Here is a 72,089-nt window from a genome sequence, read left to right as displayed (position 1 = left end):
CTTCAGTAATCGTACCTTAAGATAAGCCATCTGTTAATGAAAAAGTAATCATACTCTATTAAGTCTATTGTAATAAATATTTCGACCTTTAAATGCATGGTTTAAAGTAGAGTCTTTGTTTATCTTAGACCTTTGGTTTAATTTGGAAAAGTGGAAATATGCCCTTAAGTAAAACAAACTAATTTGACAATAAATTATGAACTGGAAGGCGTTAATTAAATAGTATTAACGAGATTACTTTTTTACCACAGATGAAAATCAGTCTTGAAATTACTTTCCCACTTTTACCATCATAACAAGCAGTGATTGCATAGGTGCAACAAATGTCACCAGTACAAAAAATACAATTATTTAAATTGTCTTAGTTATTTTATTCATTAAAGATGAAGGACTAGAGAATCTATATCGTGAATCTATTAAGGGTAAGGATTGTTTAAGACTGTTCCCAATATACAAAAACTCCTCCAGACAAAACACTGCGATTGAACACAATGTTAGTTCTGCATTTTATCGACTGATCTCTATAGCTTCTGATCTCTGCGATCTTTATAAAATATTTGTGAAAGGCAAAGGTATTCAGTTGAGGATGCAGTTTTAAAAGTTAGAATAAATTGTACGTATACAATACAATTAAACATTTCAATAACTAAGCCATAAGAATAGTCCACATTGGACTTAAAACATAATATAAGCATTAAATAGATATTTATTTACTAGATAAAAATTTAAATTATAATCGGTTTATGCTATATTCCATTCTAGAGACAGGTTTAGAGGTTAAGTAAGTAGTAGAGTTTCAACCTTTTGTAGCAAATGAAAATTTTACCAGTAACTATCTCATACATATTACATATTATAATTTACACTAAAACTTATCTTCCAGGCTAGATATACACGCTTAAGAAACCCGAAACAGGACTAAACTTAATATTACACAGCACAGATTGGCAAAATTTGTCACACCACACAAGGAAAATTGTACCGTATACAATTTTTTAAGGAGCTACATGAATTGGTAAAGGCCATCACTCTCAACATCTTTAAAAAAAAGGTAACCGCTTAATTTAATTTAATTCAATGACAATGCCTATCTCATATCAATTAATTGTCAATGGCAAATTTACCATTTCATTTTATTTTAGAAATAACTTGCAAGTCCTAACTTCATCTCTCACTCAAAAACATTATTTTAAATGAAATTTAATTTTAGTCGAGTCTACATGACAAAATAAAATCAATGCTTTACAATTTTATTAACAATGAAACCTGATAAAGCTGGCTACATTAGCAGTTGAAATTGATCATGTTCTATCATTCCAAGTTTGAAACACTAATTAATTATTGTTTACTGTCCCATCATGGCAGGATTTGTTCCCTGAGAAATATCAGTTATTGGTGTGTATAATAAATTATGTATAGTAATAATCCTGAGTTAATAAATTCACAAGGATTCAGCACGTTTTGATCCGTAGGAGTTTACGAGATAGCATTGCTGGTTTTAGTGAGAAATAAACATAAACAAGCAGAAACATTTACAGACCATTACACTAATGCTCACTATTAGGATTCCAGTTGTCATTACAACCTTCATTACTATCAAGCAACATTTAAAATCAAAACTTGCATTGATTTACTACGCTTTCTTTAAACTATTTAAAAATAAAATCATGATTTAATCAACTTACGCAAATGAGAAATCTAATCTCAATATGTACCATCAAAAACATTATATCCAACTAATTAAAATCGATTATTATTTCCCAAATGGCTGGTTATGGTAAAACATAATTCTTAAATTTATAAAAGTGAAATCGTATAAAAAAATCATGTTTGAAGTACAAAATACACTAAGCCCCATGGTCTCGTATGATTAAAAAAAATCCCAAAAAGATTATATCTTTGGATTCAGATTTAAGACATTCACAGTTTAATTAAAAAGAATTGTGGTTAAAAAGACGTTTCTTGAAAGTTTTTTTTTTTTTTTTTATTTTATAGAATTTCCTGGATTCTCATCAGAAAAACAAGCATTTTCAAATGCATTGTGTTATTTAGGACTTTATCTATTAGTTTTATATAAATATATGTAAAAGTATAAGTAGGCCAGACAGTTTTTTGGGGAGGGATTTAAGATATTGTATTCAAAGGCACCATTTCTTTCAGAAGAATTAAGTATTTACAATATAAATACGAATTTCATAACTACTTTAAGTATCAAGGTTCAATATTATACGACTACTTTTTATTAAAGTTTTTATTTTTTATTTTTGTTTACACATTATGACGAATCATAGTCAGTATAAAAATGGCATGATACTGAAACGAATACCAGCCAGCTTCGCGTTAATAATGTCCTCCATTACTAAAGTAGGTAATGTGTCAAATCTATGGGCTGTAAGGTATTGTATGTTTCATGACTTTATAAATTATATCTAAATTGTATGTAAACTAAACTCAATTCAAAAAGGTTATGAATAAGATTATAAATATATGTGTGTTAGCACTATTCTTAAGAACAAAACACGATCAAATATTTTAAAATTACATACTAAATAAAAAATATAAAAATGTGTACACACAACTGAAACCCTGTATTCATTTCCTTTCACGTTTCTCTTCCTGTAACCATATTTTTGTATTCCCATTGAACAGGGAACAGATTCAAAACCTGAGAGTTTTTTTTTCACTTGTATAAGGAAATATCCAGCAAAGACAACAATTCTGCAGACAGAGGTGGTCAGGGCGCTGCTGTAAGTGTTATTGTTATTGCGGCAATCCTGCTGCATTGCTACATTTATGTGTTTCAGCTGGTCTCACTATTGCTGCTGATATATCACGCAAGATGAAGGAGATACTAGAAAGGAAGATAAAGCAATAAATGCCAATAATAATAATGCAATAAATGTATTAATAAATGCCAATGTCTCATAACAGTTATTTATGTGTCACTTATTGTTAAATCGATTTCGACTCAGAATAAATGAATTAATTATAGTTCAAATGGTTAACCTTGTATAAGGTGTATTAACTATTAATCTGAATTATACACATTTCAAACAAATGACTGACATAAAATTAAAACTGTAAGACATTGATCACGATTTGTTTAGTAGCGTACTGTAACAAAATCGTTCCACGGAATTTAAAATAATGTTTACAAATTCTGCAATGGATTCCATGTAGGTTTTATAATTCCTAGACGATAGTTATAGATGATGTTAAATCATATAACTATTTCAGTTTTGTATTGCATTAAACACACTTCAAAATAACAAGAACGAGTGTACACAAATTTAATATAGTATCATTTTAATTTATTGATTGTTTTGGTTAAGTTAATGAAGGTTTTAGTTTTCAAACTCTAAATACTGTAACACCAACGGAACTTGTGGGTTGATGTTAAATCCATTTAGTGTTAGTAGAAGTCAGAATCATATTTTGTGCACTTAAGTCATTATATAGGAGACTTAGCTTTGCACTCATGTGATTATTGAAATCGAATCTTTTAAAATGCATATTCTATCAGCTATCAAGGTGTATTAAAAACTGAAATAGTAAAAGGAAATTGTTTATCACGTTTCTTTTGTTCCTGTTTGTAAAATTACTTTTAAAATAAAAGCTTTTAAGCCTTATAATGAAAACACCCCCTATAAAAAAGTAATTTCTGGCCATATATGGCCATATCAAAATTCCATATATGTTTTTATAAAGCCATATATGGTTTTTTATGGCCATATATGGAAGCAGATATGGCCAGATGTGGTTGTATCCATATATGGTGGTGTCCATATATGGTCATATATGTAGTCTATATATGGAATTATTGGCCATATATGGCCATACATGTTTTCTATATATGAAATGATTGTCCATATATGGCCATACATGTTTTCTATATATGAAATTATTGCCCATATATGGCCATAAATATCCTCCATATATGGAATCATGGTCTATATATGGCCATATATGACTCCCAGGTATGGAATTAAATTACTCATATACGGAATAATAATTTTCCATTTATGCTCATGTATAAATGAGTTTTTGGCAATAACTGGAATTATTATAAGGAATTGTTGCCACATCTGGATTTTGTAACTGGACTCCCAAACACTTCTTATAATATATATATAATATTAGAGATCTTAAAGTTTGTGAGTTTGTGTATTTTCTTGTTGCTCTCGCAAGCAAAAACTACTGATTTGATTGAGTTGAAATGTGGTACAGTAGGGGGGCAGATAATATAGGCATTTCTCATTTAAAGTAATTAGTAGTAAAGCTATTGCTTTACTACTTTATTAAGTACTTCATTAAGTATCCAGATTTGAACCCAGATGACAAAATCCTGTACATACATCTATTGTACAATTTTATTACAACACAACAAAATCTTAAAACTGACGTATAATTTAAAAATGTAAGTGTAGTAGGCCTAAATAAAGATAATATTATATTAACAATTAATTAATTGTACCTTTGCTATCAAACAGCCGCAAATATCTATGTCACGTAGTTAGGCTATATTAATAATAACATTCTTCAAATGACATAAAATGTCTAAGAAAATCTAGTTTTACGAGACCAAATACAGCTTCTCTTATTCATAATGGGTTTTGTTAAGTTATCTGATATGAAGCGGTAGTGGTGTAGGGGTTAAAGGGGCGAACTCCCACGCTGGAGTTCCGGGTTCGAATCCCAGCCGGGTAATTGAAAATTTTGTTTTGAAATTTTCGAATTAAAATTTTTATTATGGTTTTAATGCATAGTTTATACCATTTAATGTGAAAATATGTTTAATTGTATTTTTTTTATTTGTATTTATATATTTTATATTTTTTATATATTTTTTATTTAAACATTTCCATATATGGGGGATTCCATATATGATCATATCTGGTTATATTTGGTCCAAAACCAAATATAAACAGATAAAAAAAAATTATATGGCCATATATAAACTTTTTCATAAGGGACTTGCTAAGCTAACACACTAGTTTAAGTTAGGACGATTAAATATTTTATATTTCTTTAGAAGAAAGTCATTTCTAACTATAAAACAATCTTCCATCTGGTTTTATTGCATTAAATTTTTACAGCAAGACTCAATTAATTCCAAAACAAACGGTGTGTTGTGTTGCAAATAATATAGTAAAAGAATATTGTTGTTTGGCCCTACAATGTAATGTGTATTGTAACACTAACCTTTTATTCAGCCAAAGTTTAATTTAATCTAAAACAACCCAATCTGTGAATCTTTTTACTGCATCGTCCACATAAAAACCTGACAACGATAAAAAGGACATTTGGGTGGAGACCAAACAAAGTTGGTTTTTACCCAACGGAACTTTCCAGAGTAGGAAGATCTTTAACTATTCTCTGTTGTGGAAATATTTTTACGTATAAATTTTTGCTATGAAATTATATGATTCGCTACACACTTTAATTTAAGAACCTACTTTATACACTTTATGTATCAACCAACAAATCTAAAAACTAGCTAAATAGTTAACAACTTAAAAAACATAGTTAATACTTTTCAATGAAATGGTGACCATACAAAGTAGGTATTTTAAGCCAAGTATGAATGGAGATGAGGGTAGGTAGTTAAAATGCTGTGTCATATTTCAGTTTGTTAAAGTTCCATGGTAACCCTCAAAAGTGAACTTTTTTTACTGTACTCCTAGTAAAGTAAATACTTAAGTATGGTTGTATATTTGTATGATGATATGATTCAAAATGTAACACTTTATAATGAAAAATACTTAACGAGTAGCAAATATATTGTAGTTGTTAGCTAATACAACCTTTATCGTATTGACTTCATTGCAGGATAGTAACGGTAAAGAAATGCTGCAGCCAAATCCCAAACCACTCAAGCTTTTAAGTTGTAGTTAAACTATTCCTTTTTACATGCCCCAAAATTAAATAAATCCAATTGTGTTTGTATCGTCGACTAAAAAAAATATTTGTCATCAATCTATGTTTTATAAACCAATTGTTTATTGCAATTATCATATGTTCTGTTTTACTGTTCATATGTATGATATGATGTGATGGTATAATATGATCATATGATGTGATGATATTGTAAAACCATTGAAGCCAAGGTAAAACGTGGACAGCCGTTAAAAGACCAGTAATCGGTTGGGAAGCCTCATTTTATCACAGTCTGAGCTAGGCTTCCATTAACACTACAAACCTTTTAACCCAAATCCACACATAAAACCCGCTAGTGTTACGGTATTGACAGTTTCTTTGACAATGTCGCCGTGATATTGCGACAAAATACTACGGGTAATATAAATATAATAAATGTATCTTTTACAAAACATCTTCTTAAAAAAATTATTAAGAAGAAAACAAATTAACAAATATGTCAAGCAAAAACGACTAAACTATTTTCGAATTTTGATTATAGTGGTTAATTGGAGCAGTGCCATACTAATCAGCTAAACGAATCAAGTTTTTATTGTTATTCAACACGAAAACACGTAAAATTATTATTTTCCCCCATAAAAAAATACAAATGAAAAATTTGCTTTAGTAAATGTATTTTAAGGGGTAATTTTTTATGAACTCAGTACTATATAAAAAAAATTGCTTTGTGGTTAGGTCAGTGTCCTTATGGTCGGACAGTATTGCTGGACTTTAGCAAGCCCTATGCTGTAAACTTACACCTTACAAACCTGTATTACCTCTGCATTGTATTAACCTGCAATAATCTGTTTTACCCTATAATAACACTTTTTAACCTTCAGGTTGTATTGTAATGTAAAGTGTAAGCCTATACGGTCAGTAGGTTATATAGTGTAGGATCGTCATTACCACATGATTGCATAGTGATATGCTGCAATATGCAATCTGTTCACTGGAATTGCCTACGAGACCTAATAACACTGCATATGTGGGGTATATATTTCATACATGTATCTGTTAGTACAATAAATTAAGAAAAAACCATCCGATAAAAAAAAATACGAACTAGTAATAAAAACAGTTTCTAAATAATGGGTTTCATCATGTATGTCCCTAAAAAAATAAATTTTCCAAATGTTTTTCTAAACCATTTAGGAGAGCTCAAAAAATAATAATTTAACTTATATTATTATATTAGTGCTTTTCTAAAACCTTAAAATTATTTCAGACTGTTATGCAATGGAAACGAGCGTTAACATTTAAATAGCTAAACGTAATGTTAGCAGTTTACAGTAACTTTGTATTTTGGACAAGAGGCACCAAACTATTTATGATACAATTTAATTAGAGAAGAGATTCAGTGAAGTTAATAATGGTCAATCAGTACTTGGATGATATCGTTGTGTTTTGTCAAGTGAGGTGACGTCACAGCAGTTACGCTGCGTCAAACACAAGTACATTAATATTTATCATGTCACACAACCATGCATCAATGTAACGCTTGTGGCCGAGCTCTGTAAATCACACAGCCTAACTGGATTGTGACCTCCTGGCTGGTTAGAATTTAATATACTTTATGATTAATAAAACCAAAACTTTCCAGGATATCCCTCTCTTAGCATTTGACGTAACCAAATTGTAAGTAAATATGGTTTTTACCACACTATGATGTTTTTAGCTGTTTTATTGGCTGTTTTTATTGGTGGCTGAAAGTTACGTTGTGCTGTCATCGTCATTTGGGGTCCGAGCAGGTTTTAACATCCCTAGGGCCGCAAAATCAGCTGCCCGCTTACTTTCTTAAAACGTGAATGCATATTAAATACACAATCAGTATCCATAGCATTGCAATTGAATTGTTTATTGCCACCGCTGCCTGGCAACTATTTATTATTATTTTTGCTGATTCCTCAAATCATTTCTTCACATAACCTTAAAGTAGTTGTGTTGACTATCAGTGTACATTATTATTGTGTTGAATAGTGGTAATAGGGTATAGTGTGGTAAAAAATAGCGTTCGTACCACGGACTGTAATGGTTTTCAGCTCTCGATCGTTTGAAGTTCTCGACTTCGTCTCGAACTTCAGAACTATCTCGAGCCGGAAAAACCTCGGCCTCAGGTACGAAATATATTATTTCGTGTCATTAGTCGTTGGGAAAATCCTATTAAGATTACAATGACTGTTTTAACATGTGTTTATGGCATTAGTAAAATTGTTTTAGACAAACAGAAATATTTTCAATCAAACTTCTTTGTCTGATTTTACATATACCGCATGTCAAATAATAATAATGCAAAAAAATAATAAACATATCAGTTAATTCAATTTTAACCCAAAAGGTTTTTCTTTTCATTTAAAGACATTGATAAAAATTTCAAAATATACAGATTTACATAAATATTGATTATCTTAAGAAAAAGCCTTTTACAAAATAATTACTTTTGTATAAAGCATTTAAACGACTAAATATTCGGATATATGCTTGATAATTACTGAAAAATGTTTTAATTATTGTTTTAATATGAACCTCTGGACGGTATGAGAACAAACTTAAGTGCTTTAGTAATAAACGAATTTAAAATTCTATTATTATAATACTGCCTTAGTTTGTGGCGTCATTCCTTCATCTTACGTGATATACTGAGAAAAACTTATGTTGTTTTAAAAGAATTTCGTACTAAGCTTTAAATTAGTCGTTGGGCTCCATTGGTACAGTCTTTTTCAATCTTGATTTTATATATATAAAAAAAAATGAAAACATGGAACTTTAAACGGTGACGTTCTAGAACAATTCGTGCAAGCAAGCAATGGTATTTAAAAGATGCGAAACAGTCTCAGTCTCATAGAATTACATTTAACAAGCGTTGTAAATGTAATTCTAACAGTGAACATTAGTGTAATGGGCTGTAAATGTTCCTGCTTTGTTTATGTTTATTTCTCACTAAAACCAGCAATGCTATCTCGTAACCTTCTACAGATTAAAACGTGTTAAAGCTTGTGAACTTGGATTAAAGACTTTAAGATATATTATACATACAGCAAATATCAATATTTGGATTGATACGTTTGGTTGAAATGCATCAAAGAAAATATATTAAACGATAAATAAAAATGTTATCATAGAGGGGAAATAATGACGACAACCCAAATTTCACGTCCATAAACCTATATATAATTTTAAGTACATTGCTGGTAATAATAAGATGATATATCACTGTGTCTAAGGATAAATGTCGGCCTTAGACACTAACAAGACTACAAGATCACGCCACTCATCCTACACTCATCCTTCACTCATATTTGGGTTAAAATACGCACATAGTGGTGTCCCCATCTTAAATAATTTATATAAGGTATCAGTTCAAAATAACACCTTCAGAGATAAAAAATTACAATAAAACATTTTTTGAATTTTTTTTTATATCATGAATGCAGAAATATAGATTACTGTAATTAAGATAATATAGGGCAATGTTTTTCACTAAACTAAAAATATTAGTAGTTTTTAGCTTATTTAAATTTACGATATAAATTTATAATAACATACATCAATTAAAATCTTTACCAAGCCATGTATCGATCCCCAGGTAGGGCCTACTAAGGGAAATTAATAGTTGGATTAGGTGGTATAGTACATCTCTCCGTTGCCAAGCACGGGTACAGCACTAGTAATCTATAAGAATAATTACTCATAACAATGCTATAATGCAAACAATTATATTTGCTCAACATCGCTCCCTTATATCAGAGGTTATTAGACTTTTACTCCACAATATAACATCCAAATGGTTATTGCAAAGGGTACATTATTCACGTCATAACAGTTCAATTATGATTCTAAAAGCTGTAACCAATATAAACGTTAATGGTTTTAATTAGATATCAAGATCCAATCGAGATATTCGTGAGTAATTAGCGATATTTGCCTCTATTGCTGGTGATTTAAGTGTTAATGCAATAGTTTATCGCTCAAAGAATCATTACAATCATCTAAACGATTAGCTTTGAATCTTAAAATGTTATTTATATATTTGTATGCATAATATTTTCTAAACATAACTATTAATTCTGATTAAATAATTTTGTAATGATAGCTGAATAAACAAGATTCTTATGTGCAAGTCACAGAATTAATTAAAATGTATAAAACGAACAAAGATATTTCAAGTGATAAAAGGAATTATTTTTTTATTGATGTGAACTGTGATAGTCGTTAATTTATATTAGAAACATACATAAAATCCCAACTGTAGATGTAAATATTTTTTTGTTAATTCTATGAAAAATTAAGAGAAGAAAACATGTTTAAGTATCTAAGAAAGTTAATGACTTTCCCTCAAAGTTAACAGACTACTCAATGTAAAATCTGTAATGTTATTATCATTACAAAGTGAATCAATCATAAATAATTCTCAAAATCTTTAAATGGGTGCTTCTAGAGTCTCCAGGCAAAATTTTAAGAGATACGGAGAGTGGGAATATAACAGAATTTATTCTTATCTTATATTAACACAATTTTAGAAATTTGTTTGCGTGTGGTAGATTTAGGAAAACGTATAAGACACTATCAGAGAGACATCTAGTAAGTTTCCTAAAATATTGTGTCAATAGACCTGTATGCCTCTGTGCATTAAGATCTTTTGTTTCACCAATTGCACCTACTCAATATAAATGAGTCGATAACATAACTAGTCATTCCTAAAACATCCAAGAGATCTCCAGCACAAATTTGGTCAATCAATACTTGAACTGATACTCTGTTGGAGGAGTGCCAGATACAGACCTAACCTTGGAACACTTAGGAAGAAAACACCACAATCATTACAGATGCAATAATCATGGAAAACATAACAATATGTGTTCCATAAATTTATATGGTCATTATAACTTAACATAGAGTGTGTATTAGGTAGTTCCAAATCTACTCCATTATTCTTAAGAATACCCGATTTGCTAAGCAAATACACTTGTGATATTGCTTCTATTGATTCTGCATTTTCGTTTAATTTATAGTAGACTGTGTAATTTTGATTATTGTTGTTATTATTATATTTTATACTATAGTTTAAGTGAAACTAGTTTAATAGTTAAAAACTCAGTAGCATAGTGTTTTGGCATGGTAGATTAGAATACTACCCTCACAAAAAAAGATCCATACAAACATTTTAAGAATGTATACTCTCACATAATTAGCACTAATTACTCAGCAATTTAACGAGATGTTAACAAAAAAATACTTTCATCCCACAAAGAAACATATTTAGAAAACAGGGAAATGCTATTTCTATATGTTATACATTGTACTCATTGGGTGGTATTAAAATTACGTAATGTTTACTAAAGATTACTATAATATTTTTTCTAGGAGATAAAAATTTAACGAATGGCACGATAAATATATCGATTACTAAAAACTACTGTTACTACCTATTTGTTTATTTTTTTTTTGCAAATTACTTAGCATATATTTTTAGCACTTAAGAACCATCAGCCATGAATTGTAACATGGATTAGCTTGTTTTGACTAGCTAACTTAACCGAGCTACCCAGTTAACTTATATAAGATTAAATGACAATAAAAATACATTCAATACACTTTACTTAGTACTTGGCACAAACATACACCACTGTATGTTTTGAAATATTTATAAATAATGTACCAAAAACAAAAATGAACAAACAAACAATGGAAGCAACTGGAGCATGAATGTTTGCTGCTTATTTCCGTTGACACATCAGAAACTTTATTTTCTCTACACCCACACATTCAGTCGGTTACATTCCTTTTTAAACTTAAAAACCATAAAAATGTTTATTTTGCAATGTTACTTCATGCTTTAGTTATTAGCATTGTAAATTTACACAAATTCGGTCACTTCATTTATTAGATATATTCTTTACTCAAGAAAGGGCGTTGTTACTAAATGCGGGAATATTAGCTAAAACCTCTGATCTAAATGAAGGAAATGGGTCATTTTTCAAAGCCTTCAACGTACTTTTAAAGCCATTTCTACCTATTTCCTATCGAAACCAAAAAAATGATTTCTGTACACCTTTTCATGTAACGCGTTGTTTTGCTGCTGACATTTCAATAAAGATATCTATTTGTGTATTAAGAGCGCAAAGTACGTCATTGCGAAGTGTGGCCATACATATAGAGTGCGGCAATGACTGATTGTGCTCGTAATACACACACGATTTTTCCCAACACCGTAATTAACTTATCATGGCACAAAATTAACTTTTTAGTTGTAGCCTATATAAAATGTAATTTACGTTATATTTGCTTTTTTAAGTTATGCATTTGCGTTGTTAATGTACTTGATCCGTGGCTGTGATTTGTATAGAAGCAGTGAAATCAGCTGATTAGCGAGCGGGAATGATCCATTCCCGGTCTAGAGCGTAAATGAGCTATTTTGTGGGCTGTTTTCAGCTTTGGCAACGTGTTCATTTCCTTGCATCTTAGAAAAACATTTTGTTAAATCCACCGTTTACAGTAATACTCCGAGAAAGTTGATTATACGTAGTCAATAAACTATCAAGGACTAGAATAACAATATAATGACGTACACAGAGATAGGAGGGGGTTGATTATTGAAGCCACCTCATCAACCCTTCATACCGCAGAGGTGACGTCACGCCTGATATTGGGAAACTGTAGGTTTATTATGTTCTACAATCGCAGATATACACAACAACACCTACATCACAATATCTAACAATGTGTATTATTGTTAAAAATGTTTCAAACAATGTCAAAACTGAAGGGATTTTCTCTATGAGCAGATAAGACAGAAGTCCGGAAAAATTATTGATATAAAAATAACATGGGGTAACGACAAAACAAACTTTCTACCAAGATATTTTTTAAACTAAATTTCTTTTTTAAACCGTCCAAAGCACAGGTTTGTTCCAAACAGGTTTTTTGTTCATTCTGATAAACGTGTATTCAATCTTTTCACAAAGCTTGCCCACTTATTTAACGGGGTAACTAAGCGAACAAAAGATTTTCACAGTAAGATAAGTATTCTTGTATAATATATGATTAAAATGTTATTTTGGCGTAACAAACGTAAAATTTATTTAAAATCAAATCAAATCAAAATCTGTTTTATTTTAAAAATTGTTAAATTACGTATAAAATACTAAAAATATAGTTTCACATACTTCGTACAAGGCCTGTGCACGGGACGAGATCTATTACATATCTATCTATCTATATATTAATAGGCAAGCATGTTTCTTTAAAACCTTTTTTCTCAGCTCGTGTGTATCGTAGGGAAAATCTACGCATACCGTTAGAAAGCTATTTTCCTGTAGGTGTGCAGAATCCCTTTATAAATTAAAATAGGCTCAAAAATAAACACAAAAAATGAATTTGAAATTTTAAAAAATTAACATGGGTCTTATGGGTTGCTATGGTGATGACGAAATAACAACACAATATAAACAGAAAATCAAAGCAAATGGAAGACATTCCAATCACATGTTTTATTTACAGTGTGGGGTGAAAATAGAGAAGTTTGTACAAAACATACTTTTGGTCGATTTTTCGACCACGGGGCGAGCTCTCGTTGAAATTAATACAAAAATTAAAACTAAATTGATCAAAATATTATTTACAACTAAGCAATGAGACAGCTACAGAAACAGTTAAAGCTAAGTAACAAGTAGTCGAGTGAATGGAGTTGCAGTTACTGATGTCTGTACGCTAAATATTGTTTGGTGTACTTGTGTATCAATTATTGTTAGGTATTGTATACTGACCTGATGTGTGTCTCAGACTGATCGAGCCCAATCTCCGACAGCCAACTGCTTACCGCACGTTTGTGAACTGGGAGATACCTGTAGATCTCTAATCTCTGATGCTATATTCGTATACAAAATTCTCAATATAAAAAGAATTGGTAAGGTTTGCAGATTTGAAAACTCTGGTTACCTGCATACCTACATTTACTGCTCCTCTGGTGGGACATTTATGCGTGATTGGTGTCACTATCAAATCTTTATTGGAGTAGGTATATATATATAAGTAAATTGTTTATAAAAAGTTGACGCACCGAAAGTAATTGAGTGTTTTTGAATAATAAATTTGTAGACAAATGTCTGTTGAATTGAAAAGCTATTTTAATAATACGTTTTTTTACTATTTTTCTTGTAAGGTAAATATTGTTTGTTGCTATCAATGAATATTGGAGATGTCAAGTCACTGAATCAACAACTTCCAATTACTGTAGCCTTTGAGTAGCAATTGTTAAGGATGCTATAGTTTTTTTTCTCCAAATTGTGCGTAACCGTGTATTAATTATAAATTAATTGTGTAAAGATTTTAAGACCAAACAAAAAAGGCACTAACAAAACATTGAAACAGAAATATTCATATATTTTTTCTAATGCATATTTTAGCTAGTTAAGGAATTACAAATGCAATAAACATTAAAGAATAGATCGAAGACAATTCCAGTAAAATACAAATCCAATAACATTGACAGTCTCAAGTGTGCATTTATCTTGAGCAGAGAATTGTTTGGGATTCCTACAGCCTTACTGAACTCAACTCTTACTTTCCTTGGAAGTTTCATACGTAAACATTACTTCCAAAAGAAAAAAAGTACATAGTTAAATTTGTACACTGTGCATTAGAATTATCTTATTTTTCTATTACTATTAAAAATTATGTTACGTCTAATAGTGTTGACTTTCAGGACAGTGGCGTCCTTTATATTTTTTGTGGTCCCTACGGTTTTCTCTTCCAATATTAGGGATTAAAACCAATCAACTGACGATTATATTGTTTTCGTACATATACAGCATCATAACAATTATGGCTATGAGAAATTACTATTACCACGTTTATTTACTCCGTGTAAAATTACTCTCATTCCAAACAGATGTTCTATGGCTTTGTAGGGTCGAAGTTGGGTTTGTAACGACATTTTCCCATTGGGAAGTAGTTATTGACTAGATTATTTTGTCTTAACAATAATTATAATAATAATAATAATAATAAATGTAATTTTTCATTAGTTTTATATGTCAGTCATTATTGTCTATCAGCTTGTTTTCATAACACTCATGAATCGATTACATTTAATTTAAGCAATTAATGCATGTAAAATATACACCCTTCTTTGGCAATATACAAGTACTTAAAAGAGAAATTTGCTGTTCATTTCTCGGTATGTTTCCTTTGTATGAACATTATGCTATTCACGTCAAATTTTGCATCTGAAAACGTTGTAGCTATTAAGTAATATTATTATTACAGTTCAATGATTAACTAGCAATACAAAACACCACTTACAGTTTCCCTACAAATGACAATATAGAACTGGGATGTATGTTTTAATGCAATCAACCAACTAACATGAGTGAAAGGCTTTTCAGCTGATCGAAAAACACCGATGAAAGGTCAACGGTTACAGAATTTAGTTATAACCGAACATGAACATTATCATTCTCCCTTTACAACAAGTTCTGAATAACGAGTATACTATGTAAATGTTGTACTTTATGTTATATTGTGCCCCTAAGTGGGCTTATTCCATGACGGTGAATGACATTAGAATGCAAGGAAATATAATTGTCTAACAAAAGATAAAAATATTTTAGTCTTAAAAACCCATTCAGTTTTCATATCCTACAAGTAAAAACTTATTTTACATCTTAACTAGAACCTATGAAAAACCTATTAGGAACATCATTAGTAACTAAATGAACCAAACCTCAAACTAAAACCACCAACTCGAACCAAAACTCATTAACTAAATCTAGAAAGATCAGTCCTATGGTGGATGATATTTTATTTGAATAATATTAATATTTCAATTGCAGTAAAAAGCTTCAGTTATTTCGAAATATTTAGTAAATCCTCTTTTTTCCTTCAATAAAATCTCATATAAAGGATATAAAACGTCGAAGTGTAAGATTTTGGTGTACTAAGGTCTAGTTAAGATATTTATATTCATACAACATTAAAATTTAGATTTGTTGTCCAAAACTATATTTTAAGCGTGTGTTCTAGATTATGGAAGGTGTGAATATTTTTCAATTTATACCTGCATTTTTGAGTAGCTAACCACTTCCACCAAACAATATTTATTGTCCTTTAGTATTCCTTAATTATTTCCAGAATTTCAGAATAAAATGTAATTCTCTACCAAACAGTTGAACAAAATTTACCATAAGGCGGTTCCCATGAGAACGTAAAAATGTTCTCAGCATGTGGTATATTACTCCAGATGTGATGTGGAAGATATGAATTTTTTGCTAAACGAAAGTTTTTCTTAAGTTATAATACAGGAATTTATTGGTTAACTGTTGCAACTAAAAAATCCTTACTATCTCAAACGATCACAGTAATCTCATCACAAATTAATAGAGTGTTTTGATATTAGCAAATGTTATGAGACTCTTGTGAATGAATTGTAATAAATAAACATCAGTATTGGCATCAATTAATATACAACGACCTGTCCCCATGGATGTATGCCAGTCTATGCATAATGAATAGGTATATTGATGTACTATACATCCACTATAGTACGTACGTGTACTATGTATTGATTAACCTTTTAAATAAATAGAACAATTTTTTGAATTGTTATGAGGTGTATATTGTAATAGCTTAAGGGGGATCTTACAAATATTATAAATCCGAAAGTTTGTGAGTTTGTGTGTTTGTGTGTGTGTGTGTGTGTTGCTCAATCACGCATAAACTACTGGACAGATTGGGCTGAAATTTGGCACGATGATAACTCACATTCCCGATTAACATTTAGGCATATTCTTATCTCAAAAATACTTTCGGACTCCACCCCGGTGGCTCTGTAGTTCCCCAGGTTAACCTTATGAGTACTTACATTTAAATGGAATTAAAGAATCTTAACAGCTGGTTCAACTAAACAATTTGATTCATTTGAAAGATGCCGTAGATGCAAGTATGAACACGTTTGAATTGAAAACAACCTACTCCTTGATATACTGATGGATGGAAGTAACTATTTTGTTGGATATTATTTTATTTCAAAACTAGACAGTAACTTAGTCTTCAGTGTTGTGTAGCAAGGACAAAAACAATTAAGTTCAACAAAACAATTCCGGTTGATTTTAGTATACTGGATTTTTTTTTATTCAACTGCTGAAAATCTAATTTTCGTCCTACATATAACAAAATATATAACTGTAATATGAATACTATATTATGTATGTATGCTATTAATGGCATTTGTTTTAGACTCATCAGTGATATGAACGTATATCGTACGATTTCTTTGAGCATTTTATGGTTGACATGTAAATGTAATACAGGGTATCCCAGACCACCCGGCCGACTTCTATAGCTCCAATATGAAAGCAAATAGAAACCTAATTGCAACTGGAATCACCTATTTCGACCCCAAGGAATTCAGCTAAATTATTTTCAAACCCAAAAAAGTACCCCAAAGAGCTGATTTTAGGGGGTGGGATGGTTTTTGGGGGGTGGTTTTCAAATGTTAAGGGGGGTCGTGTTATACCTAATTTAAAAGGTCTTAGAGTCCTTTAGTATTTTAGTGGAACAATTTTTAAATCATTTTCATCCCTATTCATCCATTTTTATCCCAATATCTACGTTCAAAAACGTACTGCAATAACAAACTCTTTTTCAAGCTAACTACAAAGCTCAAGAGGTAGTTTGTAACTAATTGTCTTACAAGTAATTATCACTCTTATGCCATGTGATACGTGCCACCAATTATACATGCTCTGTTTTATTAGTACTTACATTTTATCAGACATGTTTGTTGATTAGGCAACGGCTTGTTTTAATTAATTTGATTTTATGTACAGACAATGGGGTGTTTTGATTTATTAGATTTAGACTACCTTATATGCACAAGATAGTTTATTTAAGAATAAAAAGTTTTGTATAGGAAACTCAATTGATCCTTTGCATTACATAGTCTTAATAGTCATAAAGAGTTAAATCATTAAATGTTTTGGGGTTGCCAAAAGACTCAAATAGTATTCAAACAAAAGCTGTGCACAGTCTTGCAGAACACTCTAACCACCCTCATTTTGTGGTTTTAAGCTTGATGGTTTACTCTGTCAATTGAAGTCAGGCTTGGATTGTGTGAATGGAAGTTATCTTCCGAAAGACCTTTTCTGTACGCACACTGCTATTTTATTTACGTTTCTAAACGTATTATAAATGTTGTTTTAATATAACATGAGTTTTTAAATTTCTTCCTCATAATACAAGATTAAATAGATACTTAACTATATTTTGTAACCAAAATAAATAAATCACTGTTGAATTGATGTTTTTTGCATATACGGTTAGAAAGATAATTTCATATTATTCAATTATGTAAATTCGGCAAAATAGTTTAAAAGATCCCAGCGAAAACATATTTCATTTCATCAGATGATTTTATGTTCCCAGACGTTGGCCCTTCTCCAGCTGAGTCAGAAGTTTTTTGTGGCTTCGAAGTTTTCCTGGTCCATATACTGCAACTTTGCCGCACCAGCCTTAGCTTGAAAAGAGCATTCTGCAAAGAAAAACTTTTACATATAAAGTTATTGCTATAAACTTATGACTAAAACAAAACCTAGAATTAAAAACAAACACCAGTTTCTTTTTCAGATTCTGCAAATAAATTATGATTTCACATTGATTGATTTAATTTTCAGTAATGGAATATAGCTGTCCAAATTTTGCACTAGGTTGGAAAAACAACATAGCAGTACTGAAAATGAGCAATAACAAAGGCAATTTGTTGTTGTTTTTATCCTTCTTTTCCCACTATGTTGTCTAAGATATGTCACAGTTTTATATTTTATCTAATTGTGTTACCTAGAGAAAATGTAAAATTAGTTTTGAATGCGGCCAATTCAATCAAACCTGCATGGTGAAAAACATTACAAAGTTAAGTATTTGTTACAAAAGGAAGTAATTTATAGTTTAATAAATAATACATAATCTTCTAGAAACATGAATAATGACCGTGTATACTGATGATTATTGAACCTTTAAGGTCAGAATTGGATTATGTTTTTCATACTTGTATTATAGTATTAAATTGAGGCTGTTTAAAGTAATATAGCTTCAAAAATGTGTAACATAATTCAAATCCAATTCTACTGTTTTACTGATTGATTCATCTACATATACTGTATTATTTATTAGGTCGAGGGAAAATTGTTCACCCGTGAAATAAAATATATGAAACCAGAATGTAATTGACACCATTTCTTAATTAGTTTTATGACTATGGATTTAAATCTCGTCCATCTGGTTTGCTGCATTGCGTTTAACTAATTAGACTGAACTCAACACAACAACAGAAACAGATTGCTTTTGCTACATGTAATGCTGTATATAGCTATGTTTTGATCGGTAGAATAAACCTTGTTGATTTATTTGACTCTAAAAGTCTTACATTTATGTACATAATTAAATTTCAAAACAAGATTACGTGTAAAAATAAATTGATTTAAATCAACAGCTCAAAACACGAACCCATAAGCTACGCGCGCACTACGGCGGCACGGCACGGACGGCATTTTTAAGAGGGGGTGCGCGCACTAGGGCGGCACGGCACGGACGGACGGGACGGGACATCCGCACATCCGCAATTTAGGACAGTTGACAGTCTGCGAGCTAAAAATTATGAGTAAAGATGGATGTAGATTAAGTGGTGATAGTAGGTTTAATTTTGGCAGAGGAAGAGGAGAGACAAGAATGTGCAAGCAAAGATTTTAGATACACCACATAAACAGAAAAAGACTAAGTTTTGGAGAGTTCCACACCTTGTTTCCTGGTCTTGTAGAAGGGTTATGTGTAAAACTTACCTGATTGTTTCATAATAGATCATATTTCTGCCCATATATCGTCACGCCGGACGTTAACAAAATATTCCAGATGTCGCATGTTGTACAGTTTTGGGGTTTTCTCAACGAGAAAAATCAACTTACTAACATCTATGTTTACAACACACGAAAACACTGCTAGACAGAGATCAGTTGAGAATGGCGGATGTCCCGTGCCACCCGCTCGGTCGGTGTGCAGTGCTCCCGGTCGGTACGGGCGGTACGGGCGTCACGGCAGCTCGGAAATGTCCTGGAGTTCTGTCTCCCGGACTTTTTAACAAACGGCGGAAGCTGCCGAACGTCCGTTGCCGGCCGTACCGCCGTAGTGGGCGCACTCATATGACATTCAATGTTATTAACTTTTAAAAATTGCCGTGCCGCCCGCCCGTCCGTGCCGTGCCGCCGTAGTGCGCGCGCAGCTATAAACCGAATCATCCAAAAATAAAATTTATAACTCCCACTGTTTTCGTCGTTTCTTTCCGGATTTTATGAGATGAATTAGATTACAGTTAGATTTAAAACTGTAGATCTGCTAATCTACATCTATGACATAAAATACTGTGCACGAAACGAAGAACTTTTGGTAGGCCTAAACATAATTGGATTAAATCATAAAAACACTCACAAGACCACATCAAGCTTATTTACTTGTATTACAACTGATTAAATAAAAAAAGGTTGGTTGAAAAGGGTATTAGGAGTACATTTTAAGTAACAAATCCATCTACAAATCTCACTTATCCTCTACTGTTCAAATGTAGAATTATTAACTATTCTCATAGACTAATAACGAAAATAAACTATAAGTTATTTGAGTAGGTTTGGGTTAATTTTAAACTGTTTACAGTTTAAGCCTTAAAAGATGTGACTTTTGGGATTAATTTCGATTTCAGACTTTGCTCTGCACTAGTTAATGTATTCATATTGATGTTTATGATTCCTGTAGTACTAACCTTTACTAAATTACAGTACTTCAAGTTACACCTTAGGGTTTACAACTCCATTGAGTTTTAATATACCGAAATAATTAATTTAACAGTTCATTTACGTATCCATACGTTGCTAAAGCAATGCAGAGGCAATTAAAGCCAAGGTAAACCGTATACTTCCGCTTAAAGGTAATTAATCGCTTGTGAAGTCTTATTTTATCGAAAAGCTGATCCTGGCTTTCATTAACTCTACAAACCACTTAACGAATCCACAAATAAATCCAAAGCTAATTAACATTGAAAACACTGGTTCACTCTTTTTAAATGATAGTTTTAAAATATGCTCATTCAAAAAAATACGTACAAAATTAGTGGTGTTTTAAACATGTCGTATTGTTTAAACACAGAAAATTTTAAACTGGAGGGAAATGGAACACGTTTCAAGATAACGATTGAGATACCTGTAAGGGCGGATTATTGGCGATTGACGTAATCTGACTGAACCTCCCTATGTAGATCAATAATAATGTAATATGAAATATAAAATAAAACAATTATTAAATAATTGTTAAGTAGGCTACGAGTTAAACTATGTTGACAACCAAAACAATTAAACCATTAATTAAAGGTTCCAAAACAATTAAAGGTTTTCATACCTATCAATATTTAGAATTAAATTATACTCTGAGATATTAAATGACAGTAAAACCAGTGAAAATGTCTCATTTTCATCTAGTTAAATATCATCCGTCTTCATGATAATATTTTAAATCTTCAACGATTTTGTATCATCAACAAACTGTAACTATTTAATTTACAAATATTATAACGTATTTCAAATAGAAAATTACAAATACTTTTAACAAACTAGGCATATTTTTAGTATAACATGAAAAAAGAAATCGACCAGATTGTTAAATTCAAACTAATTCAAGTTTAAATCTGCTCCAGGCCAAGCACTCAATTTAACCGGAAGGCGAGGCAATATAAACGAGATAAGCCCTTCTTAAGTTACCGTCTTATCCAAACCGGATTGACCTACAAAGTCAAGGGTAAGACTTTTATTTCCTTCTGTGCTTGGCCATGTTTAAGCATAAACGGTCAAGTTTTAAATTTAGCTCTTGGGTCGATATATTGATGCAATGTGTATACAGTTAGTAGGTTATATAGTGTAGGCTCGTCATTACCACATGATTGCATTGATATGCTGCAATATGCAATCTGTTTACCACTGGAATTGCCTACACCTAATAGCACATCATAGGAGGGATGAACTTCATAACGTCACGTAAGGTAATCGATAAAAGGCCTACATTACACCATTATATATAAAATTCCGACTTACAATAATTACCATATAAACTACTTAATCTAAATTGTATATCTACTTTGATGAGTGTTTCTGCATTATCAGACATTTGTGATAGTGATGCATCTGTGAGGATTTAAAAAGATATCATAACAATAGAATACAACGCTTTTTACAAGAAAAGTTATTGACAACTACAGTTTAGCTATTTTTCTTAAACCTATTGAATGTATTGGTAAAAATTTAAATACTATTAAATATATTTAAATTAAAAGAGGCAAAACAATACACCACAATTAGGAAAAAACGGGTAAGATTAAATAATTCCTATCTATTAACTTTGACTTTTGTTATAATTATAATTACCGTTACATTAGATGCAAATTACACCCTCTTGATATTTATTTATTTATTGTAACAGTACAAAATTAATAGAGCCCGTTAAAATGTACTACTCAGGTAAGAATTTTACTTGGTTTTGAAGAAACGCGTATTTTTCTAAGATTAAGCGATTAAAATTGTGCTCAAAGAAAACTGAGTTCTACTGTACCTACAATTTCAATAGAACATTTTAGGCAATATCTTTAAAATACTTACGTATGTGATTTGTATTATATTTTATTATTTAGCTTTTAACGCAGTATCCATTACTTTGTATATATAATTAAATTGGCAGATGATATTAACTTATTCTATGTAAGCTTATTGATCTTACTTTGTGTTAAGTGTGGCTTCCACCAATACAAAGCCATTAACATTACTTTCCAGAGTCAGTAAATACTGTAACGACAGCGGCCCTCGTGTGTGGGTTTGTTAAAAGGTTTGCGGAGTTAATGGAAGCTTCGCTCAGTTGTTGATAAAATGAAGTTTTACAGCTAGTCAATGGACTTTACATTGCGTAAAGTTTGTGTTAATTTATACAACCTCTAAACAGCAATGTACGTGCTATTGTATTGACGGGAAGTAAACTACGTGCATCAAATAACGCGTTTAACATATATTGTTCATTTATAGTGTTTCACTACAAAACGGAAAATATAAGGTGGGAAAACGATGGATATTCCAATCATAAACAGGGCCAATATAAATTACAACAATTATTCATGATGGTGTTATTTTTAAACCGAGCAATATTTTGTCCTACTTTGATGAAATTTTCATAATTATGTAGAGCTGGATAAAATTGATAGATTTTTCAAACCAGCAAAATTACCAAAATTGCATTTTTTTCATTTATTTCAACGGTAAACACCATTTATACAATAATAATAAATACATTATGATACAGGCAATAAATCAGTCTTATGAGTAACAATAATAACAAGCAGAATAGGACTAGAAATTGATAACAAAAAGGATATAACAAACAAGAAATCACAATGTGTAACAGGTGATTCACTTAAATTATATGGAGATTAAGAATAGAGAAGCAGTGTAAAACAGAGATGATAAAAATGGGAAATAACAACCAACAATAAATAGAAAACAACAACAATAATGAATAACAGTGAATAAAAATATGAAACATCAATAACCAGTCTAAACAGATAATAAACAGTAAGAAATGTAAAGTAACAATAGCAGAAACAGGACACTTGTTTAATCTTGCACTTTTTGTGGCCCATTAGTGGCACCACCAAGGTAAATTCATTTTCACATAATCTGGCTCAGCACAGAGCCAGATTTAAACCATCGTATGGAATCTTAAAAGCAAAATTATATATTGGAGCGTTGTTGTACAGTTGAAGGCTACATAGAAAATTATAATGAAACGCGATTTTGTAACGGGGTGTTGTAGGACGTTTGATCTCTTTGGTTTGATGATTCTTGACGTCCCATTGTTTTTATAATGTAAAAAACACAGTTTGTCAAATACACAAGCTATTACAGAAGTACAGTTCATTTTATTGTGTCACATCCTTATATATAATACGTGAAGGCGATTTCTAGAAAACACTACTCCTCCGTTAATAATGGACGGATTTTTACAAACGACGTGTCAAAATAAAGTATTTTTTGTGTAGACGCCCCCTTTCACCAATTCATGTAGTAAAAATCCTCGGGCTTTGCCCCACAGGCCATCAAAGTTGGAGTTTCTCCCATAAGATTAACATGGGGAATCTAAATATTTGATTGGAAACTTTGTCCCCACTAATTTGAGAGAACGGTTGAGCGTAGAAACTTGGTAGAGGTGTCCAAAGAAAGGTCTTGGTCTGTAGATGAGTTATCAAATGAAAAACTAAGCAAAATCCCTTAGGACTCTGCCCCAGAAGCCTTAAAAGATCCCTCCACAGAGTTGTTTACATTTTGGCCATGAGAAAAATACTTTTTAATGAAACAGCTGTTCATTTTTAAATTTATTTATTTTATTTATTTATTTCAACGGACATCTCCATTTTACAGCATACAAAACAAAACAATAAACTCAGGATGACTTAAATTGATAATAACAATTTTTGTGCTTAATATTAGAAATAAAATGAACAATATATAATGATCTAATAACAAACAACAGTAACAATGCCAAACCTAGCCAAACAAAACAAAAACTGACAAAATAACAAAAGGTATACAAATAAATAATAATTTCAAACAACAACAATAAATAAAAGATATGAAACAATAACAACAAACCTACCATCAACAAAACCAAATGATAAGATAAATATATAGATTGACTAATAGAAATGTTTAAGTGAAATTTTTAACAGACAAGAGTAACAGTTTGAACAACAAAAAACAAAACAAAAATAAAAAATAAAAAAAAAATAAAAAAATAAATAAAAATAAATTGTATTTCAAACAACACCAAATAAGTATTTGCAATGTTATTTTCTGATTTTAAAATTGATTTTCTTCTTTATCATGCCATGTTTTGCAATATAACGTTCCATTACGAAATCAGTGGGAAAATCCTTTTATCACAGCAATTCTTAAATTATTTCTTATTGAACTATCTTATATCTATTGTACGGGTTAGTGTGTGCCTTTTTCGCCACTTTTGCCTACATTTTATCATATTATTCTACAAAATATCAAATATTTATGTAGAAATATCTGCTCTTATTATGTCTAATAAAATCCAAACTTAGAAACATTGCCTAAAATGGTACCTATCTTGACAAATTATTTGCACCTGCCTATATTACGGACTTTGGCGCACCGAATTTGTAACATTATTGAAAATAACACGACATTTTGGCTGTAAAATATGGTACAAAGAGAAAATAGAATTTAAGCAGCTACTGTCATGACAGAAAGGTCATATTCCTTTTAAACTAGATCACATAATCCTTTGACTGGGACGGGTGGCGTCGTCCTGTAATCCAGCTACTAGGAGGTCACGAATTGTGGATATTTATAGGAATGCACTGTGGATGCGATACTCCCTGGTGTGGATTAACGTCCGCACGATTGAGTACTACGACTACCCGCAGTGCTATCCTGATAATTATACCAATTCATAAATACCAATGCAAAAAAACATTTGGTTCCAATTCAACTATAAACTGTAGGTCCCTTGGTTGCCATTCGCTGTATGGGCTATTAGTTAACAGCTGTATCCAAGGAATGTCGGCCTTAGTCACTAACAAGACTTCAAGATCGTGCCACTCATCCTACACTCATCTCCATTCATACTTGGCTTACCTACTATGAATGGTCGCCATAAAAAACATATTAAAGGATTAAAGTATTTATCATATACGTTGATTAACAATATGTAAACGTCAATATATACGTAACAGCCATTTTACAGTATTTTTGATTTTTGGAAATGTTCCATTGCTATGTCATTTGCATTATTTATAGCCAATGAAGCCGCCAAGATCATATGAACTAGGAGGCCCCTAACAGTTCAAGAATAAAAGCCAACTTTACTTCATGTATTCCACTACACCTAACATTCCGTAGAGAGATTATATTGACAACTTTATGTTATTGATAAGGCCGAGACAACTAACTGACATCCCCCATGTCAAGGAATTCCAGCTTTATCAGTAACCCCATAGTCAATTTCTCAAAACTATGCTAGAGGGTTCATTCATTGGCACAGAAGTACGATATGAACTGACGCGACGTGACGAAGGAAAATCAAAGTTACACTGTAACGGATATAACTCCCTTTGAAGTTAGAACGTGTCTTCTCAACAAACATATATTTTTTCTCAAACACTGATGAAGTCGCGGAAGTGTTTAACTACAAGATCCACCAATACGATTTAAATACTATTTAAAGGTTCTACCAAAGGAAGAGATACCATATAACATTCTAATAATAACTCCGATGACGTACAGGATAGGAAATATTTTAATCATTGAATGAACAACCAAATTTGGCAACTAACGCAATATTGTTATTTTTTTACACTTATTACTCTTTGAACAATGTTAAATGCTCAAAATATGTATATTTCACCCAATTCATCGCAGTTAGATGAATTAACGTAAGCCTTGAAAGTATCCGTCGATTTCGACGGGTTTCCCCTAGTTTGTTATAATATTCTATGTATGTAATAGTAGTTGCATATGGTGTTTTGAATCGTGAAGACCACTCATACTTCATATTTTTGAACATGTAAGCGATTTTCGTATTCTGTTGACCGTGTACCTAAATGTGCAAGTTTATCTGGTTCTTCCAACAATGTTATGATGTGATATGTTTCCATGTTTATTAATTTGATGGCTGATCTTTCCGTCAAACGTAACACATTGTCAATCCAACTCAATCAATTTGCTATTACTTTAATCTAAATTCGATGTTTTTATGAATTATACCTGTCAATCAGGCGCTGATGGTTGAAATCTGTAACGTCATGTTTTGTCAAGCGAGGTGACGTCACAACAGTTACGCTGCGTCAAACACAAGTACATTAATATTTATCATGTCCCACAACCATGCATCAATGTAACGCTTGTGGCCGAGCTCTGCGAGGTGACGTCACAACAGTTACGCTGTGTCAAACACAAGTACATTAATATTTATCATGTCCCACAACCATGCATCAATGTAACGCTTGTGGCCGAGCTCTCTAAATCACACGGCTTAACTGGATTGTGACCTCCTGGCTGTTTAGAATTTAATCTACTTCATTTTAATGAAAAATAAACTTTGTAGGACACTCTACAAAGTAAAACATACTGCCTGGTAAACAAATTGGTAATTGTTTTGTTTCCTTCTCAGGAAAATTGCAAAATTATGCATGCAATTTCAACATAGTACTTGAAAGCAGAGCATACGTTTTTTATATCAAAAGAATAATAGCTTTTATGCTGATGCAAATTTTAAGTCGAACAGAAGAAAACAAACCTTTAAATTACTCTTTGATCTTAGGCTACTGTAAAATGATATTTCCATGCATTGTAAACACAATAAGAAAGAATACAACATAATCAAGTTTTTAAACTGATTTTGCAAAAATCCCGCTGAAATATTAGGAAAATAAAGTTTTATTAGTTAGTTTTCAGATTTATGGGTGAACAGGTTGTACATTTACAGGTTTATACATTTACATAGGAAATTTTGACTATCTTCATTCTGCTTTTTCGACATGGGAACAACATAACATCGGTTCAGCATTTTCTCATCAATAAATGAATGTTTAGATAAATGTTTAGACGATTTATAACTTCCACATTTAACTTATGTTTTTCCAATTCCTATATCGTTCAAAAACGCAAAGGCTAATTTGGCACCAACAAATATTTTTATTGTAGCAGTATTTATTTTAATGTGACACTTTACTAAAACAAAAGCAAAAATAGAAATTCGATATCTAAGTTTTGAGCCGAACGAAGCGCGTTGTGTAAACCTTGTAGAGGTTTCAATTTAACACATGGATTTTTACTCAATACAACCGTTTGTTTTCAAATAAAATACTCTTATCTTTGAGTCTGCTAATTTTATTTTATTCATTACTCCCAATTGATCAACACAATTCCAAGTTATTGCTTTGAATTAAGGCTTAAAAATTCTGATTGTAGTTTATAACCATTTTTTTTTTTTTTTTTTTTTTTTTTTTTTTATCAGGCGTTCTATTTACCAGGAAGCTTGCATAAGTTTCTTGTGGTAAGATATGCTCGACATATGAAGATTATCCATAAATCATTTGTGCAGTAGAAGCGATTGGATCTGAGTTCTTAAATCAAACAATAGCAAACTTTACAGAAGATAACACTTCTTATTAGATAACATCAGTAATACAGATTACATAATAAATTAGAGCAAATATTAATTGACTTGTTTTGATAATCATAACTTGAGACGAAATGATTGAATAACACAAAGCAATTTCCAATTACCGGTACATCATTACGATTTGAGTCATGGAAGGCTCTTCATTAAAAGGAAATAAGGGGGGAACGTGTTTGAATTGCTGTTGTTATTTAGTTTTAATCTTCCACGAAAAAGAGAACAGTTTTCATATTTACAACTAGGGCCTTTTTTAATACAAGGATTGTCCGTCTCAAGCTTTTGTCACAGCCAAGTGAGATAATTCAAATCTTAGACCAACGTAATCTCCTTACTTTATCCACTACCATTGAATGACCTCGAGATAAACTCAATATACATACTATTCCAGCCGGGTTCTAGCGCTATGGCAATAAGTTTTGTCTTGGTAATCCAAAAACACTGTAAAAAAAATGTTCCATTCCACCAAATAAGAATCGCATTATGTGATAAGTTTTGCGCAAGAATGAGGTCAATCTGTTGATTACTTTTGCTCGTTGACATATGCATATGTAGAAACAGGTTTGGAAGTAGAAAATATGTACATCAGGAATGGTATTGGTTTCGTCAGTTTTATCATAATTTTTTTTTAATGTTACAGTCGACATTCTTTGTTATAAAGAATGCGGTTTTTATTTTAAAATGATCCGGCTAGTTTTTAGGCCAGTAGAAAATTGTAAAAATCAGTACAAATAAGCGGTACAAAATAATATTTTGTAGATATACCAGGAATCAAACCCATCCCTCACATGTTGAAGTCCCGGATTCTAATCACTGGACTAAAAACACAACCAAATGAATAATTGACCAATAGCTATAATTTAGTGGACTTATAACCATGGTAAACGTATTGCATAACTTCTACTAAACTATTATCATCAGGGCAAGGCAATTATAAGCGTGAGAACCATTAAAAATTATAAAACAAATATCGTATTTAATTACAAACTGTTCTATAGAAGGAAATAATCGGGTGTGAAGCCCCATTCTATCACAAAGCCAGGCTTCCATTAACACTGCAAACCTTTTAACCCAAATCCACACACGAGGCTTCCGCTGTCATTACTGTATTTACTACCTTCGTTAACAGAGGGAAAATGACGTCACATCGGTTGTGAACACATGGACCAAAATCTATATCTATGGATCTAATGTCTATGCTTTGGTCTTCTTACTTTATCACCAACCGTTTGTTGGATTGCATCATTATTTTGATAGACCAATGACAAATGGGATCTGGGACTGGAGACCACCTTGCTTAAAATTGAACCAGCTACCTTCCGACATGAAGGCGAGCACTATAACCACTTGGTTACCCATACAAATAAACTCTGTGTTCATCTAAATTAAGGCGTATATAACATTCTTGTTGTATGAAATTTTATTTTGTAAATGGCTGTGACACTTTTACGAAAATTTTAGGTGACGGGAAGCGGAGCGAGTGCCGTTATATTCTTTAAACTCCAGTCATAACCTGTCAAAACCGTCAGGTAGGCCTGAGTGCCGTTTAACTCCCCAGAGAGTATGAATGATTCAGCGGTTATTATTGGAAGGGGTGTAGTGGGGAGGATGTAACAGAGACCGGGTACAGTTTCTTAACTGGTAAACCCTAATATCGATTCGACTAGTAAACCTTCACTCTATTTTTTCATAATCAGCAAGTTTGGTTAGGTTATGTTAGGTTATAATAGTGTCATTCTATCCCTCAAACAAGTATTGCTTATCCTGCCCCCCTAGTCGATCTTCCACCCCATATCCACCGCACCGTGGAACCGGTCACTGATACCTGGCTGGCACTCGCACCGCCAAGCCACAGGCTGTAAAATTATCCTCATCAAAGTGTTTAGGCAATGGCACTCGGCCCTACCTTCGGAGGTGACATTAGGTAATTTAAATGTCAATACGGAATTCCATTAAATTCTACTTGAAGCTATTATATATGCAATATTTGTAAAATGTATAATACGTGGAATGAAATATATGGGAAAATGAATTTCATATTGAGTCTAGAGTTCAATTTATCTTTATAATTTTAATTAGCTTATAATAGTATTCAGATTAAACTTAATTATTAATATTATTTTTTTATTAGTTTGATTGACTCACATAACTCCCTAATGTATATTCAACGTAACTAACCATTATAAGCAGCATGCCGTTTATAGAGATTGGAATCTCCTGTTCAACAATAAAATTAAATGATCAGACATTATACTGGTTTTCCTCGCATTGTCATATTCCATTCAATAGCTTGGATTAAACTTGTTTCGTCCTTTTCACATGTATTGATCAGGGTTCTTGACATTATCGTATATTTATCGTTTATAAATATACTCTTACTGCAAATGAATCAATGTGGATATCATGTTAGGACCATTGATGACACAGAGGATTTTAAAGCAATACTCATTAAAACTAGTTCAAAACTCTGACACTAATATGTGAATCCAAAAGTAGTATAGATTAGGAAAAGTACTTAACGTAGTTAAATATTCTAGTACCATAAAATATACTGAAATAAAACTTTGCCTTGTAAACAAACATGTTTTAAAATGCATCTGTAGTAATACAGCATTCATGTATCCAACCATTAAGCTTTTAATAAAGGTAGATGGATGCTAGAAATGTTAGGATGCTTCCGACACGACAGTACTTCTGTAACTTGTTTTTGTATTGGATTTAGCTGCCGAAGGTGAATATTTGAACGAATACGGGTTTCTAATAGCCCACAAATCAGTGTAAATGTTTCGCAAGAACTCTAAAACTTGATTATTGGACAGAAATATAATACGGTTAGTAATTTTGTTTATTATAAGATAGTTTTGGACATTTTAAAATATTAGCTAAGTTATATTATATTTATGAAAGAATATGTTAAAAGCTGTAATACCTAGTTTCACAGTTTTTATGGTTTTAGTTTAAGAACCGTAAGAGTTTACCGAAAGGGGGGACTGAGGAGAAAACTTCGGCAGTAAGTGGTTTCATCACGAACAGGAATTTGGCTTGGTTTTACCGTGAAAACTTTCTCTCTTAAACGTAAACAAACACAAAATAAGTAATTGAACTGTGGGGAGCAGCAGAAGTGGCTCTCTTTTACCCAAGGTTGTAAAAAAACTCCTTTTCTCTTTTCTAATGTGATTTTGTAACCAAACTTGATGGACATTTTTTTGATATTAAAAATGTTCTTTAATCAAACAAGTAATTCCAATGGTAGCTCTACTTTAATATAATATACATACTCATCTTTTTAACTTTCAAATGTCAACTTCTTAGAAGGAAAAATATTTTTTTGCTTTCATTTATCAATTTCTGTTTGAACTAAGGGACGTCACCATGCATATATTTAAACAACATAGAACTTTACACTCCAAATATAGAATCAAGAATGCTGTACACTATAATTTTCATTTGTTTACCATTAATAGCTCACAATTAAATAATGAATTCTGATATGTTTTTACTCAAACAAGTGATTTCATCAGCCGATAAGCTATTGACTTGCAAAATCTAGTCCTTCCATTTAATCCGATTTAGCATTACAGTACTTTTTACTTTTACTTATACAATTTACTTTTCCTTCACCAATAAATCTTTGATGAACCAGATGATACTTTATGTGCTGCTTTTTACCTACGATTTTAACGAATGGCTAAACCTATCGACCAAGAACCATTTCTATCTCTTTGCGTAGTCTCCACCCTGTAATGAAAAATCTGCTTCATCAATTCATGTTTTTCAACTATAAATGCTGCTTTTAATTTCACCACGAGACTTCTCCTGTTATTTTCAACGCTTACCATATACGATTAAAAAAACTGTTTTCAATCTCACCTTTTACTTCCACCTCGGTGTACCTCGTGCGACCTTTTCACTTAATTAGATTTGTTTATTCCTTTTGTCCTAAATTCAAAAACTTGTTCAGTAGGGTCCTGCAAGGAACATTTTTGATGAACATCACTTCAGGCTTTTCCTGGAAGGTCGTGGCATTATCACGTGGACAAAATCTATTGGCGATTAGCGAGATTTGAGCCCTGGACCTCGTGAACCGATGATCATGTTTAAAATCTAGACCTGCTTGCATCCTAAATAGAATATGTTCAATTTGATATCACTAAGAAAGGAAAACACCCATTGGTGATTGGAGGTATTTGAGCCTAGGACCTCGGTAATTGAAGCTCGTGCTCTAAATATAAACCTGTTTGCCCCTTTGTAGGATATGTTTAATTGGATATAACCAAAAAAACATCATCAACGTGGATAAAATCCATTGGTGATTGGCAGTATTTGAACCCAGGACTTGGGGAATTTAACATTATGCTCTACCACTAGACCTGCTAGCTTCCTAAACACGATATGTTTAATTGGATATCACCAAGAAAGCACATCATAGCAACCATTAATTTTAATCATTATACAGTAGTATTATGCAACTAAAACTTTGATTGCTATTTATTAAAATCGCTGGTTGCAACCTTACCTATTATTTCCGATACAGGGAGCCGACCTGTTACTTAACCATTCTGACGCAACAATACCTGTTACTTTCATTGAAGAGAACCTACCTGTTCGTTTCACTAGCCTCATCAGCAGGTGTCGTGATGACGTCATAGGAGTGGGTGTCAAAGCTTGTTAAAGCTTGCGTAACCGAACAAATGCATGACAGTGCGGGAACATGTTGTTTTTTACCGATGTCAAAAGGGCTTCTTTGAGCCCCTGTTAGACTCGTTAGGTAGAAATATCTTGTTAATGTACCTTTTCATAGGTCAACGACTCTCGTACTTCATCGTGAATCTTGACAACGATTAAAATAAACTTCACGACCTAAATAAAACTATGTATTTGCAATCTGTGTGGCGAAATAAAAGCTAACAACTTGATTGTAATTTAAACATAGAAAATATATTATGAATCAAAAGTTCAACTCAAGAAAGAAATTAAACAAACTATTATTAGTAAAAACAGTTGTAACAACTGACACATATTAAATATTTAAATTAAAATTTTAACTGACTCTATAATTTAGGTCTGTGTCTTTAGGAGATTCTTCATGGAAAAACTAATAGTTTTCAAGGAAGTTTCTCACTAATACCTTTCAGTCTGTGGACCTGTGTGCGACTTAGGGGTTTCACAAAAGATCGAGTTCCTTATTAGCTTATAGATACTTGAAGTCTGTTTCCCTGTGATTTCTAATACAAATACCTATATAAATCAAAGATGATGTGACAAGTGATAAATAATTTATCTCTATAAACATGTTTATTTTAAGTAAAGCATTTAATGGAGTTTTGAAAAGTTTTAAATATTCATTTAGGGAACTGCGGTTTAAAGCAAGACAAAGCCTTAAAATACAATTGAGACTTCCCAAAAGACGGCGCCTTCCAATAAAAACAGCGATAAAATACAGAAGCGTCCGAAGCGGCTCTGATTGTGACGTGAAATACAGCCTTCTTCCTTCCTCTACTTGCGATTTTGTATTTACTTAAAAATGTATGTCGTTACATTTCGTACCACCAGTATTTATGTTTATGTTTGTCAAAATATTATCAATAGTGTTGAGAAATGCTATAGACTATATTGTTAAGGTTTAGTTGATCAAACTCTTTAATTTGTGAGGTTCGTATTTAAATATACCCCTTAGCAGGACACTAAATTTTCAACTAACAAATTTGGTATTATTGTAGTTATATCAAGAAAAAATTACTTGTCTTCATTTGACAAAAAAAAACCCTAAACAACCAAACCCTGTATCAATATCATACTACAATCATTTGGCTGGATAAAACAAAAGGTGCTGTGTCCGCGTTTATAAAATCACCACCAGAGCAATAACCGTCGACAAAGAGCAGTACAGGGTCCAATAAAGGGGGTCGGTTTGACTTATGCAACACTACCGCAGCCGCAACGGGACGTGTGCTGGGTAGCGACCAGGTAGCATCGGAAAACCGTTCAAACGCGTTTCAACAAACGGGAGATCGGGACGGGGTGTCTAATTTCGACATGGCAAAACAGTAAAAATATAAAAAGCCACTTGTAGTGCACGCCAAGGTTGGGGGCGGCAATCAATAGACGGGGTGGGGGTGGGGGTGGGGGCTGTAACAGGTGTCGACGTGCACGGGTCGATAGCAGGGGGTGGCGCATGCGTCCTGGCGTACACCAGAGGGAGTGGTGCGTCAGTCTGTGCGCCGCCGATCAACAAGTTTCGACAAGTTGCAGTGGGCAACCCTAGTGCCGACTTGGCCCCTTCCTGTCTGCTTCTATTCTATTCTACCTCTACTCTTCGTTTCCGTGAGTGTTTCTTCAGTGTTAGTTCGACCCTTTCCGTATCTCGCGCTTCGACCCGAAACTCGCCGCAACAAAGTTTTAGTGAATCAAGTGTCTCCTCAAACGACCTTCCCAGCCGATCTTCAAGTGTTCGAAGTGCTTCGCCTCTACAGGTTGTTCCGTTTTGACCATGTCTACCTCCACCGGTCGTTGCTCACTATGAATTTTACAAACCCTACCGCAACACCTGTTGACTAATCGATACTGAAATCTCTTCGTTCTTCTCGCTTCTTCGCAATGATCTATTGAATTTACAAGTGCAACGAAGCAATACAGTGCCGAAAGTATACAAATGTTTCGTTCGCATTAAAGTTTTTGTTTTTTACGTGCCACTAACCGGGAAGGATGCCTCGTTGCTACATGGTGAAGAAAGCCTGCAATAAGTACCAGACTCCTGCTAGGGACAGTGTCTGGTCCCCCCCTCCCCCCGTGCCGACATCAAGTCACGAGGATAATCGTAAGTTCACTTTGGAATTACTATCAAATAACTTTTATCATTTTAGTTAACATTTTTTTCTAATTTAAAGCCCTGTGTTCGTGCTAAAGCATCAACGCTAAACGTTTAATTCATCCTCACTTTGACTAAAAGCTTCTTGTCTTCTTTGACAAAAATTGTGTTGCTTCATCAGTAGATGATTTATTGCTAAAGTGTGCATATACTATTGGAACTTTTCATCAAATTAAATAATATCAAAACTAATTAAGGTCCCAGAGATGATTTTTTTAACATATTTTTAACAGGAAAATAAATACTCAGCTTTATTATTTTTATGTTAAAGCTAGCCTATAAGAGTCTAAGTCTCATTCAAAGTTCTATTCATAAGAGTGTGGTCCTTTTAGTGAATTTCCCTATAGGGAAGTAGCTATTACCGTAGGTCTCATGGTAAGACTTAGGCCCGGGACCGATTTACTTTTTCATTTTAATGTCCCCAGATGCCAAAAACACCATTCGTTCAAATTTTTATATATGTATATATATATATATATATATATATATATAGGTATATATATAGATTTATATATATATGTGTCCGTGAACACGATAACTTGAGTAATTTTTATCCGATTTTGATGAAATTTGGTTTGAAGGTGTAAGGCGGGATAAACTTGAATGAGTTCGCGATCCAGCATGATCGGACCATGGGAACAGGGTTTTATGGGGGGTTTTATGGGGTAAAAATGGGGTTTTCTCACTTTTTACCCTCAAAACACAAAATTTCCCAATTTTTCTCTAAACCTTCTTAAAGAGCTTAAAAAAACAAACAATTCAGTATATCAAAGTGTTTTTGTACGGTTATTGGTTACGGAGAAAACTAAAAAAATGGTAAATTTAAAATTCCCATGTTATTCTTATGGAGAATATTGTAAAATGTTGTAGTTTGCTTGTTTATGGATATATTTTGATCAAAGTTGGCAAATTTATTTATTTTATAGTAAGCTATCAATATTTTACTAAAAACACACTACTTTATTGGTTTCCTTGTAGCAGCAAACCTAGGTACTCGTTAAACCTAATAATGTTATTTAAATAGATCAATTGAAAATCAATTCGGACAAATGGAAATTCGCTTAGACGGCAGGTTTGCTGCGGCGGGGGTATTTTGTCTATATGTCTATAAAATATACTGAATTGCAAGATATTTGAAATTATCAAAATCATATATCACAACATTAATTATGGAATTTTAGGTTCCATTTTGAAAACATAAGGAAAAATTAAATTGAAAGTGTCTCTTTTAAAACAACTTTGTACGATGTAAAAAAATTGGGAGCGCTATCCATAACCATTCACAAATTATAAAATATTCCATGTTGTAATTTATTTTTCTATTAGTATTTTCTTTACGATCCACATTCAAATTACTTTGAACACTGTTTGATTCTTTATTGGTCGATCAAGGTCTGAATCAAAAAGTCAAAGTAGATATTATTTTGTATCTAAAGCAATGATAAATAGCCTATTTAAATACCACCCACATGCAGTATCTAGAGTCTGACTTCATACATTATGGAGTCTGGACATTATTCAGAGCTCAGGTCTTTTCATATTTCCGCCGTTAACCTTCCATTTTCCTTCGCAAACTTCGACCTCCCATTTTTCAGTTCACTCTATATCAGATAATATATTGCACCATTACGTTCTAAGCTGAACAGTTTATTTATATAATTATCTTTATTATAATGCTCATTGAGATCCAGTGTTGTTAATTTTGATTTAATGTTTTTTTAAGGAATAAATAAAATCCCAAATTTTACAATATTAAATCACAGGGCATGAATTTTAGTTTATTTATGGACATATAAAGACATAATTAGAACATTCTCAAGTAAGACTATAGGATAATTAGTATATGATAAACTTTGCATTCATTGAATGAAAATAAAAATTTAGTATTATTACGATAACCAGACGATATCCGTTATTCTGTTAGTCTGTCTAAGACTATGAAAGAAGATATCAATAAATGTACGTTTGTGAATCCAGAATATAAAAATCATAAAAGGCTAGTTTCTATAAACAGTTACACATAATTAAAACAGGTTAAACTTGACAAACAGAATGACACAAAATTATTTTTTAGCTTTTTTTTAGCTGATAGTGATTACAGGTATGTTTATACATTCCATACTTTAATCTTTATAAACAAAAGAACTTAAACTAAGTAACGTGTAGTTTTTAGTTGCTTTTTTGATTTGGTTATGTTGGTCTACAAGATACTATTATCATATGTTACACCGTAAAAAAACTTAAATATTACCTGAAATGCCATGGTTTATCCATTATGAACGATAATAACAAGTATCAAAAAGTATAATGCTTGATCATTGGTTATTGTGTAATTTGTTTATTAACTCTAATGGTCCTCATATTCACATTGAAGTACATGAATAAAATAATAAGTAGGCCCACAGATAAAAAGACTAAATCAAGAAAAAACTGGCTGGTCTAATGTTAATGTTGACCTAAATTAATTAGTTCTCAATCCTAAAAACAACGTCTAAACTACACACATCCCAATGAAAACATTTGCTAAGAATACTTTTTAAATAATTTTGCACACGAAAATGGCCATATACATACAGCTGGATTGAAAATCGTCATTTTACATTCTACCAAAACATTAGTTTTCATGTCCTAAACATTAGTTTTCCTGTCCCAAACACATAGTTTACTTTCCAAAACAAATGAATGAAGATGACAGCTGACTTTTAAATCTATTGTAAAACCATAATGAAAACACTTGAAAAAGAATCCCTGAACTGTGGAAAAGTGTTTATTGGTTTATTAATTAAAACTAACAACCTTTGTGTGATAATTCTCATGTCTATGAAACGTTTCGTTCACTACTAGTCCCAAAGTTTAATTTTGAGGCTCAACATTTGTTTCCGCACTTGGTTGTAAAACAACATCTTGCCCCAAAATGTTTCGCTTTGAAGATAAATAGTGAAATATACTATTTTAACGATCCTTTAAAGTGTCTGTAGTGTAAAGTACCTTAGTGATTTGATTGCATGAAATATGCAGTGAAATTAATATGAATATTTCTGTTGACCTTTACAAAACCCCCGTAAAATTCCGAGAATGTTAGGGTAGTTCTATTGTGTGTTTAAGCTGACTATGTTATTCTGAGTCTTACATCCCTTAGGATTTAACATTCCTCAAGGATTTAACATTTATCACTATGCAAGAACTATAGGATTTAAGGATTATGCAAGAACTATTTTTTTATTTTATTGGTCGGCTTCACAAAAACAGAAGATGATTACAATATTAAAGCATTATTTACAAACTTATAATCTGTTGTAATAAAAAATACACAGAATATTAAGTGTGCCACTTTTTCAAATTTAAGATCAAAAGAGACCATGTCCTTCCTAAAAATATTAAAACTATGTGCTACTATACATTTAATTAACGTTGTAAAATTATTTTGTACAATGAATAAAACTTTAAACTCTGCAATAATTTTAAAACTAAATGTTTATATATATAACTAGGAATCGTATATAATTTGTTGCTTCTTTACCGTTGCAATGGGCATATAAAACTACTTTCAGTTAAGAATAGTGTTTCATTTAAACTAAACTTTACGTTCTCATACACCATAAATCCACACACGTTTTCCCTTGTAGCACACAACGTTTATTATCCCAAAGGAACTTTTATTAAGTGCAAGTATTCATGGAATCCACAAGCATTGCAGACTGCAGAGGCGCATCTTTCATTCCTCGAATACCTCGTCTACCACGTCCGTGTTTCTCAAAAGAATTTAATCAACATTTACGCTACCCAGAAGTAACGTATGTATTGGTTTAACTCAAATTTCCTCGTACTGGAAAGGGTTTATTGATCAATACGTTTTTTAGAAGAATATTTTCATTTGCTAAAATTGATAAATAAATATAAACTAACGACAGCCTTCCGTCAAAAACGTGGTGATGGTACTCTAAAACTAACTGTATTTAATGTACGTCTTGACATTAATTGCACGTATTACGATTTATTGTACGTGTTACTTCATGTTTTCTTTGTGTAATAATTGTTTATATTAAAAAAGATATGCAGATGAATGCGTTTATTTGTCTACCCAGGAGCTTCAATGGAACCGTGGGTAGTACGTATCAATTGATAAACAGATCAATTATTGACATATAGAGTAAAAAAGTAACGTTGAACACCTAAATAAATTCTAAACTAGGACCATTAGCAAAAACTAAGATTATTACCCCATTAACAGAAATACTAGAAATGCCAGTTGTATGCCTATACTCGTTTTAATTTGTATTGAAATTAAAACTTAGTTTATATATTATTGATGCGATTTTTCATGATAATCCAAAGCCCTGTCAATATAAATGTGTGTAGCCCATCAGCAAATTGACATTTTCAAACTACCTATTTCATGGTAAATATTCAAACACCCACTTTTAATTGACCCTTTTGAATAATTCACTAGCCAAAATACAGTCCAATCTTGACCCATATTTACTGAAAGTAATCTTATCCCAAATTAATTCAAACTATACAGACATTATTACTTAATTTCGTAGTTGCTTGCGGACATTTTCCATCACAATTTAAAATTACACAACGTTTTGGGATTTTAAAATTTGATCCCGTCCTCAGGTGAAAGATAACAAACTAAGTAACATAATGAAAAATCTACAGTTCATAACCTAAGTTGGAAGTTGGAAAGGATGTGGATTGTATTTTACCATTGTGATGTAATATGTCCGCAATAAACCATTAAACAACATTAAGTTGTGGTGTCTGAATAGTTTGAATTAATTTGGTAAAAGATTAAACTAACAACATTAGCTCACCATAACAATTAACTTCAAACAAAAGACTATTACTTTATTATTTTATGACAAAGGCAAATTAATCACGAAACAGAGTAAGGCAAGAAATCACCCAGCTCAATTAGCAGCAGACATTATTGCAGTTTAATCACAAATGTTTGAATAGGAATTCAATTAATTTTATCGTGGTAGTAATTGTCTTTGATTTATCCCATGTCCCCAATAGCTATCGATAGTTTGATTAACTACAACATTAATATTAGCATTGGTCGTTGTAGATTTAGGTCAACCACACAAACAAAACGCTACTTTGACACTTCCCAATGTAATATATATCACGTAATTTGGTGTAATTAAATAAAGAGGAGATGTATCAGCTTTGGACAGTAACCAAAATGGTAATATTAATACTCTTTTATAAAAACTATGAAGGCAGAAATGCAGACTGGTATAGTTTTAAAGATATTTGGGATGTGGGTTCTAATCCATGGTATCACTAGACCATTACATTTTTTTTTTTAATTTAGATTTTAATGGTGATGTCCCCATAAAAACCCATTAAATAACGGAAAATCGAATTTTAATAAATACGTTCAAAACTATTTTGATCAAAATTTAGTTCGATGTGGTATTTTCTTTAAACAAAACTGTACATCCCGTAATGCTGTAAAATTGCGGTTCGACAGTCATTAAACATTTTTGCGTTTAAACCTAAAAAATATCATAAGCTATTACTCCCCCTGCTTACCTGCTTACAGGTTGTTGACAAGCTATGGGATAAAGTATTTGTGAGACTGCTGATAATGTTTATTTATTTTAATTTTCATACCGAATTTTGGCTAGGTTATTGTTTAATAAGATGTATTAGCTTGGGATAATGACCACAATGATACAGATTAATAACAATTTTAAGGATATACACTAATACCTTTATTTGTATACCAAAGTACAAATGTTGATTTGTTCGTGTATGTTCAAAGTTTACTGTGATATCGAATGGTTTGCAAATACATTTATTTTTTCTCAATTAATATCCCAAAAGACTACACTCTTCTCATGTAACATTTACCATTTCAACATACTTACTCAGACAAATAATTTGCCTCATTGTGTAGTTGTACCCATAACGAATTCCATACAACAAAGAAATAATTTCTCTATTACTTAGTTAATTTTACGATTGTCCACGTGTGTATGAAAAACGTGTAATAATCACTAATAAACCGATTTCTTAAATCAGAAACTTTTCGGTGGTAATATAATTATTATTTATCTTCACCTCCGATAGAAGAACTTGGAATCTAGGATGCGTCTTAATTTTTAAATTTTAGAATCGAGGGAGTATTTGAAGTTGCTAATAACTTAAATATTTGTTAAACTTAACACTGTAAGGCTGGGAACTTTTTTTTGTAAATCCATACCAATTGAGACTCTTAGGTTTTAGAACTACTTATAAACTTAAAACTGTAAATGGAGGTGAAATATTCGAAGTACTAATAATCAAATCACTTTTTAAACCTAACACTTTAAGGTAGACATTTTCATAAATAGATACAAAATGGAAGCTTGGATTCCAAAGCACGTCTTAAAGTTAAAAACTTTAAACGGTGGAGGAACATTTGAAGCGGAAGGTGGACTTGAGGTAATCAGTCCAACTTGGTAGTACAGTCGAGTAAAGTTGTAACACTTCTGTGATAGGCTGCGGCAGTGACTGCGAGAGTCCGTTAACTGAATAATAATCACAGGATCATTGCTGCAGTGGTGGTTGCCTCAAACAAATCCTTAAGTTTACTGTTAATTCAAAACGAGTTCTGGAATCAAATAAGTATAAAGTGACCGCTCAAAAGAAAACCTAGTTTTATGAATAGTCAATGAATTAGTTGTAAGCTATAGTTTGGTTTATCTGCTTTGCTTTAGTTATCAGTTAAGTTTAAAAAGTTCAATAAATTAAAGAGCTTAACTTAAGCATCTATATTTCTCTTCAAGTTTTATAATGCTACATTATTCCCTTAATAAAGAAAAAAAACTAAAAAAGACCTAGTTAGAGTTTTGCATTTTTCTATTATATGTTTTGACAAAATTGTATTGGCTTGGTTCAGTGAAAAATTGATGTCATCAAACTTTGTTAACTGTATCTAGGAGCAGTCAAATACCGCATTTAACAGCAGAAAAGCTTACATTATATTTTGATTAATTAAATGTATTCTTCCAAATCTGACAACTACTTATAGGACTTTTCTTTCCACTCTCTCAATGTTTTTTGACTATTTATTTTAATGATTAACGGAAACATGATTGGGCAAAGGGCTTCACAGTATATTCTTTATAACTGTTTTGATGGCAAAATAGAAAATTAAATGTTTGAAAACTGTTACTAATATCTAATAGCAACAGAAATCATTGAACTTGTGGATTAATTGGTAATGAAAAGTAATTGGTTATAGCTAGAATATAGGTTAGAAATTGGACTTGTATTGGACAATATTCCAAAAATAAAAATCATGTGACCTTAAAATTTAAGTTTCGTGAAAAGTATCAAATTTAGGATCAGCTTTTACCATATTCAAGGAAGTCAATATGCAAAGTCAACATTGCAATAAAGGGTGAAAAAGTGTAAGATCGACAATCTATTTCTATATCTTGAGGTCATTTTATTCATTTTTGGTTAGAACAGAAAATTTTATGTGATAACCGAATAGTATTGTAACCTTAAGTTGAACTCAGAGATTGCAGACAACATAATGCTACCTTTCCAAAAGTCACTTTACAACATTGAAGGATATAATGTATGTTAATACTCTTGACACAGTCAACATGTAGACACTGAGAATTTCTAGTTTATTGGGTTATAACTCCAATCTGTTCACCATTGAACTGAATTTACACTTATAACGACGCCCGGTCGTAATACCATAGATAAAAGGAGTACTATTGATTATATGTGCACTTTGGTTTGCATCCACAAGGTGACTACAAATATTTCATACTACTAATTTAAGAATAGTGTTTCTAATTCTACCATTAATTAATAATAGTAGAACCTAAGAATATCCCTCGTAAAAAAACGCTATCGAACTTATACAGTACCGTATTTTAACAGAATTTTGTTACTGAAAAATCTATTGTTAGACAAAGTGTTTAAAATGTTTAGTGAGATTTATGAGAAATAGAAGGAAACAACATTTATTTACAAAAGGTTCATTTTCAAGACTAGGACTAGGTTTTACTATATTTAAGAAAGTCATTCAAGAGTTAAATACTGCACTGTATTAACCACAGCCTAATCAAGAGATATTATGATAAAGACTAACAAAACTAACATTATTTACGTAATTGTTTTACTTCATGTTAGCTGATTCAGTTTAGGCTACAGCTTGGCGAGTAATCAATGGGCGATACTTTTCACGTATACAAATAATAAGATTTAAAAATTTTAATCGTTTTGTTGATGCATCTGTATATCTATTATAAAGTCATTATTAACTTTAAAATAAATAGATAATGTCTTTTTTACTTGAAATGATTCTATGTTTTAAGTGAATTTCCCTTACAGCTATTACCGAAGGAAATAAAAAGGATTACACCTGAAACAGAATATTTTATGGCACCAGATCTAAAAAAGACCATCAGTTCAGATTTATAAATAAATATATGATAAATTACAAATGTCCTAAACTAACGGGAAGGGACCTTAAGAAGATGTCAAGCGAAGGATATAAGACAGTTTTGCTTAAATAAATACGTTAAAATTCCATTTTTATCATAAACCAAGGAAATCGCCGCAATATATTTTGGTTAATTTTGTCTCCGTATTTGAATATTGTTCCTAATCACTATTTTATCTTAGCTAATAAAACGTTTAGATTACAAGATAAACTATATGAAATAGAATTCAATAGTATTTAAACTAGAAGATTATTGAATTTGGGAAAACATTTGCGTTTAACATAAAGGAATATAATAATATATTACTAATGATATAAAATAGTTGGAATATATTAACCAAAGAATTTATTGAAAAATCATACAGAAGCAACGTGTTAACGTTAGGAAAGATTTATGGGAAATTTTCGTTTCCTTATAAAATAAATAAAACCGTGTGGCAAATAAAAAAAATCCTAGGACAATAGGAACGAAGCCCTAAAGTAAATGACCTTTTAGCTACAATTCACTTCTATGCTAGATCATAAGCTTTAAAATGACACCTTAATCTTAAAACCGGTTAGGTAAGACGGAGAAAAACGGGAGGTAACAAAGAAACCTTTTTTTTTTTTTTGCTCGTATCTACGCCAGTGGCATTTTTGTAATGAAGTTATTTCAAACACTTTTAAGGGAAAGCGGTCCAAACCCATTAAAGTTTTGTACAGCAGTATTATATCAAGTAGAGAGAAGAGGATAAGTAAAACTAAAACAGTAATTCCAAGAACATGGATATATATTATTCAAATCCAAAAATCAAATACAAATTAGATACTTTGAAGAAATACGGCAACGTAAATATTTTTGTAGGACTAAGACAACGTGTTTCACTGTATAGCGTTGCGGCTGTTACACTTCTAACTGTGTAAGGGGTCACGTTCCAAGTATATAGTGACAGTCCAGTTATCAGTAGTGGCAAAACGTGGTACCTTCGACTACTGATTATAACTAGACGTGTCATTGCCAAGTTGAATTCGTCGATAAATATTAAAATTGAAATGGTCGTAGTTGAATTAAGCTACCGACAGAGTATGCTGACGTAATTTTCCAATCTGTGTCAGGTGTACCTAATCTTTTTAATCCAGTCGAAGTGATACGATATAGGACAACATATTTTAAGCTGTTGTATCTTTTTGGGCACATCGCTTACCTCAATAACAACAGCTGAGGGAGAAAATAAAATCTTTAACAGTAGTGAGCTCTGTGAGTAGGTTTATTCAAGGATGTTCATATTGAATATGAAATAGGCATATACAGGTGGTCCATACAACTGGGCTGTGTACTTCTGTATAAGATTAACTGTGTTACAAAATTGGTCCACAGTATATCTATTTGTTGCACATTTATAATAAACAATACATTACAAATCTACCCAAGTTTGAGGGGCCGTGTTTGAAATATTATGAAGGATAAACATTTGATTTTGTTGATTCCCGGTTAGTCATATTTATCTGTCCTTTGTAAATCAATGTATGAAAATATAGTTTGACATATTTGAATAAAATAAGCATTCCGTGCCGATTTTTTGCCATAGTTGGTCAATTTTGATTTATTCAATTTTCTTATGAGCTAAAACGTAATTTTTTTAGAGTATTGCACCATGTCAATTATAATGAGCAAAACAAATGCCGCACTAAATAGTAGGAGTAATAATGTATAATATTTTTAAAATATTCATTACAACCAAAATGAATTATAGGAAAACATGTGATATTCATGTGTTAACACAATAGTGTTTTTAATCCAATGTTTAGTAGGCTACGATTATAATATTTTTATTTTATTATTCCAATACATCTACTGTATACTTAGTTTTCTAATGGATACCCTAACTTACGTATTGTGATTTTTTTATATTAGTCTAAAAGGTAATGTTTTGTTTCAGGAACGCCACCAGACAGAAATATGGGTGAGTGAATGGTTAATATAATTTTACAATTAATAATGAAGAAATTTTAATGAATTTACAAAGCAAAGTTTTTAAAGAGATTGGTGTTTTTTTTTCTTGACATTATGTGTATACCTTGATTTTCTTATGATTGCCTGCTTTATGCATATTATTTCTATATAAAAAGTATTATAAAGTAATGCTTACTTTCGAGCATCTCTCAATTCAAACGGTTACTAAGTATGATCAAGCATGTAATTTAAATGCATGCAGAAGAGTATGAATAGCTTAATACAATCATAAACAACAATGTATATTTAACTCACTTTCATCGTCTTCTTAAAGAGTAGCCTGTATAGTAAGCCTGTATGCCATTTATGCGTAAATGTAAAATTCCAGATTGCAGTGCCAAAAAATTAGGATAGTCAGCTTTTGAAAACCGAAATAGTGATCTACCTTTTCCTTCTACGTATTTCTTCTAAGCCAAATATTATTCTAAGGTTGAACTTTTTACAGGAAATATTAATCTACCTTTGGTCAGTTGAAACACATCCTTCTCCCTGTTCCAGGCTACATGCAGGAGTTCATACCCGAGGAGCGGTGCAGGGAGGTGCTCGGCCATGACGGGGGAATTCCTATCTTCCGTATGAGGAGTGTGGAAGAGACCGAGGCTGCTCACGACCTCCTGGAGCTGTCAAGATCACTGCCTCCCCTGCCTGCACCCGGCGTGGTCACCGTGCCGTCAGAGCCTGTACCCGTCACCGTCACCGTCCAGGAGCCAGTCCCAGTCTACCACATATACGAGCCTCACTACCCCGCCCCTCCACCACAGCCTCCCCTCACCCCTCCTACCTCAGAGTACTCCTCCGACGCCGAGAACAACAACCCTAACCCTCAGGCCACCGAGAACTCTCAAATCGCCAACTCGGCCGTCATTTACACCTACGACGCCTTACTGGTGTCGGACGGGAGATCCAAGAACAAAAACACCAAAAAATGTGCTCCATTAAGTCCGTCCTCGTCCGAAGACAGCGTTTCTACAGAGGTAGAAGAGGTGAAGACGGGTAGGTACACCTGCAGCGAGTGCGGCAAACAGTACGCCACATCGTCCAACCTGTCGAGGCACAAACAGACACACCGGAGTCTCGACTCTCAGGCGGCCAAGAAGTGCATGACCTGCGGCAAGGCGTACGTGAGCATGCCGGCCCTCGCCATGCACCTGCTGACCCACAAGCTGACCCACGGCTGCGGCATCTGCGGCAAACTCTTCTCCAGACCGTGGCTGCTGCAGGGACATCTCCGGTCACACACGGGGGAGAAGCCGTACGGCTGCGCTCACTGCGGGAAGAGCTTCGCCGACAGATCCAACCTGCGCGCTCACATGCAGACGCACTCGCTCGACAAGAACTTCGAGTGTACCAGGTGTCACAAGTCCTTCGCTCTCAAGTCCTACCTCAACAAGCACCTGGAATCCGCGTGTCTCAAGGACGACGACGGACCCTCTCAAGGACACTTCATAGACGTTGAGTAGCATCAAAGGACCTTTTCAGTGATTCAGTTCGCCGGTGTTCTTCCCGATAAAGTTAAGGCGGACAGCGAATCACTCGAAAAGAACGGCTCCTCGACATAAACATTTGCAATTCCTCGAACGACTTTAAAAGAACTTTCTCGAAAAGATTAGTTTCTTACACGGTGCTACGGTTTACTCCAGTGTAACAGTCCAAGGTTATTAAATATTTAGTAATTCCTAATGCATGTGATATGATCGGAGTTATTAACATATTACTCTATACAGATATACTCTAGAGCTACGTGTATATATTTTTTTAGTACCAGTAAACGTAATTGATTTTGAACCTGAAAAGAAAAGAATCGCGATTGTATTTGAATTTATTATGAAACGTGTTGAATGAAAAAATACTCATTATATTTTGCACTGTTAAAATACGAACGTACACATATCAAAAAGAAAATGAGACGAAATAAAGCCCAGTAAGAGTTTCTTTGCCGTTTTGTGTAATTTACAAGTACTCGACGTGGTATTTAGTGGAAAACGTCATTAACATTAAAAAGCTCAAACTACATTGTGAAGATAGTGATTCTCGGTTATAGGGGCCTTATTTCTAAATCCTGCAAACCTCTCATCTTTCTTCAAGAAATAAAACGATATCACTCAAGCTCCACCTGTCCTGTTCGAGTATCATTTCATTGTGTCAATTTGTTGTCAAAGAGTATTTTCACTTACTATTGTGATGATCTATACTACGATCGTGTGCTTTTAACATGTTGAAGATTCATTGTTGACGTGGCTCGAGCTTGCGTTGAACCAATTAATTATATAAAGTTAACGATGGTGTAGAATGTATCATCTATTCAAGAAGCTTTATAGGTATCTTACCGTAGAAGTACATAGTTGATATTCGAATTTGTTCTGACAACGATATTAGTAGAGATTTTAGACGACCCGTTAGTAGATTCAACTAGATTTTTACATGTCGATGAAAGTTTTGATATTTTTCAAGTCATGACGTAATTACTTAGCCTATTTACCTGCTCAAAATATCGTTTATCACCAAGATATAATACCTTATAGAGTATATGCATTCGGTATGTAATATTTGATAGACTGTATTACTAGTGTAGGTATTTTTGGATAACACAGACGATGTAAAGTGATGATAGAGTAGATCCTGTACTTAAAGTTTTGTGTTTTGTATATATCTAGCGTTCATTCCTCTCATAGCGATTATAAGATAATTATCTTTTTGAAACCGCTTTTATTGAATAAAATATTTTGTGATAAATGAGCGACTTTATGAAATAGACTCTCATTGAAATAAATGATAATATTTAAGGACTATTATTGTTTACGAATTTATTTGCTAATGTTTATTAACGCTTTGCTTGGAGCAACGACATTATTTCATTGATAGTTTCATATTGGCTGTCATACGTGTAGAAGTGTTTATATCTGAATGTGGGAGAGTCGACAAAGTCTCGATTTTGTTTACAAAATTATTTTCATTTCTTTCTGTTTATATTATATATTAATTGATTATACTTTTGTATGGACTCATTTTATTTCTTAGCCTGTTCAGTTACCATTAATTTATTGTTACTTGTCTTAACCGTCGACTCTTCTAGTAGACCGAGCCCGAGGTATTTGAGCAATAAGGTAGTGGTAGTAAACGTTTGCTCAGATCCCGTAAGCTAGACAATATAGTGCGACTCCATTTACAATTAGATACATTCAAATGTGCGCCATTTTACTTTTCGACCATTGCTACTCTTCTGAGTTCAAACGCTTGCCTACGCTGCTTGAAAATATTTGAAAGGTTTTTTTTGACAACTTGTTATCTATGAGAACACCTCCATGTTTAAGATTTTGAAAAGCATTACCTACGTAAACGTAAATTATTTTTTATTTTTGCCTGGTTGCCAATAATATTTTTACTAATTGTGATTTCATGTATATTTTAACAAGCAACTCCTCAGTATGGTTTTTAAATTCAATTTTTGATTTATATTGTATAATTGGTTAGATCTTATGTAAAAGTAATAGTTTTGTATAATTTACCATTTCGAATGATTAAACTTTGTAAAACGTTGTAATAGTACATTTTTAAACTTAAGATTTTTCCAGATATTTTGTAACTTTATAGAATATAGAGTAGATTCGCATGGTTAGAAACAAAAGAATTTACCAGCTCTGTAAACACCAATGGAAATTATTTTTAATTCATACATAATATATACTCAGAGGTTACGACACAATGTTGTTAAAGCGACTTGTGAGAAAGGTAAAATAATGGCAATAAAATAGCAATATTATGTATTTACAATCTTATTTAACTTCCCATAATCCTTGGTATTTGTGATAAAGGCATGTGAAGCATGAAGTTTTTACTACAATATAGTTCAGAATACTTTACGTGTGGTTAGGTGAGTCTGACAAGACCTTAGTACATAAGGAAATTGACATAAAATATTGTGTGTACCAAAGAACAATTTTAAGTATTTTAAAAACTGTTTCAGTTTTTAATTGCTCATTAAAAACATTAACACAATCGTTAATTCTAAAGGAAACTGAATTAAGTGCATTTACTGCTACATCACTTACATGATGTCTTTCTTTATAGACTCACTCTTACTTTGGTAGACTTACTCTTACTTTACTCTCACTCTCACTTTTTCTTACTTTACTCTTACTCTTACTTTTTTTACTTTGGCACTCTTAACATTTGTTAAGTTTTCGGACTAGAACAACTATTCATAGTAAATTAAGACTACTAAATATTAGTTATTAATATCAATATTTATGATATCGAAATCATCAATTTGCATCTTAAAAATCATGATTACTAGATTTTTTTCAACCATCAACTTTTCAATTGAGCGAGGGAAAATATATTCCTAATAAACTTGATCATTTTGCAAGTTTTACTGTGCAATTTCCAAAATGATGAGATTATTTAAATCCTGAAAAGTACTGTACTAGATAAGTGTTACAGTAATATTGAAATAAACACAGTGACGTCGTTTTAACCATTAGATAATATCTGATGTATTTACTATATGGCTGTGCTTTGTGAGTCGTGTATGTGTGTTTTTTAGAGGTCGTACACAGAAATTTAATATAGATAATTACAAGACAAATAAATCTAAATTTACAGATATTACAAAAATTTTGATTCTTTCAATAAATATGTTGGATGCCTGCTCCATCTTCGAATTCTCGAGCAGATCTCCATTTTTTTCGAGATCTTCTCAGGCACATACTTGTTGCCCTTAAAATTGAGCAAGTCAGTCTCGTTCTGATCCAATTAACTACCAGGCTGTAAGGCTTAACCCATTTTTCTGACAATCTCTCAGCTAGTGCTCTTATTAGTGTTTGAAAGTCTTTGCCTAGGATTCCGCAGACTGATGTTATCAAAGGAGTGAAAGAGGCATTCCGGCTTTCACAGGCTGAAATATACTTTCTTTTCTTTTCTTCTTCTGCATTTTGTATGACATTGTCATGAGGTTTGGAAGCATATGAGGGAGCATCGGTGTCTACGACACGGATATCAAATAATGCTTCCCTCTGTGTCTCCCATACCCCTCTACATGCCAAGTCAGCTTTAATTGCAGGCCCGTTTGCATTTCTATTCTCTGCTATAAGGGGTTCTTTGATACAATTCCCCCATGCCTGTTCCATAATGTTTCCTAAAGCATCTCTAATTTCATTGTGTCGTTTGATAATTAGGCCACCTACAGGACATGTAAGGGCATGGTCTGTATTAAATTCTTTCCCACAGCCATCACATTTGGTTGGTAAATGGATCGGTGTCCGACCATATCTCAGTGCCAGGGAATCCCTAAATTCTTGGGGTGACATGTCTAAATTTAATTTCTTCAATGGTACACAGGATAACCAGCTGCCATGTTTTGATTTAGGGTCAGCATTTCGTAGAATTACATTTTGCCTTTGTAGTGAAAAATATTTTAAATTTTCATTTAATAATTTGTTTTCTTCAGTTTTCTTTTGTTCTCTATGGAACTTTAATGCTTTTTTAAAGAATCTTCATGCTCACTGAACTCAAAAGAGGTTTTTAATGCAAGAGATTGTAAGAGAACTTCACACCCTCTTTTTGACGTTTCATATATGTGTTTAGATTGTACTATTGGATCAGCCATCCCTATTCCTCCACTTTTAACTGTTAGATGAAGTAATTCATGCTCTTCTTTACATAGGCCTTCTTGTAATCCAAATAGATTGGGGAAAAGTGATGTTCTAATAGTGTGCTGGATTGGACTGAACATTTCTGGTTCAACTTTTACTACTCTCTGGAAAAAAGTCCATTCTGCTTGTAATGATTTTGTAGCAACAGTATGGGCTGATTGAGGGTGTTTTTCAGCAATCCCAGCAATATTTTCAACACGCTGGGTCCAAGCATTGATCTTTTCTGTTGCAAACTTTTTCTTTTCTTCCTCGCAGCCAATAAAGCCTCCTAAAAACTTGCTGCCATGAACAACTTCAATTCCCTCCATTTGTTTCATAACTTTTTGGGGAATTTCAAAATCATGGTTCCAAATTAGTTTGGTTTTTTTTGCTTGAGGGTAGTATCCATATTTTGGACCAATTTCTTTAAGTTTTTGCCACCATTGTATCACATTATTAAGGGATCCTTGACAAGATGAATCATCTGCATACCAGGTCTGAAAAACATCTGGCATTCTTTTTAATTCCTGAATTAGTGGATAAAGGGTCACCTTGGGTGACACCTTCTTTGCTGAACAGTTTTTTACTAGTTCCAGGGATTATCAAGTCTGCGTTGCATTGATAAGTGTTGTAAATAAATCTGGCAGCTCTAGGCCAATGTAATCTTGCTTGCCACAATGCATTTACTCTGTTAATTTTATTGAAGGCGTTATCAGCATCAACTAATATCATGCACCATTCATTTGTATTGTCAAAGTTCTCATCCATAACAGTTTGCATAAAATGTATTGCTCCCTCTATGCCTGATTTTAGGCCTCCACATAGTTGATTAGTACCTAAAGCATGTTTTGCATCATCACCAAATGCTACTATCATGCATTTAGCTATGATACGTCTTAGGCATTCTCCAATTCCGATTGGTCTCACTCCGGGACATTTGTCGATGGCTATCAATCTATTTGCCATTAAGGCTCTTATTTTATGCCAAGGTATTATTTCTCCATTTAATTTCATGGCTAAAGAGGCTATTGAAGATCTAAGAAGCGCACTTTTCTTTCCATGTCTTAACAAATTTTTAACTAATGCTGTTTACAATCTACTCTTCAATTACACGAACAATACTGAAATATATCAATAAGATGGGAGCAGTGCTTGACTTGGGCAATTTATTAGTGAGCTTGTTTTCGAGGCGAAACGAACTTAGTTATTAGTCTTGGTGAATAAAACTACTAATTTACGATGGGATCAATAAAATAAAGAGTGATTCACCTACCTCAATCAGGTGACAATTATAATTTCAGGTAGCCTATCCAAAATCTTGTTTGTAATGTAACTGTGATAAAACATTCAACTGTCACTGTGTTTATTTCAATATTACTGTAACACTTATCTAGTACAGTACTTTTCAGGATTTAAATAATCTCATCATTTTGGAAATTGCACAGTAAAACTTGCAAAATGATCAAGTTTATTAGGAATATATTTTCCCTCGCTCAATTGAAAAGTTGATGGTTGAAAAAAATCTAGTAATCATGATTTTTAAGATGCAAATTGATGATTTCGATATCATAAATATTGATATTAATAACTAATATTTAGTAGTCTTAATTTACTATGAATAGTTGTTCTAGTCTGAAAACTTGACAAATGTTAAGAGTGCCAAAGTAAAAAAAGTAAGAGTAAGAGTAAAGTAAGAAAAAGTGAGAGTGAGAGTAAAGTAAGAGTAAGTCTACCAAAGTAAGAGTGAGTCTATAAGTTAATGAGTTACAATTAACATTAAAACATGTTAAAAAAAAATTAAGTCAGCATATCTGGATTTTTGTAAGCAAACTTTAAAAACAAATCAAACACCAATGGGTGAAGCCCTAAACGAAATAACATTCTTATTTCTTAACATTCTTGGAAGCTTATTCATCCGTATGCTCTATCAAACCCCTTGGTGTATTAACAATTCACGGAATATACAATTGTTTTATTGTTATTGTGTTTTCAGATTCGACACGTAAATTGGCATTTGACGTTTATTTAATTTAAATAACAAAATTGATCGGTAAAATGTATTTACTACTTGAACCAGCATAACCAACATGAAGATAAAAAATCATATAAATAATTTTGAAAACTACAAACCCCCTGAACCTTGTAAGAATCTTTACCGGCACCGCCTTAATACATTCCCTATTTTCAGCCACCTGTTGTTAGCTGTAACGAGAATGAGGTTTAGCTGTCTTGGGTGTTTTGTTCTCTCCCCTAACACACACAGGGGGATGAGTGGCGTGGGGGGGGGGGGGGTAGTTTCCATGGTGATGGTCGGGTTCCGATCTCCACCCTTAAAACATAAAGAATATTTTATCGTTACATAAACCAGACATTTATACAGCGACGCCACAGAACGTAACTTTTCCTGTAAGACAAGTTTACTTAGGTACAGCTGATCAGATAAACAGCTGTGCTGAAACAGCTGGGTGTATCAAAAGGAATATTTAACCACGGATATTATAACAGAAACGGTGAGGATCATAATCATAAACAAATGATGTCAGTGGTTCAAAAGTAAACATGTTCGTATTAGTTTTTAAGGGTGTCAATAAAACGTCCGAACCACTTGAAAATATTCGTGTATTTAAACAAAAAAGCATGGTTTTTAATGTTTACGTTTAAGTGAATTGTCACGTAATGTTTTTGTTAAATGTCGCAATGGTAAAGTGATAAATGAAACCACTATTAAACCGCTAGTAGTTTTTATTCAAAGTCAACTGCAAAACCGTTTAGCGTAAGATTTATTGTACCTTTTCATAGTTTTAGATGTAATTTGTCTTGTAGAATACCCTTTCCGTTTTTTAATGTATTGGAAACCTTAAATGGAAAATATTCAGGACGATACTTCCAAAGCTCTTTTAAAAATACTTTTGTGATTTTTTTAAATTAAATATTTTTAAACTTTTAAGCTCAAAGCTACAATCATGTTTTACGATACAATAAGCTAATTACTAAAAAGGTTACACTTTATAAAAAAAATCTATACATATTTATTATGTACATATTATTGGCGAGGCCAAATACCACCAAGAGTAGGCCTACCCATGGCCATGGCAGTAAGTAAGTATGTATATTATTCTACTTATTATAAAGAAAATAATTTTATTGGCAATACCTTTAAGAAGATTTGTTGTTGTTTTTAGTTTTTTTTTTTACGACATTATCTATTTTTAAACTATGTTGTTTAGACAAATAGCCAACTATACCAATATATACATTATTACCAATAATGTTTCGGCTACTAACATTAATTAATTGGGGAGCGAGCTGGCGTAGTGGTTAGAGCGCGGGACTTCGGTCCCTGAGGTCCCGGGTTCGATCCCCGCCAAGTCACCAATGGATTTGTAAGTGATAATGCCGCAACCCCTAGGTCTAGCCTGAAGTAATGTGAAAAAAAAATCCCAGGCTCGTGCCTAGAGTCCTTAGGACAAAAAAAAACAAAAAAAAACTAACATTAATTACGAAAGGCAAAGAAATAATTAAATAGCCCAAACCACAAAATATCACTTATTAAATATTTGCACCATGAACTTCTAGTAAACATACATACATTTACTACCAAGTGACACAAGACCATCCTTGAATAATGCTTAATAATGCCTGAAAGTTTCATTACAATCTGTCGAGTGGTTTCGGGGTCCATAAGGTACACACATATACATACATACATACAGACATAGTTCCGCTTTTATAGATATTATATTGTAACGGTTGGTAGGCAACGTGTCAACCGAAATTATCATAATTAATAGATCTGCATCTAATAAATGTGCATAATTCAAGGCTAGTAAGTTGTGAAAAAACAAGAATTTTGCAACGAGAATATAGCTTAAATTGATTTTTAAATCTTCTTCTTGTTAACCTTTATAGAGCTTACAGTTTGCAATAAAGTTGAAGTATCGGATACAACCTTCTCCACAATCACGTACGGGAAGGTAGCAAAGTTTCCGCTCTAATTTGAGGTAAGTTATAAATCCCCTTGTTGAACTTTGTCGATGACATGTGGGAAGTTTATATGGCTCAATATGTTTCAATAGTATTATAAAAAAGATTTTCTTTAATCGGATGTAGTAAGACAAGCTATTTGTTCACATAGTACGAACAATTTTTTGTGAATTTTTTTGTTAGTATGTACCTATTTAATATGTGTGTTTTTATTCCCCTTTTTCCTTATTTTTTCCATTTAGGAGCTCAAAATATACAGAAACGTTTAAGTTGGTTAACTAATATAATATGTAATAATTTTAAAAATTTTGTAATGGCTCCATAACTCTTTAAAAATTTTAAAATAAAGTATTTGGTATAGAATATACTTTTACTGCTAGACGTGTCTTTCCAGACATATATAATAAATCATCCCATACATTTATAATTTTGTACAAAAAGTTATAATTTATCAACATTTTGAAGAATATCTATCGGTTCCAAGCAAAACGTTTACTCCAAAATAACAATAGTTGTTTAAACCTAAAATTAAAATATATCAACGTATAACTGGGTTAACGTTGCAACAAATTATGTAAGTAAAGCAAAACACAACGAGTTGGTACTTCGTGAACCACATTCTCTTAGTCTTAAAGGTGAAGCTTTGTTTTAAACAAGGAAGCCCCCAACTAGAACCATTCTCATTTCACGGATCCGGCTAAGACAGTTCCTGCATACAAATTTCAACAGGAATGGGTTTTCAGTTGGAAAAACTGTGGTCCGGACTTGAATAAAAATCGTCGTTGCTTCCTTTACCTGGTCAGATAAAAATGCTAGTCAATGGCATCCCCTAAGTAACCAGCTACTGTATAAGGTAAAATTATTTATTTTAATAAAGTATGAAATTGCTGTTCAACTAAGATATTGAATCAAAAAAAATTATTAAAATTATTTTACGTTAGTTACGATTGCATTCGTATATTTTCATATTTCGAATATCATTCAAAGTTTTTTAGTTCTTGAGAAAATTCCAGTTTCATAGAGAGCTTCATATTGTCATAAAAATCAAAATATAATTAATTCACGCATTGAGTTTAATTTACAAATAAAAATGTCTGTTCAGCTTTGAAGCAATAAATTTAATTCCTGCACAATAAAAACGTATCTTTCCCTCAAGAATAAAAAGCTTACCAGCAAGAGATAAAAAGGACGAGAAATTTATGTGTTTTGCTGGTGAGATCTGCTTTCCGTAACAATGATTTTATACTTAATGTACATTATCTCAGGGTTAGGATGTTTTATTTTATTTTTTCCTGCATGTCAAGATTTCCTGTATTAGCATCAAGTGTGTAATAACTTATTATATTAAGTGAGGAGTGTTTTATGATTTATTGGTTTTAATACTAATGGCCCAATGTTTTTGTTCGTATTATATTTACTGTGATCTTCTTCTACAAATGCATGCAAATAAAACATAGAATTACAAATGCATTGTATCAGGATCTAATTCTAATTGGAGGTTTCAAATATGTAGCTCAAATTATTTACTCTTTAGTCAAAATAATCATTTAGTCTAAATTGGCTTTGGGTAGTGAGTTTTTCAAACGCAGGAAAAGATTATCTTGGTCTACAAGGCCTTTATTTTTAATTAAATGTTTTGCAAGTATGCGGATTTAAATTATACTCCATACCGTTGATTGTGACGTGAAAATATAGCTTAGCTAACAGTTGTTGATGATCGTTGGGGATTTTATCTACGAAAATCCACAAAACCACACCAAACCAAAACAGTGTAACGTTTTAGCTAGTGTTAAGTTACACAATTTATCTAAAGGATTTCTCAAACCTCTATATATTCTTGGAATGAGACAGATTGCCTTAATCGAAAAGTCATCCTCATTTCACGGTAGTAAGGAAACTTCTTGCTGCATACAAATGGGAAATGAACGTGCGACGAGCTTTACAGAAGCAGCAGACAAGAATTGGAACTAGACAATCGAGTTGAAATTGGTAAACCAGGTGGAACTTGCCAAGTATATTTTACATCTAATTACTTGCGTTATACCCAATGTGGTTGGTTTATTAACTTAACTTATCGAATTACTTATTTCATTATTTTATCTTCTTGCTTTTCCATGGCGCATATTTTACCTGACTTATCCTATCTCTTTTTTTTCTTCATAATTTATTAACTTCAAAGAACTCCAGTCAACGCACAGGCTCTTTACCCATATCGATCTATTTGCTTAAACTATGTAAATTTTTTTTTTACTCTAGATATCATGTGTATTTATTACACTTTTATTTTAACATTTATGTTTTTTGTACTTTTTTGTTATTAATATTTTTAGAGTAAAAATTTAATTAGTTCAGGTAATAATTTATTTCTGTTCATTTTAACTTCACAAATAATTTTTTTATTTAAGTGGACGAAGAAATCCAGAAAACTTACGCATAAAAATTTAAGCAATGAGTTTTATCAGTGAAGGATGCAAGTTCAACTATTGCAATTACAACTCAGTCAAAATTAATTAATTGTTATATTTATTTGTTGAAGTTCAACATCAATAAGTTTTAATAGTGTTTTTGAAAAGACTAGACATTCTATATATCCAGGGAATAACTTCTAGCTAAGAAAAGATAACCATAGTGGAGATCTCATCTTTGTACATAAAAATTTTTAAATTATAATATTTGACCTTTTAAAGATAACTACAATAAGACTTATAAAAAAGTCCAAATTTTACTTTTCATTAAGATATCACATTACTTATTATGTAATTTATAAATTTGCCGATCTAATTGAGTTCGAAAAACACCATTGTAGTTTAATACATAAGATAATTAATACATCTGATGTCATAGAGTTAATATTTTAGAAAGTCAAAAAATAAGATCGTTAAAATAAATAAGACTATATCCTACCAATATGACTAAAATGGTTGAAGACAATAACCAGTAAGCAGTTTTAAGCATTCGCACTAGTTACTCTTTAGAAAGTATCAGTCTCGGCTCAAGCTATTGGTAAATCAAAACATCCAATAAAATAATATCCTATTATGAAAATCAACTCAATATTCTTAGTCTTGGTGAAACAAATATACATAAAATCTAATGGAAATTCAGCTTCTTAGCTAACTTTAATAATTGATTAAAACTACCTTTGGCAACCGATTAAAAAAATAATTGATTTTTTTTAGTTGCAAACACGTTATTATTCTATTAAAAAAATTGTCAAGTCATCCTCAAACAATGGACTTACAAAAACAACAAAGACAGAATACATCTGACAAACGACCAAAATCTTGACCTGCTTTCCTTGAGTATTCATTTCAAAGAACAATGTTTTCCAGATTTTCATTTCTTATGTGTTATTTATCTCTTTGAGTCACAACTGTATCAAGTTACAGCTCTTTGGATTCTTTACTCTGTTATTTCGTTTAGCTTCTTACAGCGAAAAAGGCTTTCACTAGCAACACCTCGTTGCTATGATACCAATCGATCTGTGCATTCCACCTTATTCTTCGATTGCCTTACGTTCTCCGGATGTTGTGTTGGTTTTACAGTTAAAGGTTGACATAGATATTGGGAAAGTAGATTGCAAAAAAGTGACATTGTCTCAGAATAATTTCAATAAACAGATTATAAATTATTTTAGTTTACTACCCGTTTGTCACCAGTACATCAATAACCACTAGAATTCCTTTCTAACAATAACTTGGCGTATATGATAACCATGATTGGCATTTTGTATGAGTGTTAAAGTTTATACAAAATCAGGCACTCTTTTCAAAAATATTCACGTCAGCTTTGATTCGTACTCAGGACATACTTTTTCCCACTAGAGTAAATGGTTTTAATTTCCAAACTGCTATGAGCTATAACTTAATAATGGATTCGATAAAACTGATAAAATTTTCGCACATTTCTAATCAAACAATTAAAATAGATTAAGTGTAGTTACAATAATTACAATTATTGTGTTAAATTATTACCATTATCAGCATGAAACTGTTGCTACAATATTCGCCACATGTTTGATTAAAACTGTTGTTCATTGCGAACAAAATCCAGAGGTTAAGTTAATCTCAATTACTTTATTGCCTAACTTCATTTTCGCTTTAGACTGTTGTACTATCCTAGTTTGATTACCGAACAAGCAGCCCTGTAAACCACCTGTTGTAAGGGTTGTAAGTGAGTCATTATTGTTTATGGCAGTCCCAGGTCCCTGAGTGCGATAGTTGCCATGGTAACGGGTTAACATCACCTCACGACGTCAATAAATTTGCTTACGTTACTGTAAAATAATCAATCCTTGTTTAACAATCACTTTTTTAACTTTGAGTCATGTGAAAGTGACAGTCAACAATGTCACTTTCACATGATTCTGTTGCATTGCGATATAGTCTGTTAATATATTTTCTTTTCTTTAGGGTAGGTAATTGCTAGAATAAAATGGGATAAAATGCTGATTACTGTTCTATAAATCACAATAATATAGGTTAGGGCAAAAAAACTAGGAACGTCTTACTGGATCTATGATGTTGGAATTTTTATTCAAACGCCTTGAAGCATTCATACTTGAATGCTTACTTGAATGCTTCAAGTATGAATGTATATTATATATGTATATAAATGTATGTTGTATAGGCAAAATAAGGTAGATGTTTATTTGAAATAATGAATAATTTACATCTATCAAGTTAACTTCTTATGTTTTGTCCCAAGACTATTTTAAAATACTGATTAACTTCACAGTGCCCAATAAAGGATGCTTCACAATTGATAAAGGGAATCCAGAAGGTAAATTGATTTCTTTTTAAATATATACATGTCTAGTGTTTTTTACTGTTACATATTTGAGAATAGGTCTAAATTTATTTTTGGATAAATCCACTATTCACGTCATACGTTGCGCGGACCCTGTAGTTTTTCAATGAACATAATTCACATGAGTTATATTACCCAATAATACTAACCTAATCAGCCCACACATAATTATAAAATCCTAAGCCAATCTCTAAAAGGAGGAAAAAGTTAAATGTCTGTTTTCGATTTAATCTAAAATTCTACAAACATTTTCGCATATGATCTTGAAAATGAATTAACTCAATTTAAAAAAAACGAACTACCAACTAACCTCTGAAATATTACTCCCAACGTTTGAAAAGATCAGTATTAAAGGCTTGGCAAAGGGTAATATTAAGGGAAAAACTCATGTTATGTTTTTAGTAAATAAAAAAGAATGAACAATAAAAGTAAAGTGAGCACAGGAAACGTGAACGCTCGTTGTCATGGATACAGTGGCTGTGAAATGCGTCGTTATTTTCAAATCTGTAAAGCTATTTTCAGGTTGTTTTTTGTCTTTCAGGAGACATAATTCTTAATGATTTGTTTGTGTCTTAATTGAGATTCACCGACGTAACTGCGTTGGTTTTGGTAACAAGGTCATTGAAAATCGTGTATATGTATCAAATTATGATTCAGTAAAGGCTACATTAAAAAGCGTCTTACTAAATTCAACATCGCATTGTTGCGTATGTTTCTTATATTAAACTAGTGATACAAACATTGCAATTCTACGTCTAATGACATAATTTGTTAAGTTACTGTTGTATTTACTGTATTACATAATACTACAGCAAATTATAAAGCTAAAGAATAAGTTAAAGCAAACATATTCATCTGCGAAATATAATTGGTAAGATGAAACCACGATTCTGTTTTTTTTTTCCAGAGAAAGGGCTATTCCTTTCATAAATCTATACAGTGGTTCAACGAAATGTAAGCCTATACTTCAATTGTTAACTGTCTATAGTTAATTGTTTTGTATCTTTTCGTGTTAGAATCATTAGGGAAGTTTTTAGATTAAAATGCCATTTTTCTGGTCCACTGAAAACCCTCACAACCCCTTCTCACAATAATTATCGCCTAGAGTATATGCTGAGGACATATTTCACATGCGGTTGTAGAGTTGACCACGTTTGACAAGGGTGTTGCTATGACAGCACTGGCCAAATCTGGTTTTACATACCACACTAATAATTGTTTATGTTCTTTGCTGCATTGTTACATTTGCATAAATAAATGTTCATGTAGAATGCAAGGATTTAAAAAAAAATAGAATTTGCAAAAAAAGAAAAGAACTACGAGTTCCTTGTTTGACAAAATATCAAAGATGCGAGCGTTTATGATGGATAAAATCAAGATAGATAAGATAGATAAGATATATGAGATAGATAAGATAGATTAGATAGATAAGATAGACAAGATAGATAAAACAGATAAAATAGATAAGATAGATAAGATATATAATATGACGGGGCGGAACGCTGCCACGTTCCTTGATAGATAAGATAGATCAGATAGATAATATAGATAAGATAGATTAAATAGATATGATAGATAAGATGGATAAGATAAGATTCCACCTATAGATGAGATTCCACTCAATCTTATGTTGATAAGGTTAAGTGCATTTTCTCAAGGATAGTTGACAGAACCAAGAGTTAATTGTCCACTACTCTGGACGAAATCTTTGTCTACTACATACGAAATTACTTCTAATAAAATGCGTATAACTACCGTATACCTTATTACATCATACGATTCCAGCTATTAAATAGTATTGAAATTTTTCTTCCAAATAAGCTTTTATTAATAAAGAACACTTAGTTAGGTAAAGGTGTACATGAAAAGCTTTGTAAACTTGTAGTAAGAGTATGAGTAAGGAGGCTTGCACTTCATCTTTGTAAAGTGGGTAAAATAAATTGATTTAAAGTGCTTATGAAAGTGATTTAAATGGGTGCATGTAACATTGTTAGGGCCTATTCATGTACCTCATCCCTCGCATTACTTTCAGTTCAAGTAGTTAACTTCTTAGATAAGTTTAGTGTGATTATTTATGTTTTATTTCCATTCAGATGGTACTAGCGTTTCTAAGAATAGGTTTGCTTCAATTATATCCCACTAAAACTGTATTACACTGTTATTACAGAACTATTCATCTTCCAATCTATGATTGTCAAGTTATTCTCTGTTTTTTTTTTTTTTTTTTTTGTATAGTCTTAAATATATTGAATTGATCTTCAAAATGTGTTTATACATAATTTGCACTAGGCTAATATGTATTTTGTTTCATACCTATATTTCCTTTTTCAGGGGAATCTGCTCGTTTTAGTCACTACAGTCGAACATCAAGTCGAGAGCTTTTTATCAAAGCTTTTCGTGTCAAACTGTAGATCTATTTTGGGGTATCTGCGGGACTAAGAGAACAATCCTTTTGTTTTATCCTCCTTATCCTTACTAAAGCTCTTTTGATTTATAACCATCCGGGAAAACTTGTAGGTTTATGGATTTGGTTTAGGACGTGTAATGTATTATTCTACATTAGGTTGTATGTTTATCTATAAGGGTGTAAAAGTTAAAGAATTACTGTAATCGTGTGTTTTTAATTTAACAACCTTCACTGACTTCTAAGGATTTAACCTTTCCAAACCAAACAGTTAAATCCTTTAAAGCAGCATCTTTTCTTATTCTCATCAGTTGAAATCTGAATAAACCTTACATGGGGGAGTTCAATCAATCTAGTTGAATAACCAAACATTATCAGGAGAATTAGGTTTATGGTTGTATAATAACAAAGGAGTGAAAATGTTGAGATGTATAAATATGACAAATCTTGCAATTTAAATATCTTTTTTATACCTAAACCAAATTAAAATATAACAATTAGTAAACTAAATTCGCCAATATTTTAATGGTGGCCTCATATATGAGCCTAATATTGCAATGCTGTTGACATGGAAAACGCTTTTTTACAGATTTTTATATTAGATTAGTGAAAACATAATCGGAAGAAATAGCAAAATACTAACTTGATGCAAAGAAAAGTAGTGCAACTTTTACTGGCCATCATATAGTATTAAGAGCGATGTGTGTAATTCAAGGACATAGAGATCAACTACTAAATATCTACAATATAACATCCTGAAAGACCTATGAAATGGTGAACACAGCTATTTCATCATGTAGCAAAACAACGTTAACGAGTTTTTGATCGTAGCCATTAGGTTTTTTTACATGAGAGCTTATAACAGAATCCCTTTATTGCCTGACTTAGTAGCATGTGATGAATTATCCTTTGTTGAAAAGGTCATCTGTAGTTCTTCTTAACAGTTAACGACATAAATATAAATGAGTGTCAAAAAAATTCGGCGGCTGTAAGCAAAATATTAGTTAGCTTTTAGTTAGCTATTAGTTAGTAAGCAAAATGTTAGCTTAACTGCTTCGCTGTTCCTTTTAAAAATCGATCATCAAGCCATTTTAACCTTGATTAATATAATTAAAAAAAAATGTTTATAAGGAGAACATTTGTTTATTTGTAATTAGGGCTGTATAAATTAAATTGTGTACCAGATCTTTATTTTTATAGACATTAAACAAAGGAATAAATTAAGCCTTTTATTAGTTATCTAATCTTTTAGATTTATATGGATGGGTTTTTACAGAAAATCAAGACATTGAAACATAAAATGTTGTGCAGGAACAAATGTAAGCACCTTAATATACTGCAAAACATGTTGAAAATTGCGTGATAAGTATTTGAATTTGTGGAAGCAAAAAACGAGAGGAGTTTCTGGAATGCTACATGTAGAATATATGAAAAACATAGCACCATTCCTTCAAGTAAAGATCTGCAATATTTACTTTACATCCTCTGAGACGAATGTTGTGACAGGTTATATATGTGTCGTTTGATAAGCTTCCTTTTCTACCTTGAAGTTACCCGCTTTTTGATTTTACATTTTAGGAAAGAAAATTATTAAAACGTTTCGTTGTTTTAGCTTTGAACTAACCTGTCCATAGATGAAGGTATTGTGAATACTAGTGTAACTAACGACAGTATATTACACAGTTTAATAATATGTGACGGGTTAATAACCCGAAGCTTAAAAAACAATTTTATATCCAGGATCCCTGTTCTTGTTTTGACATTAACCTAGGGTACTGCTAACTATCTTACAGACATTTAAGGCAGTGAAGTATAGAGTTATTGTGTTGCTTAGCTTTTTTAATTTTTTTATATATAACAACAGTTTATTCTCAGATCATACAAATATTCCCTTGTTCTATTCAGGCGTTATAGACCTGATTCTGAAAAGTAAAAATTCTATTTGACATAGTATACTAGCTGTTGTACCCGTGCTTTGCACAGGATGAAGAGGAGACAAAATAGAAACATTTTCATCTTTACATGTGTTGCATGTAATTGTTACACATCCGCCAATGCTTTAGGAAACACAATTCAACTTTTATAGCCTTAATAGAAACGTTTAAGTTATGACTTTTAAATCTGGTAAGTAGTGGATACCACCATTTTGGTTTTGATTAATTTTAAATTTTGAGTAGGCTGATATGAGAAAACTGACCGAATCTTCGAATAAAACTTTGACATACATGATTTACCTTCATCTCCCTTAGTTACACATCTTTTAATTTACTATTGACATTTTCAATTTCAATTTTAAAGTTGCAAAAATACTAATTGTTAAATTTAAATGAACATTTTTTTTTTATTTCACTCTTCTTTCTATTAAATCACAAATCCTTCCATCTTCAGTTTCTTCAATCACAATAAATCATTAGCAAAACTAAGTCAGCTGCTATAAACTTTAGAAATATTGCTGTGCCTTATGAATACAGTCTTTTTAAATATTAAAGAAACTATATCTATAGGTACTATAAAAAATTTTAAACAAATAATTTAGCATTAAAGACAGCAGACAAAACTATGATTATCAAAGCATCGAGGACTAAAAAAATGCAAAACACAAATAATAAATGTATCAAATAAAGTAAATGTGAACTGAAAGCTATGTTAAGATAATATAAGAGTATTTTGGATTACCATTTGATAATTAAATATAGAACAAACACATATACAACAGATTTTAGAAAACAAAAATCAACGACGTACAGTTTAGTTATTGATGATATTCTTTAGTTTAATTTAAGCATATGTTTAGCAAAAAAAAAACATATAAAAAACAATGTGATGTGCAAGTTATGTTAAATTAATCTAACACATGTTAAGCAGTTCGAATTTATTTAAAGTAGCCTCCAAATTCATACAAAACATCCATACATTGTAATTTTCATACTGTTTCCATGAAAACATATCAATAACAATATTTTCATAACTTAGACGCTTTAAAAAAAATCCAAAGCAGAGCCAGAGCTGATACAACAACGGTTATATAGAATCTTTTTTTCTATAATCATTGACATAGTTTTAGAATAAATAATCCATGATAAAAGGTTAGATTAAAATAAACCTACCTCATAGTTGTTATGGAAAAGATTATTTAATTTCTTTGTATCAGCTTTCTGAAATTGTGAAATATGCAGTTTAGCAGTTCTTCTTGTTTACATTTAAATGTCAAAGCAAATGTAAACAAACATTGTTAGTGTTCTCGCAGCCATGGAGACCAATCAATATTTACTTTTAAAATGTTCACCTCAGAACTTTTAAAGCCAAAGGGGCAAAGCCTACGGTCAGTATCGAAATGTGAATATTCCTATAATGGTCCTTAGTATGGTAGCTATATTTTTGTAAAATTTAAGCCCAGTTGGGTCAGTAGTTTTTGCACCTATTAGTAACACACATACAGACAGACACCATTAGATTTTTATTTAATAGTATAGATTGCTTGTCTGTTTTTTTCTGGTTATCACTGATTAGGGTAGTGCTTTGCTGACAATAGTAGTAAATACAACTTGTTTTTTTTCTACAGGTTCTCCACACAACGGTTAAAAAATATTCTGTAGTTACCAGGAGTTACCAGGTTACGGGAGTCTATAAAGAATTTTTTCGTCATACTGCAGCAAAAACAGCCGTTTTTAATGCATGCGTTGCGGGTCTAAAGTTGAATTTTTACTCTATAAGGAGTAAAAATCGTGTTTAGCCCCTAGGGAATAAGGATCTGCTGATCTCAACTCAGATGTCAATTTCGAAAGTAAACAATCATATCTATCGAAAGTATGTATCGATTGTAGTTTATTTTTGCCTTATTGTAAATAGTTCGACATATCGATAGTATACTGTAACACAATCGTAATAGACGAAAAGATTGAATCACTTACTAAACAGCGGCTTGTTTCCATTAGCAAATTAAATTAAACATAAGTGCAATATGACGAAAAATATAGATCATCACACGGGCTAAAGTGTCTTTTCAACCCTTCCTCGGCTTCACCTTGATCGTAAAACTTAACATCGGGTCGAAAAGAGTTACTTTAGGCCCTAGTGATGAAAATTACATTTAACTTGGAAAACCAAGTTCCAAACAGTTGGTGAAACATATACTTAACTCATAAATAGTAAACGTTTTTGTTTTGAATCACATTAACCTAAATAGGGATTTTTCCTAGAATATTTGTTTTCAACAATGAAAGAAACTTATTCCAACGTTTAACCAAGACATACCCAATTAATTAATTTAATTTAATTATGAAACGTGTTAAGTACATTAACAAACCGACCTGAGTCAAGGCCAGTTCCCGTATCACGTAACCTCAAGTGTAATTTGCCTTGAGGGAGCGTAGGAATGTCAATATGTCTGTGGTGAGATTCTACCAGGTTATCAGTAATTTATTTCTATTGCTATGATAATTAACAATATGTTTATTACACCGTTTAAACTTTTCCTAATAACCATAAATAATATTAACATTTATATTAGGTAAGGCTTCATCTTCCAAAAGTTACTTTTAGATTGTGGATGTGAAGTCAGAAATATTTACATCCTCACTTTGACCAGAATGTTTTATAATATTCAAGAATAATTTTGCATACCGTATAGAAATTATGCCATGTTTTGTGCTCTATTTTAATTATAAGGTATTCAATTTAAAGGAAAACTTCAAAACCTACTTATATATCTCACCTAGAGTATCTTTATACAAATACTAAAACAATAACAACTCTTCCTACGTTAACTTGTAAGTCATAATCTATAGGCCCAATAGAACCAGTAAGAATATATTTTTTATCAGAGTCTGTAATTTGGGTATTGTGGGTGTGTGATGTTAAAATAGAACAGCTGATCGACCAGGCTCTCAAGTTGACGTTCAATACAGAGCAACAAACCTTGAGAAAGACTATCAATCATGAACCGAGCTGTGACATCATCCTACATTTGTAACAAACTTTCAGTATCTCTTTTATTTTGGCAAAGCTTAAACTATTTACAAATCTTGATGTTTTTGGTTGAACATTACTACACTTAAAATAATTTTAAAATTATTTAAAATCATTTTTTAATGATTTAAAGTGCTTTTAAAAAAAATTATAAGTTATCTTCCAAAGATTTTCAAGTTCTGTTTTCAAGCTCCTGACAATGAGATAAAAGTGCTTTTATAATGATTTTTGATTGCTTTATCAATGATTTTATAGTGCTTTTCCAATGATTTCAAAGTGATTTATAAATTACATTTGTATATAACTTTAAAATCTATGGAAAATCATTTTGAAATCTTTGGAAAATCACTTTAAAATCTAAATATATAAAGCAATTAAAAATCATTATAAAAGCACTTCAAACTCATTTTCAGAAGCTTGAAAACAGCTTTAAAATCATTGTAAAATAACTTAAAAATTACTTTAAAGCACTTTAAAATCATTAAAAAAGGATTTGTAATAACTTTAAAACAATTTTAACTTGGCGAAAATGTAATATTTAACCACTGACTTTTGTACTCCTAATTTTTAGTTAAAAGTGGATTCATGATGATTTTGAAGTGCTTTATATAATATATAGATTTCAAAGTGATTTTCCAATGATTTCAATGTGATTTTCCAATGATGATGATTTTAAAGTGCTTTTAAAGTAATTTATAAGTTATCTTCCAATGATTTTTAAGCTGTTTTCAAGCTCTGAAAATGAGTTTAAAGTTCTTTTATAATGATTTTTAAGTGCTTTATCAATGATTTCAAAGTGCTTTTTCAATGATATTCAGGTTAAATACTTTTTATGCCATCTACATGAAACAAGCAACCCTTTTGGAAGAAAGAAAAAAATAATCTTTGCTAATTTCTTTATGAAAATTTAGTTGGTTTTCAGTAGTGGAGAGAATCCCCAATGGCAATTCAAAAAACCCTTTTCCTAATAATTTGTTGCTTATATAATAAAAAAAAATTGGTGAGCGGTTTTTTTGGTGGTTTTTGGTATAAAGGTTTACCTATGCCATTTTATCAGGCAGGTAGCCTGGTACGAGTAAATAATAATACAATAGTTTTGCAAAGTCAATACCCCAACTACCACTATGGCCAGAACAATGTAGGCCAGTGATACCATCTTCATGCTAACATATGATGCCTGCCTAAGCTAAATTTGCTCAAGATGGAACTTTGGAGTAAAAATTAGTTTTAGAGAAGTAAAATTCTAATTGAGCTATACATTTTTACTAGTGAAACCTGGTGTGCATTTTAAGTTGTTTCTAAGAGAAAATTATAAACTAAAACTGTAGGATTTGAAATAAATGAACTTAGCTAGCTACTGCATTTACCTAAATATATATGGTAATTTAATAGCTATGACTCTTGTTACTTAAATGAATATTACGTGATGGTGTTTAAGAAATAAAAAATGAACTATGTACACTTGGCTTAGTTGAAAGTAATAAGTAACATAAACTGGTATGAAAAAATTCAAGTACAGTCTAGTCTATGGGGTGTCCCGTAAGAAAGTAAGTCAGGAATAAATTATAAGTCACAATAAAACATCTCGAATAATTGTTTTTTTTTTCATCACCACAATTTTTTTACAAAAATAAATGGCTGACATATTTCTAACGAAGGTATTTTAAAACATTTTTTTCTTGGTTTTTGTTTTATTTGACCGATTTAATCTATTCATATATTTTTGGTACCAGTTTACGAGACACTTTATATACAAGAATATTGAATTTATTAACTGGGAAGATTAAATAGTCTTAGAATAAAATTTATCTTACAATAGTTTGTAAACCGGCATTATTTGGATACAGTATTCAAATATTTAAAAACACAGTAGGGCAATATCAAACAACTGCGTAAAAATGCAAAGAAAGGCCATGAGTTGGCGGGAAATAGCATCATAACTGAACAAACATTGACTATAACTGACCTGAGCTCTTTGTTAGCTCAGACCCGAACTGTCCTCTCTACAATTTATCCTACAGTTTGCTGCTTATTGTGTAAATTAAACCATTGATACAACAATTTGTTAACATGAAAGTTAGATTATAGCTTTTCCTGGTCTTACGGTTGGATTTATTCATATAAAGCCAGTATAAACCATCGTCAGTACTGTATTTTGATCCATGATTAAAATCCTTCATTATATTTTTCACGGTCAAATCCTTCATTATAATCACCATGATGATACAGTCATACTGCTTCCGACTTCTGTTATTTGCATTTCGTAGATTTGATATCGGTTCAGAGAAGGTGTTATCACAAATTAAATTTGCATTTGCATCTTCCAGAGTGTTACACATAAAAAGGGTTTCAGAAAGTTTGTTCCATTTGCCTAACTGTCATCGGTAGGTGATAAAATCTTTTAGTAATATCTTTTTGTAATAGTTTTACGTGATAAAATCTTTAGTTATCAATGTAATCTATATATTAATTTGAAACTGTTTTTCTTTGTCATAGCTAAATTGAGAGAACGGCTGGGCGTAGAAACTCGGTAGAGGTGTCTAAAGAAAGGTCTTGGTCTGTAGATGAGCCATCAAAAGAGAAACGTGGTAAATTCCTTTGAGGCTCTGCCCCAGTGGCCTTTGAATTCCCATCCCATGTTATTCTTATGGAGGAAAAACTGGGTTTTTGTCCCAGCTAATTTGAGAGAACGGCTAGGCGTAGAAACTTGGTAGGGGTCTCTAAAGAAAGGTCTTGGTCTATAGATGAGCCATCAAAAGAGGAAAGAGGTAAATTCCCTTGGGGCTCTGCCCCAGAAGCCTTTAAAGCTGCCTCTTCAAATTTGTTTACCATATGCATAATTCTACACTACTTTTTAACCGACTTCCCCACTACCAACAAAGGAGGAGGTTCTCAATTTGTTTGTGGCGATGTTTTTTTTTTTTCTATGTATGTTCACCAATTTCTCTGTGATTTTTTTACCGATCAGTGTGGTTCCACCACCAAAATAACCAGGAGGATTTCTATTTGGTACCTTATATATTATGTTTAAGTATAATATTTGTTTCGGTGAAATATTCTGAAAACCTTAAATATTCAACATTTGTTTTGTTTACATTTGTGCAGATTGTTTACATTTGTGCAGAGAAGGCAATAAATAATAATAACATTCCTACAGCTGTTAGTTGAAACCATTTAAATGAAGCCACAGACAATTCTTCATAAAACAGTTGCTTCATACTAATCAATAAACTATTTCTTGCCATGGAGCCTTTGAATTACATTGAGAAAAATGCATTTTGTTTTGGTTACTATAAAAAATGTATTTTAACGTTTGACCTGATTTGTGTATACAGTAATTCTGTTATTAGTATTGAATATTCTGGCTTACAAAAACATATATGTTTCAGTGAATAGCATGATATTGACAAATAAAGGTGTATTGTGAAAACCAAAGCATTCGTAAAACAGGTCTAAATATAAATTAAATGCAATTATTCCTTACACGACCTAAGAAGTGTGACAGTGCATAATCGTCAATTGTCTTAAAAGTGATAAATATTTTAATTACTAAACATGCATTTTCAGATGTGGAATGTTTATTGGTATTCTCTACCCAGTTACTATATCATATCAATACTATTATGCCTGCTTCGGAAAGTCCTAGAGGAAGATGATTTGCAATTTCGACTAGGCTATATCTTGATCAAACAAAACCACCTACATGGCTTGCACCACTTTTAGCTGAACCAATCTTTCATATACATATTTCATTTGCAGATGTGGAATGTTTATTAATATTCTCTACCCAGTTACTATATCATATCAATACTATTATGCCTGCTTCGGAAAGTCCTAGAGGAAGATGATTTGCAATTTCGACTAGGCTATATCTTGAGCAAACAAAATCCCCTACATGACTTACACCACTTTCAGCTGAACCAATCTTTTATATAATATTTTCCAAAGGTACTATACGTGTTAACGACCAATTTTCCAATTTTGAGAGATTTTTTAGTGCTGGTAGCTGAGGAATAACTTTCATTCCAAAAGGCTTGAGACGTTACTGTATTTCTTTTTATAATGTAGAAGTACACCGATTGCAGGAAACGATGATGTCTGACATGTCAATGTATCTAGAAAAGACAATTAGTTTTTCATTAGGCCTAACGTAATGGACAACTCTTTCCTTCTTAAGGAATATCTAAAAATGTTTATTTTCATACCCATTGATTATGTAACCTGAACAGGTGACTCAAGCAATTTTAAAATAATTATTGTTCCGTGGAACTTTTGATTGTGTCAAACAGTTTTGCTTATCAAAAATCCTCAAGTAATTAATATATAAAAAATTATACAGTCACTAAAAATCATGAAATAATTTATTTTTGTAAAAAAATACAACCGACTTCAAACGCTCTAAAAAGAATGAAATAATTTCAATATAGTAAACTTTTGTATTAGGCAAGCTCACGTATTTCAAGTCGGCGCGGCTCAAACTGCAAATATAATTGAAACTAAATATTGTATGTGTATTTTGAAAATTAATAAACTGTAGCTGGATAACATAAATATATAAAAAAAACATACTGAACTGTTTTGTTTATATATTAAAGGAAATATCTTCTTGTATTTTATGTTTAGGCCTACTTCAGAATAAATGCATTATGAAAATAACACACACAAATGTTCTATATGAATAGGAAAATCATTTAGTTATGATAGGGAAAAGAAGCTAGTTTAGTATTAAAACGTTACTTTTCCAATTAAGAAACATTTAAATGCGTTATACGCTTTTT

The 72,089-nt window shown here is 31.9% G+C and overlaps 1 protein-coding gene across 1 annotated transcript; it reads left to right on the top strand.

Annotated features, from left to right (window-relative positions):
• The first annotated feature begins 34,408 nt into the window (after window positions 1-34,408).
• LOC128995846 (transcriptional repressor scratch 2-like) lies at window positions 34,409-49,280 on the top strand. Its single transcript, XM_054420867.1, has 3 exons — window positions 34,409-35,011; window positions 45,443-45,466; window positions 46,015-49,280. The coding sequence occupies exons 1-3, from the start codon at window positions 34,900-34,902 to the stop codon at window positions 46,974-46,976; spliced, it is 1,098 nt and encodes a 365-aa protein (XP_054276842.1). The 5' UTR covers window positions 34,409-34,899; the 3' UTR covers window positions 46,977-49,280.
• The last annotated feature ends 22,809 nt before the right edge of the window (window positions 49,281-72,089 follow it).

Source organism: Macrosteles quadrilineatus, unplaced genomic scaffold (genome assembly GCF_028750875.1).
Source record: "Macrosteles quadrilineatus isolate MER2022 unplaced genomic scaffold, UCM_ALF_1.0 Scaffold_5__1_contigs__length_97177068, whole genome shotgun sequence".
In the NCBI taxonomy this organism is placed as follows: domain Eukaryota; kingdom Metazoa; phylum Arthropoda; class Insecta; order Hemiptera; family Cicadellidae; genus Macrosteles; species Macrosteles quadrilineatus.
This window is presented reverse-complemented; position numbering and strand designations above follow the sequence as displayed.

Coding starts and splice junctions, on each gene's coding strand:
- LOC128995846 (XM_054420867.1), top strand. CDS start 34,900: ATGCCTCGTTGCTACATGGTGAAGAAAGCCTGCAATAAGTACCAGACT. Junction 35,012..45,442: donor ATCAAGTCACGAGGATAATC/GTAAGTTCACTT, acceptor GTTTTGTTTCAG/GAACGCCACCAGACAGAAAT. Junction 45,467..46,014: donor GCCACCAGACAGAAATATGG/GTGAGTGAATGG, acceptor TCCCTGTTCCAG/GCTACATGCAGGAGTTCATA.